This window comes from Eulemur rufifrons, chromosome 21 (genome assembly GCF_041146395.1).
Source record: "Eulemur rufifrons isolate Redbay chromosome 21, OSU_ERuf_1, whole genome shotgun sequence".
Lineage (NCBI taxonomy): Eukaryota > Metazoa > Chordata > Mammalia > Primates > Lemuridae > Eulemur > Eulemur rufifrons.
In genome coordinates this window covers 24706890-24775420 of record NC_091003.1, presented here as the reverse complement: position 1 = coordinate 24775420, position 68531 = coordinate 24706890, and the positions used below count along the sequence as shown (strand labels likewise).

The 68531-nt window shown below is 55.3% G+C and overlaps 4 protein-coding genes across 8 annotated transcripts in view; 1 reads left to right on the top strand and 3 right to left on the bottom strand.

The window, feature by feature from the left end:
* SLC2A11 (solute carrier family 2 member 11) overlaps nucleotides 1-8046 on the bottom strand; it is a 22491-nt gene extending 14445 nt beyond the window's left edge. Inside the window, exons 1-3 of one of the 2 annotated variants that reach the window (XM_069496711.1) lie at nucleotides 7933-8046; nucleotides 4876-4974; nucleotides 77-237 (exon numbers count right to left, since the gene is read on the bottom strand). In XM_069496711.1, coding sequence (XP_069352812.1) covers nucleotides 77-237; nucleotides 4876-4974; nucleotides 7933-7953 — 281 coding nt within the window. In that variant the 5' untranslated portion in view covers nucleotides 7954-8046. Of the gene's footprint in view, nucleotides 1-76; nucleotides 238-4875; nucleotides 4975-6784; nucleotides 7083-7932 lie in introns of those variants that run through there. The other variant, XM_069496710.1, reaches the window with a different exon arrangement.
* An 11868-nt stretch (nucleotides 8047-19914) lies between these two features.
* Nucleotides 19915-22325, top strand: DERL3 (derlin 3). 2 transcript variants are annotated; one of them, XM_069497200.1, is made up of 7 exons: nucleotides 19915-20007; nucleotides 20135-20197; nucleotides 20269-20342; nucleotides 20472-20565; nucleotides 21029-21224; nucleotides 21726-21816; nucleotides 21922-22325. In XM_069497200.1, the coding sequence occupies exons 1-7, from the start codon at nucleotides 19915-19917 to the stop codon at nucleotides 22013-22015; spliced, it is 705 nt and encodes a 234-aa protein (XP_069353301.1). In that variant the 3' UTR covers nucleotides 22016-22325. The 2 variants fall into 2 exon arrangements, with proteins under 2 accessions (XP_069353301.1, XP_069353300.1); XM_069497199.1 differs by having other exon boundaries at nucleotides 20132-20197.
* Nucleotides 22326-24300: 1975 nt separating this feature from the next.
* On the bottom strand, nucleotides 24301-61738 carry SMARCB1 (SWI/SNF related BAF chromatin remodeling complex subunit B1). Of its 2 annotated transcripts, none has more exons than XM_069497597.1 (9): nucleotides 60511-61738; nucleotides 56721-56859; nucleotides 54898-55027; nucleotides 51176-51313; nucleotides 48830-48957; nucleotides 38890-39056; nucleotides 31626-31816; nucleotides 24920-25051; nucleotides 24301-24512 (listed from the first exon to the last, which is right to left on the bottom strand). In XM_069497597.1, the coding sequence occupies exons 1-9, from the start codon at nucleotides 60601-60603 to the stop codon at nucleotides 24473-24475; spliced, it is 1158 nt and encodes a 385-aa protein (XP_069353698.1). In that variant the 5' UTR covers nucleotides 60604-61738; the 3' UTR covers nucleotides 24301-24472. The 2 variants fall into 2 exon arrangements, with proteins under 2 accessions (XP_069353698.1, XP_069353699.1); XM_069497598.1 differs by having other exon boundaries at nucleotides 56748-56859.
* Nucleotides 61739-62583: 845 nt separating this feature from the next.
* Nucleotides 62584-68531, bottom strand: part of MMP11 (matrix metallopeptidase 11) — a 10459-nt gene continuing 4511 nt past the window's right edge. Inside the window, exons 1-8 of one of the 2 annotated variants that reach the window (XM_069496689.1) lie at nucleotides 68234-68531; nucleotides 67330-67559; nucleotides 66266-66409; nucleotides 66054-66187; nucleotides 65665-65906; nucleotides 65364-65580; nucleotides 64296-64553; nucleotides 62636-63506 (exon numbers count right to left, since the gene is read on the bottom strand). The exon at nucleotides 68234-68531 is cut by the window's right edge and continues 735 nt beyond it. In XM_069496689.1, the coding sequence (XP_069352790.1) occupies nucleotides 63373-63506; nucleotides 64296-64553; nucleotides 65364-65580; nucleotides 65665-65906; nucleotides 66054-66187; nucleotides 66266-66409; nucleotides 67330-67559; nucleotides 68234-68362 (1488 nt within the window). In that variant the 5' untranslated portion in view covers nucleotides 68363-68531 and the 3' untranslated portion in view covers nucleotides 62636-63372. Of the gene's footprint in view, nucleotides 63507-64295; nucleotides 64554-65363; nucleotides 65581-65664; nucleotides 65907-66053; nucleotides 66188-66265; nucleotides 66410-67329; nucleotides 67560-68233 lie in introns of both variants that reach the window. The other variant, XM_069496690.1, reaches the window with a different exon arrangement.

The following is a 68531-nucleotide window of genomic DNA, read 5'->3' as shown; positions in this document are numbered from 1 at the left end:
TTCCCCCACGTTCCTCAGCCTGCAGCCTGGGCTGCCCTCCATTAAGGGCATTCAGGGGTACACAGGATGCACTTACCTTCCCAATGTGATGGCCAAAGGTCCTGCAAGCAAAGCTCCAAAGAGGCCCCCCAAGGGGTAGAGAGCCACGATGAGGGACCACACAAGCAGAACCTGGTGGTCGGGCAGCGGCCTGCCAGTACGTGCCCGCCATGTCTCGTTGGTGAATTCCTGAATGTGCTGTGGACAGAGATGCCAGTCAGCCTCCTGGGGATGGGGCAGGGGGTGCGAGACAAGACAGGCCTTCTCCCCACAGGGCTCCAGGCCTCTGCAGAGCAGGCACCAGGAACAGGCACCATGTTTCCTGAGCTCAATTTAATCTAATTCTGACACTGCCCACCTGGAGTTGGCATCAAATGCCACAAGTCAAAGGGCTCAGTCCTGCAAGACTGAGTACCCACAAGCCCCCGCTTCAGATGCCAATTCCAAGTCCGGGCCTCCTGTAGTTCCAACTACCAGCCATAACTTGGGGGTTGCTACGACCCTCTCCTTGAGTTCAATAATTTGCTAGAATGGCTCATGGAATTCAGGAAGGCATTTTACTTACATGTTCTAGTTTATTATGAAGGACACAACTCAGAACAGCCAGATGGGAGAAATGCAAAGGGTAAGGTCTTGGTGGGCGCTGGCGCTCAGAGCTTCCACGCCCTCTCCAGGAGCACCACCCTCCCGGGAGCACTACCTTCCCAGAGCCTCCGTGTGTTCACAAACCCAGAAGCTCATCAGATCGAGCTATTTAAGAGTTATTATACAGCTTCGGCCATCGTCCCCTTCCCAGAGGTCAGCAGGTGGGGTCAAAGGTTCTGACCCTCTAATCATTTGGTCCTTCTGGTGACCAGCTCCACCCTAAAGTTATCTAGTGGCCCACCCTAGGTACCTCATTAGCATAAACTCAGGTCTGACCAAAAGGGGCCCATTATGAATAACAAGAGATGCTCCATCAGGAAATTCCAAGGGCTTTAGGAGCTCTGTGCCTTAGCGCAGAGGTCTGACACATTTTTTATTATACCGCACTCTCAGAATCTGTCACCCCTTCCTACCCTGCTTTTGCCCCAGGAAGCCACCTCTACAGCCCACACCAGGGGGCTCCCTGGCTGACCGGCTTCCTGCTGGACCCGACCAAGGGTGAAGACCAGCAGGACATCAGAGGAGAGGGAGGGCGGAGTGTTTGCTCCCCACTTCCTCCCTGTGAGGGCCCCTCAGGCTGGCTGCGACCCTCCTCTCCAGGACACCTGTGTCACATGGTTCTTTCCTTCCACTTGCCCCTTTGGGGTAGTGAAACCACCCTTTATAAAATTAATGAAAGGCCACAAAGTGGGAACTGTGGTAGGGGCCTGAACTCTGCAAAGGTACAGGCATAGTTAAAAATATATATAACCAGCCACTGTCCCCTGGCTTGCTTTCCTATCATTGCGACTCAGGAGTCACACAGCTGATGGTCATCAAGATTCTTAACTTTCTTAATTATTCCCGTGGATACTATCACCCTTGTGAAACCTAACACTACCTTCTGAGATCCCTTCCAGGCCCTGCACTTCAGTGGACTGCCTGACCCACCTAGCGCAGTGGCCCCTACCAGGGAACGGACCAGGCACAAGAAGACATTTCTACAGCTCTACGGCTCTGCCTTGAACCCAGCCAATCGGTGGACCCACTGCCGAACCCTTTGCCTGCCAAACTGTCTTTAAAAACCCTTTATCGCAGCCTGAGCAAGAGCGAGACCCCATCTCTACTAAAAATAGAAAGAAATTATATGGACAGCTAAAATATATATATAGAAAAAATTAGCCGGGCATGGTGGTGCATGCCTGTAGTCCCAGCTACTCGGGAGGCTGAAACAGGAGGATCGCTTGAGCTCAGGAGTTTGAGGTTGCTGTGAGCTAGGCTGACGCCACGGCACTCACTATAGCCTGGGCAACAGAGTGAGACTCTGTCTCAAAAAAAAAAAAAAGAAAAAAAAACCCTTTATCCCAAATTCTCAGAAAGACAGATGTGAGAACTTCCTCCCATTTCCTCGCATGGGGCCCGCAGTATTAACTCTTTCTCTGCCATGACCCTGCTGTCTCAGCGTACTGGCTTCCTCCTGAGCAGAGGCCTCTGAAGCCGGTGGGGCTGTCACAGCAGGGCTGCTGCAGAATCTGCATTCCTGCACTGTCCCTTGCTGGCGTGCTCTCTGCGCCCCACTGAATCCTCCGTGAATTGCCCTTTGTGGTACCTAAACCTACTGGACTTAACTGGAGTGTGCCAGTGTTTCCTTGAGACCCCGACTGTGACAAGCCCCCAAAGGGCTCTGTTAGATACACATCACTTTTCTCATTGATAATACTTGGAATCCGGCCCCGAGAAGTGAAAGGACTTGCCCACAGCCTCAGCCACAGGTCAGGGCTCGCACCCAGCTAGTCCAGACTCCCGAGACCCCTACACCAAAAGGTACAACCTCAGGTGACTGAACATCAGCCACATGGTTAGCAAAGCCTGTGCCTGGGGAAGACCTGGACACCCTTCTCTTGGTTACAGATGAAATGTCAGTCGTAGGCCTCCCGACAGAACGTGGGTTCAGGTGTTGGGTCGGCTCTCCCCGCCCCAGCCAGCTCAGAGTAACGGCTGTCAGCCTGGGCTCTGCCAGCTGCCTCTGCGGGCAGGAACTGTCCAGGAGAGCTGGGACCAGGGCCAGCCTCCTCTGACTTTGGCTGGAGCCCCTCAAGAGTGACCATCGTGGGGTATGGGAGCTCACTCCTGTAATCCCAGAGACTCAGGAGGCTGAGACAGGAGGATCTCTTGAGCCCCAGAGGCTGCAGTGAGCTGATTGCACCAGCCTGGGCAACAGAGCAATACTCTTGTCTCAAAAAAAGAGAATGACCATTGAGACCATTGATAAAATAAAGATTCTCTCCTTGACCAAACTCTACTCATTCTGTATCTGATCCCCCTTTAAATCTTTTTTTTAATTAATTTTTTTTTATAGAGACAGTGTCTTATTATGTTACCCCAGCGGGTTTCAAACTCCTGGCCTCAAGCAATCCTCCCGCCTCAGCGGCCCCCAGCGTCACTGGCATAACAGGTGAGAGCCACCAGGCCTCCTCCTCCACCATCCCCCATGACATTGGGTCACCCGGCCTGCCTTCAGCAAGAGTCCTGTGAGGACAGTTTAGCCAGAGTCTCCCCAACCCTGATGTTTCTTCTTAGTGATTTTCCTTCCACTGACCCCACCCTGCTCGGTGGCTACAAATGCCCACTTGTCCATGATGTACTCGAGTTGAGTTCAATCTCTCCCCCCCATTGCAGGACCCCTTGGCCGTGGTCCTGCATCTATTGCCACGGTCTCCTTTGAATAAAGTCTTCCTTACTGTGCTTTGACAAGTGTCATTGAATAATTTTTTTAACAGTTAGAAGAACATTTTTAAACACCATTCAGTGAGATAGGGGGAGCCTCTGGGCCCCGGAGAGTCTCCTTGGCGGGCTTGGTGACAGCCCACAGGAGGGAGAGCCTGAGAGTGCCCTGCACGGACAGAACGCTCTCTGGTCTGTATCTGCGCTGAAGGAGGTGCTCAAATGCCTGAGGAACGAATAAATAAACAAACCAACGCGGCCAGGTCAGCGCTCCCTCTGTAAACTCTCTCATTTCATCCTTTCTTTAAGGGACACTGGGCTGTTTCTGCCCAGAATATGCCCCATCTCCGGCTGACACACATTCCTTTGGGGGGAGTTCTCTCCCATTGTCAGCTGTAGCCCCTTGTGCCCCTCTAAAGGTGATCACCTGACCCAGGCCTGGCCAATCTGAGTACTGTGCCCTCCCGACCACATGACTCGTCTAGGAGTGGGCATGTGATCCAAACCAGCCAATCAGACTCTTCCCAGAACTTTCTGATAAAACTAACTGGGAAGGCTTTTGGTTGGGGAGGAGTTCCCAGCTGGCAAGAAGCTGCTCTTTGCCCTCTGGGTATGAGAACAAGGCCAGGCAGGGGCAGGGGAGCCACAGTTCTGTCCCAGAGACTGCTCCCTGCGCCTCTCCCCCACTCTGTGTAAAGCCCATCACGTCACTCCCAGCTTCACGACCAGACGCTGAGAGCAAACGGGCAGGAGAGATGAAATGGGCACAAACAGCCAACACGCAACCTGAGTGAGAACAGGCTGCGCCCAGAGCTGGGGAGGGAGGAAGGCTTCAGGAAGGAGGTGGTATCTGGGGTGGGCTTCTGCACGTGCCGCGGAATGGAAGGAGGCTTCGAGGACAGGCTGTGTCATGGACATTTGGGGAACTACATTTAACTTGCTTCGGTATCAGGTTGGGGGGAGGTGGGAGACAGGGGTGAGGTTCTGATTCCAGGAGACCTTGAACTTCAGGTGATTGAGCCTGTCCTTATTCCTGTAGGCACTGGGGAGCCACAGTATGTTTCTGGGCAAGGGAGTGGCTTGACGAACTTGAAGGAATTAGGAATGGGAGTGGCTGAAGGCAGGGAGGCCAGTGAGGAGGCTGGACCAGAGCTGGGCTGTGGCAGAGACCTGGGAGAAGTGGATGGATTCTAGGGGTAGTCAGGAAGGACTTGGTGCTGAGAGGGGAGGAATACAGTCAAGGCCGACCCCTCATCGCTAGGAGGAAGGCGAAGTCATCTGCTGAGATTAGGGACTCAGGAAGACACGCAGGTTTGGGGGAGGATGCAGAGCTCAGTTTGAACCTGTGGGAGCCTGTGGGACGGCCCAGTGGAGAGGAACTCATGGGAGAGAGCGCCACCAAGTGGATGGAAGCTCCCACAGCAAGCAGCTGTCAGCCTCTACCCCGCACCCACTCAGACAGTAACAGAGGGCATGGAGGGTACATACCAAGGTAGGGGCATTGATGATCGAGAGGTTGTAGCCAAACTGAAAAGTCCCTCCAATGCCAGCTGCACAGATGGTCAAGAGCAGGACCCTGCCCTGAACCTGAGGAGAGAGAAGAGGACACAGTGACCAATTACAACCTCCTTGGGCCACACCTGCCCAGCACAGCTTTGCAATTTATTTGAACCAGGCTGTGATAGCCTCACTTTGCAGAGGAGGAAACTGAGGCACAGAGGGGAGTTACCTGGGTCACATGGCTGGCAGGCAGCAGAGGAACCCAAGTCTTCTGCTTGAGTCCAGGCCCCCACTCCACCCTCACCCCACCTAGCCCTCACCAGCAGTTTCCTGAGACGGGGAGCAGTTCCGTAATGAGGCTAAGAGAAGAAGCCACGTGGACCTACAGGTGCAGGGACTTGGGGGCACAGAGAGCAGCAGAGAGGCGGTGTAGGTGGTGGAGGTGCCTGGTCCCAGCTCTGCCCCACTCTCTTGTCTTCTCTAAGTCACCTCCTCACCTGGCCCTGGAGATAATGATGCCTGCCGCCAGGCTGGGCATATGGGAGCCACACACACTTGGTACCATAAAGGACAGTTTTTCATCCTAATGCAACACCCTTAGAGTGGAGGGAGAATTCCTCAAGGCACCCAGCCGTGAGGGCTCGGTATCCTGAGGCCTCATCCATTTAGTTGGTGTTATTTTAGGGATTCCCAAAATTATAATTTTCCTTTTATGATTTTTAATTACAAAATGACATTTTTTGAAAATTCAATAGATATCACAAGTTCTCCACTACCCCAAAGGCACAACAATGAAGTGCTTCCCTCAGATAGTCTCCTACACATTCACAAAGTAGTTGACTTTACAAAAATCAAATCATTGATCTTGTCCCCAAAAATCATACTGGCAAATTGTCCTGCAGATTTAAAGTACTGCAAGTCAGATTTGTTGTTATTTTTGAGCACTTAAATACAAGCTTCATGAGAGAAGGACGTTTGGCTAAAAGTTTCCTGAGGAATTTCCAGAACCTGTGGACTGTTTATTCACCCATCAGTCAGTGTCTGTCCCGGCCAGGAGGTGTGCTGGGGGCAGGTACAGCTGGGGAGGAGACAGCTGTGCATTCACCATTGGGTGAGACACTGTGCTTGGGGGTGGGGGAGCAGAGGAAGTGGCTCTGGAGAGCAGGGTCCTGCTGACAACCTTGCCACAGGCCTCAAGACATGGCAGCGACAGGGGCCCTGGCTGCCCATAGTTCCTATAGGGCCTGTCACTTTCTCCTAAGCTGGAAATCATAGGAGGAAACTGGGCGAGAACCCCAGAGTCTGGTCCCACTGGGGCCAATTGCAGCTCCAAGGGGGCTGCATGAGAATAGCCCCCCTAAAACAGCAGACCTGAAGGAAGCAGTGAGACACAGTGCTTGATGACAACTGAGCCCGTGTGGCAGGGGATGCTGGCAGGTCTCCAAGGCCATAGGAAATTGTTTGATTCCAGAGCATGGAGATTGCCTAGTACCGTGTCTGGCCATGGCAAGCACCAAACATTAGCTATGATGGCGATTATTGATGCAGTTAGCAAGTATCTACTGCCTCCCCACTATGGTCAATAACCCCACTGTTCTAGGTCCTGAGGATACAGCAGTGAACAAAAGACAAAATCTGTGACCTCACGGAGATTTCCTTCCAGTGGGGGAAGATAAGCAAAATACAGAGTATGTCAGCTGGTGCTCCAGAGACTTAAAGCAGGGACGGGGGACAGGTAGTGTCTGAACAGGGTGATGCTATCTTAAGTAGGGTGGTGGGGCAGGGCGCCAGGTCACAGCCCAGAGGGAGCACGGAGGAGCAGAGAGGCGAGGGTGGGAAACAGTCACAGGAGGGGGCGGGCGAGCAGGACTGCAGCGCTTGAGCGAGCATGTCTGACCGCAGAACGCCAGGACGACGCAGGCATCTCTGGGCGATGCGAGGCTGGGATGTCCGGGTGAGCGCGGCCCCTGCCGGTCTGGGTCCAGCCCCCGCACGCAAGAGCACGGCACTTCGTCCGTCTGACGCTTCTCTTAAGGCTCCCGGGCGGCTGCGCCTGGCAGTTCACAAGGGTCTGTGACCCTCATCTGACACCCCCGGCCAGGTACGGCTTCGGAACGCAGACCTTTCCGACCGCGGGAGGGCATCGAGCATTCGGAGGAAGAGGAGCCTGCGAGGTGCGTCTCTCGCACCGAAACCGCGACGGCCAGCGGCGCGCGGCCAACGACCGGCGGGGCGCATGCGCACGGAGAGAAGGGCGGGGCGAAGAGTCCGAGGGGGCTACGAGTAGCCGGCGCATGCACAGCGAGCGCTTGACGCGCCCAGCTCTGTCGACGCAGGAGCAGGCACGCAAGCGCAGTGCTGTTGAGGGAGGTCTGACTACCAGGGCACGCTCCGCGCTTACCCGCGGCCAGGGCGAGCCGACCCGACTCAAGCGCAGGCGCAGTGGCGCTCAGAGCCGCTAGACTGCCGGTGGAGGGCGCCTGAGGTGCATGCGCAGGCCCACAGGTTGTTAAGGGGGCGGGCCGCCGCTACGAGGGGTTCACTTGGGTCGGAGGCCGTCAGGGCGGCTCCTCCTCATCCTGCATCGCGCCCTTGCCGCAGCTCTGAGTCTGAAAAGCCGCTCACTGCCTACTCAGCCGGGGCTCATCTCTGCAGACCAGGAGGGAGCTCCGGTCCAAGGTCATCACGGCCAAGCCCCTGCATTCCAGGTCCCAGCCGGCAACGCTGTTCGCCGTGCTCCCGGGTCTTCCTGCCTCTCTGTCGCCTCTGGACCCAATCTCTGCGGATCTCCGTCTGGCTCGCTGCCGGACCTCCGCCCGTGCCTCCCCCTCTGCCCGGCCTCCTTTTCCTCCACCTGGAGCCCCTACCCCGGGCGCTCTCGGAGGGCTGAGCCCGGGATTCTGCACAGACAACACCCCCCCGCCAGCCACACCCCGCTAACACCACCCCCACCCCCACCCCGCCACACACACTCCTCGGATCAGGCGTCACCATCCTTCCCCCAGAGGAGGGGCAGAATTAGGAGGGACCCAAAGGCCGACCCACCAGTCTCTGGAGCGCTCTCATCTGTCCGTCCGGGCAGAGCGAGTGCCTTGGCCGAATGCAGAGAGGGGAACCGGTCTCGGGTTGCCGCCCCAGGATTCCTCGCGGGAGAGGCCGGTCCCGCCTGTGGTCTGGGCGCGCTGGGAGGTGAGGAACCATAGTTCACTGGACCGGATTTACCTTTTATTCCTCAGGGCTTCTTGGACCCTGCCTGGAATCCAGGAGTTGGACAAAGGTCAACTGAAACCAGACTTGCCAAAGATGCTATTTGTGGTCACAGAAACATAGAGCTGGAAGTGACCTTAGGAAGTCATCTGAGCAAAAACTGTGACGCCAGAATAGGTACTGCGGTGTCTCTGTTGCTCATGCTTGGTTTTTGTTTGACTTTTGCTGCTCTGAACTTTAATTTCTAAAACACCGTGCATTTCAAGGAGTAGCACAACGAATAATACATTAGCAGTTACCACCAGTGGGTATTTTATTGCATGCTTTTCCGGCATCTGTTAATATGATGGTATCGGGTGTTCTCCTTTAATCTGTTAGTGAGATGAATTACATCAATAGACTTTGGAATCTTAAACCATCCTTGAATTCTTGGGGTAAACACAACTTTGTCATAGTATTGTTATTGTTGCTATTAATACATGTTGGTTTCAACTGCTAATATTTCATTTAGATTTTTTTTTTTCCAAAACACCCATTGCTTTTTCCCTCTTAAAAAACCCAGTGGAAAATGATATCTACTAAATAGTGGCTAGGATAACTGATGATGGGGAAGAATGAAAGTGGATCTATATCTCACCCCATACACAAAAATCATTCCAGGTGCACACAAACCTAATGCAAAAAGCTAACTTTAAACATTCTAGGCCGGGCGCGGTGGCTCACGCCTGTAATCCTAGCACTCTGGGAGGCCGAGGTGGGCGGATCGTTTGAGCTCAGGAGTTCGAGACCAGCCTGAGCAAGAGCGAGACCCCACCTCTACTAAAAATAGAAAGAAATTATATGGACAGCTAAAAATATATATAGAAAAAAAAAATTAGCCGGGCATGGTGGCGCATGCCTGTAGTCCCAGCTACTCGGGAGGCTGAGACAGGAGGATCGCTTGAGCTCAGGAGTTTGAGGTTGCTGTGAGCTAGGCTGATGCCACGGCACTCACTCTAGCCTGGGCAACAGAGTGAGACTCTGTCTCAAAAAAAAAAAAAAAAACATTCTAGAATGAAATATAGAATACTTTTAAAACCTCAAGATAAATAAAAGTAAACCGTACAGATTTCTTCTGAGGATTTAACCTCAGTAAAATTAAAAATATGTGTCAAAAAACACTGTATAAAAGTCAAACCTAAAGTTACAGAGTAGGAGAAGGTATCTAAAAGCATATGACCAACAAGTATTAGTGTTCAGAATATGTGAAGAATTCCCAGGTACAGTAAGGAAAAGAAAATGGACAAAGGTTATGAGCAGGGAATTCACAGATGAGGAAAATGAAGTGGCCAAAAAAGCTAATGAAAAGATGCTCACCTGCATTTGCAATCAAGAAATATGAATTAGGCCAGGTGTGGTGGCTCACGCCTGTAATCCTAACACTCTGGGAGGCCGAGGCAGGTGGATCATTTGAGTTCAGGAGTTCGAGACCAGCCTGAGCAAGAGCGAGACCCCATCTCTACTAAAAAAAAAAATAAGAAAGAAATTAGCTGGACAACTAAAAAATACATATATGTAAAATTAGCCTGGCATGGTGGCACATGCCTGTAGTCCCAGCTACCAGGGAGGCTGAGAAAGGAGGATTGCTTGAGCCCAGGAGTTTGCAGTTGCTGTGAGCTAGGCTGACGCCACGGCACTCTAGCCTGAGCAACAGAGCGAGACTCTGTCTCAAAAAAAAAAAAAAAAAAGAAATACGAATTAAATCCACAGTAGCATATTGGTTCATACTCAACGGACTAACAGTTTAATTCTGGCAATGCCAAGTATTGGTGAAGGTCCGTTGGAACACTTATATTCTGTTGATTAAAATGTAAATTGGTGCGATGACTCCGGAGAACAATTTGGGCATATGTGGTAAACTGGAGTTGCACATACCTCTCCAGCCAGCAATCCCAGCAGTTCCATCCCTGGGCTTGCCTTGGAAAAACTCTTAATCCCATGCTCAAGAAATTCCGTTCACAAATGGCAGCAGTGTTTGTAACATGGGAAAACTGGAAACAACCCAAATGTCAAACATCAAGAAAATGGAGAAATAAATTGTGGAATATGATAGAATACTAGAATATCACTCATCACTGAAAAGCAGTGGGTCAGAGGAATGGTATCAACCTGGGTGGATCACAATGCTGTGTGAACAAAGTTGCAGAAAGATGCATTACCCTGTAATGCCTTTGTGTTAAGTTTGGAAATATACAAAACCACACCTAACGTGTATACTTATACACACATATACAGTGAAAGCTTGAGAGTGAGCATGCAGGTAAGTCCCAAGTTCAAAACTGGGTTTAACATTAAGTCCAGGACCCTGCAAGATGTGACCTTTACCCAGCTACTGTTGTGATATCTGGTCACCTGTTGGTTCTCCCTGAAATGCCTTTTAGATGCCCTAAACCCACCCACCCCCACCCCTGGAGTGAGGGCCCTCAGTGTGTGGGTTCCCCAGCCAGTAATTATTACCCTTTGGCCAGGAAATTTGAGGTTTCTCCTCAGCAAACATTGACTAGGAGTTTAACCTTGAGCATGTGAAAGTCATAGCTGTATTTGTGGCAGCTCCGTGCTCACACCTGCCGTGTGCAGTGCCAGGTGCTGATTTCTGATCCTCTTAGCAACCCACACGTGGTGGCTTCAGCCCCTTTTACAGAGGGAGTCCCTGAGCCTCCGCAAGGTCAAGCGCGTGCCCACACCAATCTAAAATACAACCTGGCTGCAAGCGGGGCTGGTCTTCCTCGGATTACCAAGTCCGGCCTGACTGGCCCTCGGACTAGGGGCCCCCAGACCGCACTGGGCCGACGCGGGGCGGGCGATGGGGAAAGAGCATCCCCTAGTCTGTTTCCGAGGTGAGGTGGGGAGCTGCCCACAGCCACCAGTTGTTCACGCTCCTTCCTACACGCTTGGGCCTCTTTCTCTGCAGATGGAGAAACTGAGGCAGACAGCGGGCAGGGATAGTCAGCCCCTGACACACAGCATGAAACACGGAGGAGGGCAGCTCAAACTAAAAAGAATCACTCCAGCGAAGCCAGCTGGTGACATTGACTCCCACCCCGGAGCCCACCAGCTCTTCTGCTCCTACCCCCGCAGAAGCGGCCGGGCCACCGTGCCGGCCCCTGGCCGTTACTCTGACCTGGGGAGCCGGGGTTGGGAACCGGGGCGTCCCCGGCCCTCGGGGAATGAATGGGGTCAGCCCGCCCCCGTTAGGCCCCGCCCCCTCCGGCCTCTGGGGATGTCCCCGACGCCGGCGAGACCGGCTCCGGCCGCGAGAGGGCGACAGAGCCCGGGCTCTGAGGAGCCGGGGGCCGCCAGCTGCTGAGGGCTCGGCGGGGCGGGCAGAACAAAGGCGCCCCGCGCCCGGGTGCCGCCGGGTGGGGTGGCGCTTCTGGGGGAAGCCGCCCCGCTCCTGCCTCGCCCTCCCTGTCGCTCGGCCCCTGGGCGCGCGAGTCCCGGGGCGATTTCACCTCCTGTCTTCACACCCGGCTCGGCCCTAGTGGCCCCAACCGAAAAGCCAGGCGTCCGGCCCCACCTGCCGCTGTCCGCCCGAGCGCCTCCCCCTGCTCCCCGCGGGGCGGGACAGGCGCCCGGCACCTGGAGGGGGGGCTCAGGCTAGACCCCAGGACCCCTGGCCTCCCCCAGGGCGCAGCCCGGCAGCAGGAGCCTTCGCGGCGGACTGGGGGCTTCATCCCCAGCGGGCTGGGCGGCTCTCCACCAGCCTGCAGGCCTCTCTGAGCGTCGGTTTCCTCCTCTTGTCAGTGGGGCTGGTCGCTGGTGTGGAGGAAGCGCTGCAAAGCCGGCAGCCTGCGCTCCAGGTGGTTCCGGGGCACTCAGGCGCCTCTTAGCCTTTCCTAGTCCCCTACGTGGGCTGGCGTCTCTGTCTCTGCTCCACACCGGGGGCCTCCCGACGGTGTCGCAGGGCAGACACAGGTCAGGGGCCTGCTAACCTTGGGTGCCAGGTTGCCAGGCTGGGCAGTGCTGGAACACAGACCCGCTGCGGCCACACCAGTGTGGCTCCCGCACTTCTAACAGGCACTTCCTCTTTCCAGGCCCCAGTTTGCTGTCCTGTAAAATGGGGACAGCCAAACAGCTGACAGCCCCGCTCCGGCAAGGTACTGAGCCCTGGGCCCCATGATGCCTGTTGACCCTCCCTGGACTGATCACCCTGAAGGCAGACACGGGCCCTCTCTCGATCGCCACCCTTGTCCCAGACAGACCGTAACCTTGGGTGGGTGAACGTGGGGGGCTGCAGCCTGGTTGGGCCATCGCAGCCGAGGTGGGGGACGGCATGGAGCAAGGCCCTGGGGCAGCTCCTGCAAACTCTGCCCCAGATCCTGCTGGGCCCTCCTCCTCCAGCCTGGCGTTCACCCAGGTTCTGGGTCTCATTTCCAACTTAATGGTTCCAAAAAAAGAAAGAAGCGGAAGAAAAACCAACCCCAACCCTACAACCAGCTGAGGCGGCCCCTCCTGACCACACTTTGATATTTGAGGACCGAACAGTGGGGCTGATTGCAGATGAGAGATTTGAAGCCATCTTAATTAGAAGGAAGGAATGTCCGTGTGGTCGGCTGTTCTAAAAATACAGCTGTGCCCACATCTGGAGGGAAGGGGGGGTCTGGGGGTGGGGATGGCGGTTAGGCCAGAGTCAGAAGCACTGATGCCTGTGGGCCTTGCGGGGGCTGCCCCCTCTCGGCAGGGCCCCACGGAAGGTGGGGGGGACACCAAAGCAGCCAGTCCCGTGTGGGCCACCTGCCGCAGGTTCGGGATGTGCAAGCAGCAGAACTTGTGTCCCTTCCTGGGTCCGCCCCCAGCACTTCACACAAGCTCTCCCCACACCTCAGCCTCAGTTTCCTCCACTGTGCAGAGAGCACACGCAGGGCACGCTGGGTCTTTGACCAACAGCCCCCACCTGACCTGGGCAGGGGCCGCCGTTTAGCCACAGGCTTCTGACCAAGGAGCAAATTTTTCTGTATTTTCTGATTTAGGGTGCTGTTTGTCAGCTTTTATAAACTTGTCCTTTGTTTTGTTTGCCTTCCAATCCTAAATAAATATTCACTTTGGGACCTAATCTTGCATTTATAATTTTGCATTCATTTTCTTAAAGAGGGCCCCCCACCCCGTCTCTTGGGGGGAGGCGAAGGACATTGGAGGGCTGGGAGGAGGTCTGCAGGAAAGTGTGGGGGCAGGGACTCTAGTGGCATCACTGTGGGAGGATGGGGACACTGTTAGCCTCCCGTCCCCGCGGCTGGGCCACCACCTGGCATGGGAAGCGCTGGCCCCTACTATTGTGAGTAGGGCCTGGCTGCTTGGCGGGGGCATCAGTGGGCACAAACCAGGTGGGAGGTGGGGTGAACCCCAAGCCTTTCTGAGCCTCTCCTTCCGCTTGCCCAGGCTCTGAGTCATTGGACCTGAGCAAGGGCTCCCAGAATGGTGGCCCCTGCCCCTCCAGTTCCTGCCAGGCCACAAGCCAGCACTGCGTGGTGCTCTGGGGTTGGGCAGCACAGTGCCACCACAGGCTCCACATACACACAGCCCGGGGCCATGTGACCAGACCCCCAGCTGTGTGGACCCCAGGTGGGCAAACAGGCAACACAGACTCACAATGGGCCTCCAAGTCTTGCCTTTTTTTTTTAAAGATTTGTTTTTGTTTTTTAGAGATTAGGAGGGGGGTCTTGCTATGTTGCCCAGGCTGGTCTTGAACTTCTGGGGTCAAGAGATCCTTCCACCTCACCCTCTTGAATAGCTGGGATGACAGGTGTGCACCACCGAGACTGGCTTGTCTGAAATCTTTCCGCTGCGTGTCAAGGTTCTGTCTCCGTGAAGTCGTCCCCGGCCCAGCTGTTTGGCTGACTCTGCCAAGCGGATAATCTGCTTCTCCCCAATCACCGCCCACAGCGCTGAGCCCGAAAATAGCGGAGGCAGGGGAGGGGGAAGGCCCCTGCCAGACGCGCTGGGGCTCCGGAGCTCTGGGCAGTCTGGGCTGGAGGTGGCTTTGACATTCCTGCAGTGGCCACAGCAGGAGGTGGGAATTACCGGCAACTGCTGAGGGCCACGACAGCCAGGGCACAGGCTTGGGTGGGGCCTGTAGCTGGGGACTAGCAGGGACCATGTCATGCAGCCGTGGAGAGTCAGGGACAGTGAAAGGAAACCGAGGCCCCAAGAGCAGGGAAGCAGCCGGGGCGCAGAGTCTCAGTAGGAGACCTTCCCCGGGAGCCCAGACGTCACAAAGAGGTTTCACCTCCAAACAGAGGCTGGAGAAGGGCCCGAGGCTGCACAGCACTAGCTGGTTGGTGATGCCCCTCCCGCCCCTGTGCCCCAGCGGTGGGGTCAGGGTAGCTTGCCTCCTCCCTGTGAGTCCCTTATCACTCCCATGGTGGCAAAGCCAGGACTGGCACCCTGCTGTTTTGCTCCTCTTTAGCTGTGTGTCCTCAGGCAGATTACTTAACCTCTCTGAGCCTGTTTCCTCCTCTGTAATAGTGACCTGCTTCATCAGGTGGTGGTGAGGCTTCAACAAGTTTAGTAAAGCCCATGTGTGGCGTCTGGCTAGGGACCACTGGGTAGCTGTCATCTCCCCCCTTCACAATATCCCTGCCTCCCTCATAAGTAGCACGTGGGTCTATTCCCACCTCCCCAGCTTTGCTCGAGCCGTTGTCCATGCCTAGCTTGCCCCTCCTCTGTCTGCTCCACCACTGTCCCCATCAGGGTCCCGCCAGCCCAGTGGCCCCCACGGACCACTCACCGCTCAGTCCCTGCCTGCTTGGTGTGGGACTCAGTGTCTCCTGACAGGCAGAGGCCAGAGGTGGCCACAGCAGCCCCCTCCGCCTCATTGCAGGCCTCTGTGGATGTTCCTGACCATGGACACAGGAGAGCTCGGGCCAGAGGAGACAGTGGGGACAGGCCTGGCAGACAGGACATGCAGAACCCGTCCCTGGTGCATTCTCGCTCACAGGCCTTCACTCACTCACGGCAGAGATGGCCCTGGAGGGGGAGGCCAGCCGTGCCTGTGACAGGAAGGGGCTCCCACCCAGAAACCTCCAACCCCACCCAGCGCAGAGCAGGGTACAACCTTTGAGCTGAAGGAGACTCTACAGATGGACTCCTCCAAGCCACCCATTTCACAGACAGGGACAGGGACACTGGGAACCAGACAGGCAGAGAGTGGCCAGGTCCCACTGCCAGCCCCGGAGTCCAGGTCTCTGTCTTCACAGGGCTCCAGGTTCACCATGCCCCTGCCTGTGCCCCAGGGCTATGGCAGACACCAGGCCCCTCTGTCGTGACAGGGCTGAGGAGGGGAAGGAGCTGGGAGGACGGGGCTGGGGTGGCCCGGAGAGCTTCCTGAAGGTGGTTGTGTCCCCACAGCACCCCAAACTTGCCTGCCCAACCTAACAGGTGCCCTTTCCCCAAATTGGGCCTTCATCCATGTCTCTGCCCAGGGGAGGGCTCAGGGCCTTTGCACATGCTCTTGCCCTGCCCTGGCCTGGCTAGTGCGGCTCTTCCTCAGCCCCCCCTGCCTCCTCCCTCCCCGTCTCACCCAGAGACCAGCTCATTCCTGGAAAGTCCAGATTCTGCTACCAGGTCCAGAGGGTCAGGCCCAGCTCACTCCCTCTCTGGCCGAGTTCTCACGCGGCCCACCTGGGCAGTTGTTATTCTTGCACCCTGGCCACGAGCAGCTGCTGCCTGTGGCTTCCGGATTCAGTGCTAAAAATACCCCATGGCCCAGACAGGAAGGGCCAAGGGGGACACAGCTGCTCCTGGGCGGAGCTGGCCGGGGTTTCAGCGGAGGCTTACTCACCACGGCTGGGGGGCCACGTGCTGGAAGGGGGCAGGCCCTGTGCGCACAGCCCCTGGCAAGGGGCGCTATGTGTCATCAAGCGGAAGACGCAGATGCTCCACCACATACACAAACATTCGCCTCGTTTCTCATGTTCTGCTGTGTCACCACAGGCATGGGCTGACTTAGGAATAAAATATATTAAAAAATTAAGTGCTCAGGGACTTCACAGAAGATAAGTGAGCTCTGGTCTCTTCAAAGGTGATCAGGGAGGGCTTCCTGGAGTAGGACACTTCCACCTGCCCTTCCTCTCTTCTTTAACAGCACGTCTAGGCTGGTAGGGAAGAAAATGAATGAATGAATGAATGAATGGATGGTCCAGAGAGCTAGGGCAGTTCCAGAGGAGAGAAACTGAGGCTGAACAAGAGGCGGTGGTGGTGGGGAGGCGTATTGGAGAGGAGGGAAAGGACTGGGGTGTTCCGTGGGGGCACCAAGTGCGACATGGGGTGGGGGGAGCAGAGACGACCCTAGGTGTCTGGACTGTTACCAGGGTCTGATGAGGGTCCCTCCTAGTGTGTGAGGTGGGCCCAGTGGCAGATTTGTCCCCTAGGCATCCGCATCCGGCCCTGCCTGTGTCTCTCGGTCCCTGGAACCTGGGATGCCCAGGGCTTCTCTCCATAAAGAACTCTCGGGAGGGGCCTGAGGACTCGGGAGAAGTGGACTTGGTGTCTCCAGAGTGGCCTGTTCTCGGCCTCAGATTGGACAGGAAAGGCCAGGACTGGTGACAGAGGCCTGCCCCAGGGACGCTCTGCCTCCCTCTGTGCCTCAGTTTCCCCATCCGAGCATACCCCAGGGGCCCTGAGGAGGGAGTGTCTGCAGTGGAACCCAGCTTCTGCTCCCTGGATGTCCTACGGGGCACCCTCTGGGCCTCTGCTGGCCTCCCCGCCGGCCCTGGGCTCCGGGCCTCCCAGGAATGTGCTTCTCGGCCCCCAAGCCGGGCGCCTGCCTTATCGGCCCCCAATCGAAGGGGAGACAGACGCCCCTGCCGACAATGACAGCCCCTCCCGTTAGCCCCGGCCTGACCCTGAGTGGAGGGCCGCCAGCGCTTGCTAAGCGCCTGGAGGAGGAACACCCCCCCTTCCCCACGCTGACATGAAACCCGACCTCCCTCCTGGCTCCTTCGTGCCTGGCGGGCGCCCGCCCTGGCGTCAGAGGCCCGGGATCCCCGCCCTGCTGCACACGGCTGCTGCCAGGGTGGGCTCTGCCCTGCATGGCCGGCCTCCAACATGACCCTGGCCTGCTTCACTGGAAAACCAAGGCTGGCCAAGGAGGCCCCCTCAGCCTGCCCCCAACTCCCGACCTCTCAGCACCTTGGTCCAACCCTGCTGTGTAGGCCAGACCTTCTCCTCATCCTCAACCAAATGCACAGCCCTCCATGCTCCCACTCGCCCCTCCCCCACACGCGGGGCTCCTGGACCCACTGTCATCAGGCACTGGTCCTGCCCCTCTCCCCAGGGGACCCCTCTCAGTGCCCTGTGGGACCTTGTGCTCTTGGGATCCAGCCAGTTCTCCCTCTTGGCCAGTTGCAGTCTCCTTGAGGGACCTCAGGGCCCTGTCCAGAGCGCCCCTGTCTTCCACACTGCGTCCAAGGCTGAGCTTCGCGTGCTAGTAAAGGCGCATGCGTCCGAGTGCCTCTCCCTCCTGCCCGCACCAGGACCTTGGCATGACTGCCACCCGGTGCCTTCTGAGGCCACGTCTCCCTGGGCTGCTCGCTGCCTTGCTCCGGGAGCCCTTCCCCGGCTCAGCTCCTGGGCCCACCCCGCTCAGCCTCCCTCGGCCTCCCCAGCTGGGTTTGCCCTCTGGCACTCCTGAAGGTCGGCTGCCAGGCCCAGCGTCTCCTCTCCATGTAGCCTTGCCCCTTGCGCATCTCACGCAGGCCCGAGGCTAAAAGTGACTGGCACCCACATTTGGACTGCCTGCCCTGACCTCTACCCCAATACCACACGCAGATTTTTCCAAGTGATGTCACACAGATGCTCCAACTCAGTGAGGCCAGAACTGGACTCTCCAGCCCACCTGCCTTCTCTCTACAATTCTGCATCTCAGCCAAGACCACCAGCATCCACCCACTCTGCAGCTCAGGCCTTGAACTTACCCTTGACTCCTCTCTCACAACCTGGTCCCATCTGTGGGCAAACCCACAGCACACCACTCCTTGTCCTCCAGGTTCCAACCTGCCCAAGTCACCACTGTCCCTTGCAGTCTCCCCTGGCTCACTGATTTCTCTGCCAGCCTACTGCACTCACAGCAAACACAGAGATCTCTTACAAAAGTGCTCTTAAACGTACACACAATATACGATTTGCCTTAACCATTATTAAGCATACAGTTCAGTGCTATTAAATACATTCACATTCTGGTGAAGCCATCCCCTCCGCCCACCTCCAGAACTTTTTCATTTTCCCAAACTGAAACTCTGTCCCCATTAAACAATAACTCCCCATTCCCATCTTGTGTAAGTGGAATCGCACAGAATGCATCTTTTTGTGTCTGGCTTATTTCACTTAGCTTAATGTCTTCAGAGTTCATCCATGTTGTAGCATATATCAGAATTTTATTCCTTCAGGACTGAATAATATTCCACCGATGTGTAAACACCACATTTTGTTTATCATTCATCTGTCCATGGACACTTGAGTTGCTTCCACCCTTTGGCTATTGTGAATAATGCTGCCAGGAACACGGGTGTACAAGTATCTCTTCAAGTCCTTGCTTTGGATTCTTTTGGATATATACCCAGACGTGGCATTGCTGGATCACATGATAATTCTGTTTTTAATTTTTTGAGTAATGGTGATACTGTTTTCCACAGCAGCTGCCAACTGTATATTCCCACCTGCAATGCACAAGGCTTCCAATTTCTCCACATCCTTGCTAGCACTTGCAATTTTCTGTTTTCGTGTTTAGTTTTGTTTTTTATAGTAAGCATCCTAATGGACACAGGGATCTTTCCAAAGTGATAATCAAACGTCACCTCCTCACAGAGGCTTCCCAGATCACCCCATCCGGCACTGCAGCCCCCCACTCCTCACTCTGCTGTTCTGTCAGTGCGCGGCCCTGTCCGCGCTAGCTCACGGTACCATTCGTTCACTGTCTCCCCGGCTGGGCCGGAAGGCACAGCATCTTTTGCTGGCTGCCCTATCCCCAGAATCTAGAACAGCAACGGGCACATAGTAGGTGCCCATTAAACGGATGAATGAATGAACGAATGGAGTTTCTCTCCTCCACCAAAATACTGAGGCCCCCTCCAGCCTGTCCACTCGCTGAGTCCGCCTCAGCGCTGTCGTGTCTCCCCCAGGGCTGCCAGCCCCCGCCCGGCCCCCCGTCCTGCGGGGCCCGGGAAGACCCCCGACAGGAGCCGCACATTTGGGGGGTTTGGACACGCTCCCGAACGCCTCCGTTGCTGCGGGCTGAGGGGCCCTTCCTCGGGTCCGCGGAGGGGAGAAGGTCGTGCCCCCGTCGCCAGCGAGCGGGAAGAGGATCAGCACCACCCGACGCCCCCAGACTCTCAGCCCCGCCCCGCCCCGCCCACACCCCTGCGGCCCCGCCCCCTCGCGGACTCGCGGGTCTGGCTTCGGTCTTTTCCGCACAGGCGTCGTACTCTGAGCCCCGCCCCCGCGGTGCCGTGGGTCCTCGCTATTGGTCTTCCCCTAGAATGCCGCGAAGCCTCCAGGTCCTCATTGGCCATACTTTCTCCCGCGCCGCCACCGCAGCCACAACAACCGCCACGAGCTCAACCGTGAAGCCTGCTCATTGGCCACCAGTCTCGACACGCCCATGCTCTCTTCCCGCCCCCAAGTTCCTCCTTCCTCCTTCCATTGGCTACTGAGCCCAGGGCCCCTCCCGCTAGCCTGGAGCGCGCTGAGCCTCGGACGCGGATTGGCCAAGGGTGGGAGGGAGGCGGGGCAGAGAGGCGGGTTAAAAGGCGCTCTGCCTGTCCGGCCACGCGTGCCTGAGCAGGTGCAATGGCGTGGCGAGGGTTTGCTGCAGAGTTTCTGCAGGTGCCGGCGGTGACACGGACCTACACCGCTGCCTGTGTCCTCACCACCGCCGCCGTGGTGAGCTGCCGGGCGGGCGGGGCGTCGCCATGACTGCAGCCCGAGGCAGGGGCGAGGGAGCAGGGTCGCCATGGCTACAGCCCGGGTCCCTGCGGCAGCCCCTGACGCGCCTCTGGTTCCACAGCAGCTGGAGCTCCTCAGTCCCTTCCAGCTCTACTTCAACCCGCACCTCGTGTTCCGGAAGTTCCAGGTGAGGCCACCCCGCCCTTTGCACCTGCTGGCCAGGTCGCAGGTCCCGCGCCTGACCATCCGCCCCCGCAGGTCTGGAGGCTCGTCACCAACTTCCTCTTCTTCGGGCCCCTGGGATTCAGCTTCTTCTTCAACATGCTCTTCGTGTATCCTGCGCCGCGCAGACCCGGGCTGGGGATGGGTGGGGGGCAGGGCAGGCCCGCCAGGTGGGGAGCGGCTGGGAGCGGGGAAACTGAGGCAGTGCCCAGGTGGCGTTTCCTATACCAACGCTGCAGGTTCCACTACTGCCGTATGCTGGAGGAGGGCTCCTTCCGCGGCCGCACAGCAGACTTCGTCTTCATGTTTCTCTTCGGAGGCGTCCTTATGACCGTATCCTTCCCACGGGCTCTGGTACCTTGGGCCACAGCGCCCTGGGGCCCGGCCTGCGGCTGCACGAGTGCCCAGGCCAGAGAGAGACAGAGTCGTTCACTCCACCTTAGGGTGTACTGATCCATCATGTGCTCACCTCTGTACAGGTGCCAGGGCTGTATGCACAGTACAACAGGTGATGCACTGGACAGCCAGGTGGGGGGCCTCCCAGTAGCCAGGAGAAAGGGGTGGGCCAGGCAGTGGGTGGGGCCTGCGATGAGGTGGTAGGTGTGCAGGGAACATCTCATGGGACCTGACCGCCAGGAGTGTGGCCTTTATTGGAAGGGCTCACTTGACGGGGGAATGGCAGGCACATAGGTGCAATTTGGAAGGAAAGCAATGGAACGATTCCAGGGGCTTAGGGAGGCAGAGGGGCCCTGGGCAGGGGCTGAGGCCTGCACCAGGACACCTTGACTCTGCCCAGCTGCTGGGACTCCTGGGCAGCCTGTTCTTCCTGGGCCAGGCCCTCACGGCCATGCTGGTGTATGTGTGGAGCCGCCGCAGCCCTCTGGTGAGGGTCAACTTCTTCGGCCTCCTCACCTTCCAGGCGCCGTTCCTGCCCTGGGCGCTCATGGGCTTCTCGCTGCTGCTGGGCAACTCGATCCTCGTGGACCTGCTGGGTGAGCCTGCCTGTCCACCCAGCCCGCCCCAGGCTGGCTGCTCCCCGCAGGACATGCTGCCCAGGGCCCCGCTCCCACCTGTGGGGGACCTCTCCTCTGCCTCCCCACCGCCACCCCTGCCCCGCCAGCTCCTGTTCTTACAGCCCCTCACACACGCCAGCCCACGTGATTTGCATCTTCAGGGCTGACCTGCTGGTGTGCGCGTGGGCCCTGACGGGTGGTTCAGGGTTCGTGCTCCATGGTTCCCGCTTCTCCAGTGTTCTCAGGCCTTCCCTTTCCCATGTCCTGCCCACTTTCAGCCTGTCCTTCGGGGACCAACCCTGGCCCCACCCTAGGCTGGCAGCCTGTGCAGGACTTTGGGGCCCTCATGCTCTGGGGCCTGAGGTTACTCTCAGCCTGGTGGGGCCACTGGGCTGTGGATAGAGGCCTGGAGCACATGCTGGTGGCCTGGGCCACTGGGCTGTGGAGGGTGGCCTCTGGCAGTCCGTGGCTCCCTCACAGGGATTGCCGTGGGCCACATCTACTACTTCTTGGAGGATGTCTTCCCCAAGCAGCCCGGAGGCAAGAGGCTGCTGCTGACCCCGGGCTTCCTGTGAGTGCTGGAGATGACAACCCTCCCTGCCCTGCCCTCCCTCAGATGGCCCCACCCCAGGGGGACCTGTGCTGGCCCCAGCTCAGCCTGGGCCCCTCCCCACAGGAAGCTGCTACTGGATGGCCCTGAGGAGGACCCCGATTACCTGCCCCTTCCTGAGGAGCAGCCAGGACCCCATCAGCCACCGCCACAGCAGTGACCCCACCCAGGGCCAGCCCGAGAGGCTTCTGGCGGGCCTGCACCCTCCCCAACCCCTGCTTGCAGCAAACCACCTCCGTCCTAGAGGCTGGGTCCACACAAGGGCCCACCGGAATAAACAGCATGACCTGCAGCCTTTTGGCCCGAGGCACTGGCTCCCCTTGCCAAGGCTGGCCACACCTCCCAGGCCCCTCACACCTGCCCTGGGCCCTGCCCAGCCTGTCCTCTCAGCCCCATCGTAGGTGATAGAATCGGGGCCCATCCAGGGCAAAGAACCTGCCCACGTTGCCCAGCAGAGCTCTGAGCTCACAGATGAGACTCAGGGTTCTCATCCCAGCCCTGCCAGTGCCTTGATGGAGCCTCGGGCAAGTCCTAACCACCCTGGGCCTCTGCTCCCTGATGGTCAGGGGGGCGCTGGCCGGTGCCTGGGGCCAGGACTGGGCTCTCCTAGCCTGTGCTGAGCCTGGAAAACGGTGCCCCTGCCCGTGGTACCTTTGGTCTGATGCGGACCCAGCCTCTCCTGTCCCTCTTCAGCAACCTTCGCAGGTGCACCTTTGCCTCGTTTTCCATCAGGTGACACCAAGGCCCCCTGGGGTCAGGTGTAGAGAAGGGCTGGGATTGGGTCTTCTGCCCTTCCTATGACTCCAGAGTCCTGCGACTGGGTGAGGCAGAGACTTCTGGGAAGCCCTGTCCCTGCCCCTTTTAGCTGAGGACCTGTGTGAGCCTTACGTGACCCCGCAGCCCACTTCTTTCTCCTGTAACGTGGGCATCAGATGGCCTGGCAGCTCTCCTGTTGCTCTAGGCCTGTCGGTCCAGGTGCTGAGCTTCGCAGGGCTCCTGCAGCCACCAGCTGTTGTTTTCATGGAAACAGAAACGGTCCGTCGAGTCTGCCCTCAATCGTGTAGTGAAACCTGGCTCTGCAGCCTGGAGGGCCCTTCCCCAGGCCCCTCCCGGGCAGGTGGGCCTGCCTGCCCAGCGGGGTGGGCACAGGGCTGCCTGCTGCCCCATGGACTGAGTGAACACCTCAGCAATGAAGCCCATTCATTTCCAAGCCCCGCTGGGCCTGGAATCTTCCTCTTTGTTCAGGGCCTTCCAGAAGATCCAGCTGTCCCCTTGCTGTGGGGCTCTGGTGAGTTCCACTCTTTGACGGAGAACAGAGGACCTGAATACAAATGTCTCAAGCGGTAGGACATTTTCGTAGGAGCCCCCAGCCCTTGCAGGCCCATCGCACCCATACCCCAGCAACTGAGAATCCCAATACCTGCGCAGAGCTCTGCCCCTGCCCACACGGGGCTCCGTTTGGGAGCCAGGTCCTAGGGGCCCCTGCCACACTCCCAGGGGGCAGAGAAGCCACTGAGGCGGCAGCAGCCCTGTGCCGGGGCTCTGGGCCATTATCTTGAGGAAGCCTGGAGCTGTGTGCCCACTCTGCGGCCCTCCTGGATCCTATGTCCATTCTTCAGTGTGGGACACTTCCACGTTACAGATGAGGACACAGAGGGCACACGAGCTCCCGGGGGGTAGAGCTGAGATGAGAGATGCCAAGGGCTGTGCCTCCTCCCTACACACCAGTCAACTCCAAGAGCCAGCACCAGGCTCGGTGTGTCATTCCCACGTTCCTCATAGCCGGCCTGGCAGGCAGGAGCTGGCCCAGGCCACAGTGCCACTGTGCCAGCTTGGGGGAGGTGGGCACTGCTGGAGCTGGGATAGACGCCCTCCCGCACCAGGCTGGCAGTGGCCTGGCAGTGCCCACAGGACCAGGCCCTCTGTGAGGGATCCCAGAGCAGCAAGGCCCAACGGGCAGCAGCCCGACCATCTGGACGCGGCAGAGCCCACGGCTCCTTCCCGAGGCCGGGCACAGGGAGCAGGGGCGGGCTGTTGCTGAAAGGCAGGCGGCCCAGCCCGGAGCCTCCCGGCCACTCCTTTCGGTTCTCGCACTTGGAGGGCCCCGGGAAATGCAAGGACTGGGCTCTGACTCAGGCCTTGCGGCGAGCTGTGCTGAGAGTGGAACCCTGTTAACCCCCACCTGGGGACCCAAGGCAGAGAAGGGCAAGAGGCCTGGCGTGTCGGCCCTGGCCACGCACCACCCCCTGCCAAGCCCAGCCAGGCCCCGCTCCTGGCTCTCCTGTAATTTTAATGCTACCACTTTGAAGAAATTGAACATGACCTATAGCCTTTTATTTAAAAAGTGTTGCTAGCCCTGCCTGGGGCTCCTATACAAAAACAAAACACAACCCAAAATGAGGCTTACTCCTGACCCCAGAGACTGGGGGAGGGTGCTGGGGGCGGGGGGGAACAGGACTGGGGCTCAGCAAATGGAATGTGTGCTGGGGAGGGTGACCTGGAAGCCCCCGCATCCTCAGGATGGTGCCGGACTGTCCCCGTGCCTCTCTCCTTGCCAGAAGATGAAGGGTGGCTCCGATCTGAGCTGCTCCGTGGGAGCTGGGCGCCGATGGGCTGGTTACCAGGCCGGAGCAGTGTTGGCGAGACGCCGCATACGCCTGGGGGAGGAGAGGGCGGTGAGCGGGGCCAGCTCCCAGCCTGGGGCTACCCTCCCTGGGGCCCTCTAGGGCAGCCAGGTATAGGAGCAGGGGCAGAGGCAGGATGCAGGCCACCGGCAGGTCGGACCCCAGCCTTCCCTCGGCCTTGCCTGTGTGCTGCCCAGGCCCTGCCCACCTCTCCAGGGGCCTGAAACCTGGTCCAGGCTGTGGTCAGACCGGACCTGAGGACCTGCTTTTGTTCCCTGCAGGGAACCCACCCCAGGGGGGCCCATCTCCCAGGAACTTGCCTCTGCAACACAGGTCCCCTCCCAGAGACCACAGGTCACTAGGGAAAGGCGACGGCCCTGCCCCTGCCCGGGAAGAGGGGTGTCTGTGGGCAGAGCCAGCGGCACAGGGACAGAGGGTACCTTGTGTTCCTGTCCTGGTCACGGATCTTCTTCTCCATCTCCGCGTCTGTGAGGGTCTCCAACAGCGGGCACCACTGGTCCGCGTCGCCCGTGTTCCGGATGGCGATCTCCACTGTGGGCAGGGGGTTCTCACTGCGAGGAGGAGCAGGGAGAGGAACGACTGTCCCAGGAAGGCAGCACAAAATCCCTGTCCCACCTGTCCCCCCGCAGATGGGATGCTGGAGCCGGGGCATACTGGGAAGGCCTAGGCCCTGGCCGGGGGACTCTGGCCCACTTCTGTGCCCCAGCTCCTCCCAGCAGCAGCCGGGGAATGCTCCTGCCACCTGAACCTCCAGGGAGCTGCCCCAGTGACCCCACGGGATCCCTTCAAAGGGACCTCTTGACAAGCCCTTTGTCTGCCCCTAGCGTCTCTCTGTCTGCGAGCCCGGGGAGGGGGCCCTTGGCTGTGGAGGTGGTTCCCCACGACAGGCCAGCACAGGCTGCTACCACTGCACCGCAGCCGGGAGGCGGAACCGTGGGGGCAGGAGGGCCGTCTGCCCCACCCAGCGTCCAGGTCAGGACCCACTGATCAGGGAGGAGAGGTGGACGGCAAACAGCAGAAGGAGCCCCCCAGGAGTCCTCAACCCACGGAGGGCACTGGGTGGCCTGCTCCTACATGTTCCACACACTGGCCCCTCGGCCCACCTCCTGGGGGCCACACAAAGCCCCAGAGAAACAGAGCAGTTGGTTGGCAGAGAGCTGGACCCAGAAGCCATATCCTGGACCACACTCTGCCCTGTGGGCCCGCAGAGACCGACTGTGCTTGTCAGGTGGACACGGCAGAGCGGGGCATCAGCATGAGCAAGGGCCGAGAAGGCACCGGGTGGGCGCAGCAGCGCCGGGGAGGGAGGAGGGTGGCTGGGCTGCCGCCTCTCTGGGCCTTGGTTTCCAGGCCTGCGCAACAGCTGTGGATGCCACCGGGCCCACGTGGCTCCTGCCTTCAGCAGCTCCCTTCACCCCGCCTCTGGGGGGCGGAGCAGCTTCGGGTGCTGACAGCACTTCCCCGCGGGGCCCCCCAAACCCCTGCCTGGCGGAAAGCCTGAGTGAGGCCCTAACCGTGACGCTCTCCTGCCCCTCCTGCTGCAGCCGCTCTGGCCTCTGCTCCAGCTGGGCGGCCTCTGCTTGTCCCCCGGGGAAGGCCCCTGCTCTGCCCCGGCAGGCATCCCCGCAAAGCACCTTAACTGTGGAGGCACCTGGCAGGTGCTGGTGGAACGGAGGAGGGCAGCTCCCCGGCCTCTGCCTTGGCTGTGACACCTCGTTTGGAACATGGGAACAGTGTCGTGCAGGGCTGTTGGAGGATTACGATTATTAAAAGAGCCAACATATGTCCATTCAGGCAGCTTCCCAGAGGCCAGGGATCCTCTCACACAGCCGCCTCCTGTGGCCTGTGCATGACTTTCAGCTACAGAGAAGCACCCACACGGGCCTGCCCGCAGGGCCCTGGCTACACACCATGACACCAGCAGGCTCACACACTGGCAGCCGCAGGGCCTTTCTGGCCGGGGAAGGTTGGGGGTTTCAGGGACCGTGAGTGCCCAGGGCCTGGCTCCGCGTGCCGGCCAAGGCTGGCACCGCAGACCAGAGCAGCCCCTGCCGCAGTGAGCTGCCCCCTTGCTGCTGCTGCTCAACCCACCAGGTCCGTGCACACGAGGCCCGGACGCCCGAGCTCGTGCTGGTGACTCAGAGGCCAGGGACTGGGCAGGGGCTGACCCCTCCTCAGCGGCTCCTGACAGCTGTTCCCGGCCAGCACCGGGTGGTTTGGCAATCCAGGAACCACCCAGCCTCAAACCCCAAACATCATGCCTCACCTCGAGGGCCCCCAGCCGCCTCCCTCGGAGGGCAGACATGAAAGGCGCCAAGCCCACGCTAAGGGAAACAAAACATGTTTTCCTCTTAATTTAAACAAGAGCTGGAGAGTGGGTCCCACAGGCCCCTTTGTTTACCTCCCCTTGACTCTGGGAAGATTCCACTCCAGTGGGTTTGTTCTAAAATAAGAACTGCTGGAGCCAACCATGTAGGAACAGGCCTGGGGCCAGCACCAGCCTGCCTCGGGTCTGGGGGACACGGACAGAAATGCTGCCCTGAGTCCCAAGAGGTGGCCGGGGCCCTGGGAGCCACCCTGCTTCCCGCTCCTCCAGGCTTCTAGGCCACCGGGGACCCCAGACATTCCAAAGTGTCCAGGTGGGGAGAAAGACAACCAGGCAGGGGAGAGCCATGTCAGGTGACAGAAGGAGCGTGACTGATGCTTGTGCGGTACCTTCAGGCTTATTTTCAGTGTGACCTCATGTGATGCAACAGGCAAGTTATTTATCCCTACTTTACAAATGACAGAACGGAGACTTTGAGGGAAAACAAGCTGCCCGTGGCCACCTGACCGGGAGGAGGAAGAGATGACAAAACATGATGTCACCCTGTTTGCAATCAACGCCTCCCAGTCTCCCAGGATCAATTTATTCTGGACAAGGGTGCCAGGGCCACTCAATTTGAAAGAGTCTTTTCACAACCCGGAGCTGGGACATGACTCTGGATTAGGCAATGGTTTCTTAGCTACGACACCGAAAACACCAGCACAAACTAAAATACAGATAAACTGGACTACATCAAAATAAAAACTTCTGTGCTTCCAAGGACACTGTCAAGAAAGTGAAAAGGCAACCCATAAAATGGGGGAAAAAATCTGCAAATTAATATATCTGATAAGGGACTTGTATCTAGAGTGTATAAACCACTCCTATGATGCAATAATTAAAAAAAAAAAACATAATCCAATTAAGAAACAGGTAAAGCACTTGAATAACTATTTCTGCAAAGAAGATACACAAATGGCCAAAACTAAAAGATGCTCAGTATTATTAGTCATTTGATGAAATCCAAATCAAACCCACCATACTTCACACCCGCCGGGACGGGTATGATCAAAGGTAACAGCAAATGCTGGCAAGGTCTAGGGGAACTGGAAACCAACTGGAATCACTGCCAGGGGGATGGTGCAGCCACTTTGAAACACAGTCTGGCAGTTATTCAAAATGCAAAACACACGTTGTCACATGACTCAGCAATTCCACTCCTAGCTACACGCCCAAGGGACTTGAAAACAGGTGTTCAGACAAAACTCTGTACACGAATGTTCTCAGCAGCATCACTCACAACAGCCGAAAAGCAGCAGCAGCCCACAAGTCAATCAACGGATGAACAGATAAATAAAATGTAGTCTATTCATAGAATGGAGTATCATTCAGCCATAAAAAGATGAAGTTCTGATACAATATGCTACGGCACGGATGACCCTTGAAACCACTATGCTACGAAGCCAGCCCTAAGAGACCGCATGCTATTAGACGGTTCCATTTCTATTAAGCACCCAGAACAAGCAAATCTACAGACAGAAAGCGGATTAGTGGTTGTCCAGGGCTGGGAGACTTGGGGGAACGGGAGGGACTGCTGAGGGGGTGGAGCTTCCTTTTGGGGTGATGAAAACTTCCTAAAATCGGTGGTAGTAACGGTTACACGACTCTGTGAATATACTAAAAACCATTGCACTGTACACTTTAAATGCGTCACCTGTATGGCATAGCAATTATATCTCTACAAAGTTGTTACAAAAACAAATAAAACCTGACATCAGGCCTGGGCTGGTGGGCAGAGCTTTAGGAGTAACCTCCGAGGCTCACACTCAACCAGTCCAAAGTGTCCCTTGCGTCCCCCAACCTAATTCCTGATGCCATGCCATCAGAGTCACACTGCTTCTCTGTCCGTCACTCAGGCCCAGCCACCAAGCACCATGACCCGTTCACTTTCAGCCTCACCCAGCACACGCAGGGCCGCTGGTGTGCACAGCCCCGGGAGCCGTGTGGAAGCCGCAGGGCCTTCCTTCTCTGTCCCCAGCCTCCTCTCTGTCCTTCCCCGCACTGCCCCCTGGCCAGCACCCTGCCCGGCCATCCTCACCCTGGGTCTCCGCCCCCGGGGCCCTTCCTCATGCCTGCGGCCTCTGGTGCTTTCTGTGGTTACGGTTTGTCAGTGGCCACCCACAGTGTCTGTCCCCGCTGCCAGACAGTCTGCTGTCTCCTCTGGTCCCCAGCCCGGGACACGGCTGGCCTGGAGGAGGTGCCAGTACCTTTGCACCTCTCCTCAGAGGCTCTGCCCAGCCTCCTCCCTCAGCCGAGCCCTGTCCCTCTGCTGTCCCGGCCCCTCTGTCCCCATTCCACTGGCTCCAGCATGTCTGTGTTGCTCTGACCCAGCCCTGTCTTGCAGGAGCCTGAGGCCCCTGACCAGTCTGTCACACGCTCTGTCCCCCTCATGCTTCCAGCCTCCCGCCCGTCCCACTGCCAAAGGGAGCGGCCAGCTCTCTGCCCGGGTCCCCCTGACTTGTGGGCGGTGTGGCCTCACTCATGCATGTCCTGTGACCAGCCATGACCCATCACCGAGCCAGGTGCCGGGCGGGGGTGGGGCGATGCCAAGACTAGCTCTTGGGAACTCAGAGTGCTTCCAACGTGGGCTGAAGGAGGCCCAGAGTTTAAAACCCGCTTTAAGTAGTCACGTGACTCGGCAGGCACAGAGCCTGTGGCTCTCTGTGGGAGGCACAGAGACCAGGCCGGGGCTCCTGGTCCAGCTCTCCATGGGCTGAGAGTCGCCCTGGCCCTGAGGACTCAGCAGCCCATCTCCCTCCCAGGCAGGGCCTGCAGCACAGGCAAGGGCTGACGGTGGCGTCTCCCTGGGGAAGAGGTAAAAGAGGCCCCTCCTCCTAAGCTCCTGTGGAGTGGGATGGCGCAGTGGGGGGAATGCGGGTCAGAGTTCGGGACACAAGTCCCAGCACCTTGCCTTGCCGCAGTTCTGTCCCCTGACAGCGAAGGTCCCCGTCCTGTCCTTGCCAGCTCTCTCCCAGTGTGGGAAGCATCCTGGCCACCCAGACCAGACAGGGCACACAGAAGAGGTCGGCCGTGAAGACACAGCAGCCCTCCCGATGCCAGGACATGCCTGCGACACCCCCCAGGTCCCCCTGCAGGCCGCCCCTCCCTCCTGGCTGGCCCTGGCTGTTGTACTGGGGATGTGAGCTCACCCTGGTCCCCAGCGGGTGGCCTAGCCTTTAATCCTAAGGATTTGAAACCTGCACACTCAGCACTAGGGACGGCGGCAGGGTGGGGGTCTGTGATGCCCCCAACCCATACAACTGGAATTCATTACGTGGTCGCTGACATCAAGGAGGCACCGCCTGTAAGTCCCCGCCTGCCACCACCAGGGGCTCCCAGGCGGCCTGCGCTGGAGCCACACCACAAACTGCAGACACTTGGAGCTCAGCAAGGAATTTAGGCTGATGGCTCAGGTCACCTGGGGGTCAGAGCAGGAGGGATGCCGCTGCCGTACTGGCAGCAGAGAGAAAGGCCAGGGGACCCTTCCAGAGGCTCTGGGGCTTCAGTTCCTGAGCCCTGACTGTGATACTGGCGGCTGCCACCAGCCTAGGTGAAGGTCAACAACCTCAGCGTCCAGGTGCCGGAGCAGCAAGTCCGCCGCCCGCACCTGCGCGTCCAGAATGAGGGCTCTGGTTCCACTGGTGTCTGGGGAAGAGGTGCTCAGCGTCAACGTCATTCCCAGCACCTGCGCAATGTCACTGTCTCCCAAGACCTGAGCCAACTCTGGGGAGCGAGGCCTCCCTAGACTGGCTTTTTGGCCTTGGCTCCACGCAAGGTGAGCGGACGCCAGGGCTGCATGGGCAGGCAACCCCCAGGAACAGCGAGGCAGCGCCAGACACCAGCTCCCCAGCAGGCCCTCGGGCCGAGGGGCTCAGCTGCTTCCCAGGCCCCGGGCCGTGCACCCTGTGGTCGTGCCCTCATTCCTTCGCTCTTGCTCAGATTTACAGGAAACCGTAGAAAGCTGTCTCTTGGGATGTCTGGGAAAACAAGCTGAGACACAAACCTACTAACGAGCTTCATTAATCGTCATGTCTTTGCGGAAAGACCATCGTATTTGTTCCATGTGGAGCATTTTAAGCTGTTGTCCCTGAGTGATGAGTGCGAATGCAGATGGTGACAGACTGCTGAGCTCAACAAACCCTGACATCCTGTTTTGATGCAGGGACACTGGCGGCACCCCCGCCCCGCACACCAGCCCTGCACAGGACGGTCAGAAACCACGGATTCCAGCCCTGCAGGACGCCGAGGCGGCCTCCCTCCCACTTAACTCTCCTACTTGCTCCTGCCCGCTGCTGGAACAGGAAGGCCGCCCCGGGCCACTCCCAGCCCCAGTGCAGAAGACACTGGACCTTCTTGGCCAGCCTGAATGCTGCAGGCAGGGATCGGGGTGACCTGTCTGTCATCCACGGCGCCCAGGCTGGGCTCCAGCCCCGCATGGTACTCGCCACACGCTCTCTGGCTGAAGGCAGAGATGCTACAGGGAGAAGGCGCTGCCGGGGACTCTCTGAGTCTCAAGAGCCGGAGAGGGTCCTTGTTTAAGACAGAATTCAAGTCCAGTGGATGAAGAACCCTGGGCAAGGGGCGGCCCTGACAGAACAGTCTGGGCCAATGTGCAGAGAGACGAGGGGCAGGACGGCTGCGTGGAGCACGAGGGGCCCAGAGGTGCGCCTGGCGGGGGCTTGGGACCCGGGGCTCCAAGGAGCTAAGGACTTCAGGCTCACACTGACTGACGAGGCTCCAGGTCTCGTGTGCAATCCTACCTGAAGGCGTAGGTCTTCTGATGCCAGCTCAGCTGTCCCCGGATGCTGTATGCGATGGTGGTGACAAACTCCCCGCCCAGCCCCAGCTCTGAGCACAGCTTCAGGGCAAACTTCTCCGGCGAGTTCTCCTTCTCCGACATGTCCCACTCAAACTGGTCCACCAGGGATATGTTCCCCACGTGGATGTTCAGCTGGGGCAGGAACCAAGGGACACGAGTTAGAGCCGCTGGGACAGCCCAGGGAGGCCTCGGAAGGTGGGGACAGCCCCCTCCGGAGCTGCCAGGCCTGGCGTGGGCCCTGCCCATGACTTACTAGCTGAGAACCCAGCCGGCCCTCGTCCCTCCCGTTCCCCATCCACACACTGGGCTGATCCCACGACCCCTGCGGTGGCCACGAGAGACGCTGGCTCAGAGCCAGCACGGTCTCCCTCTCGAGGCCGATGCGGCCCCGGGAACTCCCACACCTTCATGCCGTCCCCTTGCTCCCCACGCAGCCAGACCCCTCCTGCCACGGTCTTTACCTGACTGCGCTGGCCAGGGCTCAGCTCAAGTGGCACTTCCTCAGAGACTGTCCCCAAGCCCTGTCCTAAGCCAACGTCTGTTTCTTCACAGAGCTTGTCCCTTTTGGACATCAACTGGCCAAGTGTGTCCACAGACACCCCCCCCCACCCTGGACCAACCCGCAGGCTCGCCATGGAGGGGACAGTGAGCTGGGCCGGCTCCTCCCACGCTCCCCAGCGGGCACCCCGCTGGCCGTGACTAGCAGGCAGAGGGCTCAGGCCCTGGAGTGCAGTCAGGCGGTTTTCCCAAGGGGACACCCGGAAAACTAGCACCCAGACCCAGACAACACAGCCTGCGTCCTGGGAGCTCCCACCTACGCCCACCCCCGGGGTCACCATACTGACTTCTTGCCCCCAGATTAGCTGTGGCTGTCCTGACACTGGATGTCACCAAATCACACGGGATGGACCCTGCAGGGCCTGGCGCCGTTCCCTCCACATCGTGTCTGCCAGACTCCCGCCGCTGCGGTGCGGGGCTGGGACTGTCCCTCACTGCCGCGTGGTGCTCCTCGGGGCCAGCGGGTCACAGTGGCCCTGCCCATTCACAACTCCGTCCCTCGGTGCTTACGACAAGGACCGGGGGGCAGGCCAGCAGACGCCTGGTGAGCTGGCAACGCCTCGGAGCCCAGCCCGCCCGGGGACTTCTGCCTCCTTCAGAGCAATGAGGGACCCCCAGTCCCTGACCACGTTCATGAAGCCCTAAGCCCTGCACACCACCTTGCGCTCACTAGAAAGTTCTTCCCCTCAGCTGGGCAGGACCAGCTTCCTCTTGGCACCTGGTCTCAGTTAAGGTGTCGGCTCCCGAGACCTCCCTCCTCGCCCGCTGCTTCCTCCACGGCACTCAGGGCTGTCTGACATGGTCCCGGTCAGCTGTCCGCCTGTTTTCTCTGTCGTTCCTGACAACCAGGAACCCTCGTGTCAGGCTTCAAGGCACCCTCGCGAGGGAGGAAGCTGAGGGCAGGCAGAGCACAGGGCCGAGCCCCGTGTCCTCTCCTGTCTCCACGTGCGCCCACGCTGACGCAGGGCTGCGGATCAGAATCGAAGAACTGTCCCTTCCCAACTGGAATCAAACACGGAGCCAGCCACCTCGGCACTGGGCCCAGGAAGAACTGCAGCAGCATGGAGACGCCAAACAGGACCCCAGAGGACCACAGGCACGTGGCCCACACCTGTGAGCCATCCCTGCCCTGGGCTCACCGATGGTGGCTCCTGCCCCCTGCCATTTGGTCAGTAATGCGTTCATTTATTCCAACGTGCAGACGGCGTGCCTCGCAAGGAGAGGCACAGGGGAGATGAACATTCCAAAAGCTGCCCAAGCCTGGCATGCTGGCACCTACAGACTCAGCCACTTGGGAGGCTGAGGTGGGAGGATGGCTTAAGCCCAGGAGTTTGAGACCAGACCAGCCTAGCAACATAGCGAGACCCTTTCTCTCTCTAAAAAAAAAAAAAGTGAGCTTGCGGTGTCAGGCAGCACAGAGTGCCAGGGAGGGACCTGAGGGAGGCGCAGAAAGGCAGGGCTGGCCTCAGTAGTCAGGAGGCCAGGCCCAGGAAGGCCTTCCAGGGAAGGCGGCCTTTGGGAAGAACCGAGTGTGCCAGAGCGCTCCCTGGGGGAAAGGGTCCTGGCAGGGGACACAGCAACGCAAAGGCCTGAGGAGGTGAGGCCTGTCACCTGGGTCTGCCCAGTGAGGGGACAAGGGAAGGGTATGAAGGTGGCCAGGGGCCGGAGCAAAGGCCAGGCAGGACCTGAGGCTGTTGGAGGGGTTCGGCTTCCACAGGGCTCTGGGAAGCTTCTGGAGTGTTTTGAGCAGAAGAGAAGCACTCTGGCTCCATGCTGAACCTCTGCGGGAGGGAGCTGTCTGGTGGGTGGTGGCGTCGGGAGCGTGGTGAGGAGCGCTGGGCTCCGGGTGGACGCAGAGGCGAGGCAGGGCCAGGACACCCAGGCAGGCACACGGAAGGGGGCCAGGCTTCTGCCCGTCTTCCCAGCCTCGACTCACACCTGTCCACACCCCTGTGTGCTCCCCAGACAGGGCCCGGCCAGCACTGCTGGAACCTTGGCCCTGGTAAACGCAGCCAGGCCTGGGCTCTGGTCCCAGCATTGCCAAGAACACCTGTGAGAGGTCCCCCAACCTGAGGCTCTGCGTTCTGAGAAGACACCCTCAGGTGCCATCGCTCCAAAGATTCCTGTCTTCCCTCTGCCACGTCCCAGGATCAGGACAAAGGGCGTCCTCACAGAAACGCCCAGCTCTGCTTCTGAGCCCCAGTTACAAACGGGAACCTTGGGCAGGACCTTCAGCTCCTCACGTGCAAGATGGGACGCCGTCCCTGAGGTCAGTGCCAACAAGGACACTGCACTGATGGACACGGCACAGGCCTCCCTGGGCCAGCTGTGTCCGCCCTGTGGCACTGATCTGACCTCAGGGGGCAGGGCAGGAAACCCAACCAGGGGATGCCCTCCCACCAGCCTCCCAGCCGACACCATCCCGTGGATGGGGACTACAGATAAGTCCGAGGGTCACTGGGAAGGCCTCTGCCCCAGGAGGATTTCCAGCTGCCGGACTGCTTTCTGAATGGCTGCCCAACCGCCCCGCCAAGATAACAACAACAACAAAAACTCGTGCTCAATTCTGAGAAAAATGTCAAGGAAGCCAGCTGGTCAGACTCATGAGGACACGGCATGCGGCTGACCCCAGACATCTGAAAGCACGTGGTCGGGTGGGTTAACCCACATCCTCACCACGGTTACAGGACAAAGGTGGGCACAGAGCGGAGCCCTCACGGCTGCACTGGGGATGCCTGCCAGGCACCCGCTACCACACCCACCCACCCGCCCCGTTTCTCCCCCACGATAGCCCCTCCTTTCTCAACTGTGCCTTTTTTCTGCTAGCTGGCCATAATGAGAAACTGAGACAGGTTAAGGGAAACAAATTCATATGCTTCTCAAAATAAAGGTATTAACAAGTAGGGAGACTGAATGAGTAATCAAAAACCTCCTGACAAAGAAAAGCCCCAGACCTGACAGTTTCACTGGTGAATTCTACCAAACATTTAAATAAGACCTAACACCAATCCTTCTCAAACTCTTCCAAAAATGTGAAGAGGAAGCAACACTCATTTCCGGCCAGGCGCGGTGGCTCACGCCTGTAATCCTAGCACTCTGGGAGGCCGAGGCAGGAGGATCGCTCAAGGTCAGGAGTTCAAGACCAGCCTGAGCAAGAGCGAGACCCTGTCTCTACTAAAAATAGAAAGAAATTAGCTGAACAACTAAAAATATACAGAAAAAATTATTTTTAAAAATTAAAAAATAAAAATAAAAAATAAAACTCATTTCCCTGAAATCAAAGTCAAAGCTACTACAAGAAAGGAAAACTACAGTCTAATACTTATGAATGTTGATGCAAAAATCCTCACTAAATACTAGCAAACTGAATTCAGCAGCATATGAAAAGGATTATATATACCACGACCAAGTGGGATTTATTCCTGCAATGCAAGGATGGTTCAACATATAAAAATCCATCAATGTAATACATTTACAAAATGAAAGGGGAAAACTACGTGATCGTCTCAGTTGATACAGAAAAGCATTAGACAAAATTCAGCATCCTTTCAAGATAAAACTACTCAACAAACCAAGAACAGAAGGAAACTACCCCAACCTAATAAAAGCCATAAATGAAAAACCCACAGCTAACACCAGATTTAGTGGTGAAAGACTGAAAGCTTTTCCTCTGAGATAGGAACTAGACAAAGATGCAACACAGTATTAGAAGTTCTAGCCAGTACAATTACATAAGAAAAAGGAACAAAAGGCATCAAATTGGAAATGAAAAGGTAAAGTTATCTCTGTTTAGAGAAGATATGATCTTATTTGTTGAAATTCTTAAAAATGACACAAAAACCTGTTAGAACTAACAAGTGAATTCAGCAAAGTAGCAGGATACAAAGTCAACACACAAAAATCAGTTGCATTTCTATTAATATACTCTAACACTGAAAAGTTTGAAAAGGAAATAAAACAATTCCATTTAAAATAGCATCAAAAAGAATAAAATACATAGAAATTAACTTAACCAAGGAAAATAAAAGACTTATACAACAAAAACTACAAAACACTGCTGAAAGAAATTAAAGACACAAAATGTTCATGGATTAGAAGACAGTAATGTTAAGATATCAATACTAACAAAAGTCATCTACAGATTCAATGCAATCACTATCAAAAATCTCAATAATGCTTTTTGCAGAAAGACAAAAATCCATTCTAAAATCAATATGGAATTTCAAGGAAACCCAAATAGCCAAAACAATCTTGAAAAAAGAAAGGAACAAAGTTGAGTCTCACACTTCCTGATTTCAAAACTTACTGCAAAGCGACAGTACTCATAACAGTATGGTACCGGCATAAAGACAGACACATAAACCAGTGGAACAAATAGCCCAGAAACAAACCCTAACCCCCCTGGTCAAACGATTTTTGACAAGGGGACCAAGACCATTCTCTGGAGGAAAGGACAGTCTTTCAACAAATAGTGTTGGGAAAGCTGGACGTCCACATGCAGAAGCATGAGTGGGATACCTAACACCACATGCAAAAATTAACTCAGTGGATGAAAGACATAATGTAAGAGCTAAAACTATAAAACTCTTAGAAGAAAACACAGGAGAAAAGCTTCAGGACATTGGATTTGGCAATGGTTCTTGGATATGACACCAAAAGCATAGGCAACGAATTAAAAAATAGACAAATTGGACACCATCAAAATTAAACATTTTTGTACATCAAAGGGTATCATAAACAGAGTAAAAAGGCAACCCATGGAACAGGAGAAAACATTTGCAAATCACATGTCTGATAAGGGATCATATCCATAACAGTGTGCTGGTAAAACTCAACAACAAAACACAAAAATAAAACTGATTCAAAAACAGGCAAAGGATTTGAATAGACATTTCTCCACAGAAAATATACAAATGGCCAATAAGACAACAGGTACCTGAAAAGATCCTCAACATCACTAATTAATTAGGGAAATGCAAATCACAATCACAATGGGATACTACTTCACGCCCAATAGGATAGCTATTATCAAAAAACAGAAAATAACAAATGCAGGCGAGGATGTGGAAAAATTGGAACCCACGTGTATGGCTGATGGGAATTTAAAACGGTGCAGCTACTGAGAAAAACAGTGTGTCGGTTCTTGAAAATAGTAAAAATAGAAATACCCCATGATCCAGCAACTCTGCTTCTGGGTATATACCCATAATAATTGAAAGCAGTGAAATGCACGGATATTTGCATACTCATTTTCATAGAAGCACTATTCACAATAGCCAAAATGTGGAAGCAAACCCAAGTGTGCATTGATGGATGAACAAATAAACAAAATGTGGCTCATCCATACAATGGAATACATGCGGCCTTAAAAAGGAAGGACATTCTGACACCTGCTACAACATGGATGAGGACATTATGCTAAATGAAATAAGCCCGTCACGAAAGGACAAACGCTGCATGATTCCACTTACACGAGGTACCTAGAGTCATCAAAGTCACAGAGACAGGACACAGGTTGTTGTCAGGGGCTGGGAGAGGGGAGGATGGTGACTTAGTGTTTAGCGGGTACAGTTTCAGTTTTACATAATAATAAAATTTCAGGTGATGGGTGGGGTGACGGTTGCCTGGTAACAGGAACGCACTTAATGCCACTGAACTGTACACTTGAAAATGGTTAAAAACGTCAATTTTATGTTATGAATATTTTGCCATAATTTTTAAAACTTAAGAAAAGAGAAAGTATTTAGTTGTTTTCTACTTGGGAAAGGCTGCAGGAGATTCCCCACCTTTATTTCCTAGAATCTTTCTAAAGAGCCCGGGGAGAACCAGCGGGAGCGCTGCGGGACGAAACGGGCCAAGGCCACGTCTGGCGCACGGGGCAGGGGCTGCCCTCGGTCCCAGCAGGCATCCTCCCGAGGTTCCTCCACCCCAGATACTATTTTCAGGAACCTTTTGTAACTTGGCTCTTACTTTTATACACAAATGTGTTTCTAAAATTGAAGCCAAATGCCCAGAATCAGATCAAACAAAATCACTGACATTTTAAGATCATCACATGTGTCAGTCGCACCTACTTTTCCTCCCATCTATCTTCCTGTGTTCAAAGCTCCCTGGCCCAGGACACACAGCCCGGCGCAGAGCAGCCGGGAGCAGCGAGGGTTGTGCCGGCAGGCTCCGCAGGGGTCAGGCCTGGGCCCGAATGCCAGCTCTCCACTTCTCAGCTGGCCGATGAGGAGCAGGTGACCCCGGCCCTCCCCAGCCTACCTCTTCCTGTGTATCACGGCGGTAAAGCAGCACCTTACCAGGTAATGCACCAGCTCGGGACACGCTCAGCCCGGCCTGGCGCGGCCCACAGGCAAAGCGAGGTGCTGCCCACCTTGCCGTGGGCTTCCCCCCTCTGCCCATCCGCTGCCTTCACCTCTGGGCTCTGCTTAGTGTCCTGCAGTGCCACCACGGCACCTCCTGAGCGCCGGCCCACGCCCCTCCTGGGAGGGTGGAGGCAGAGCCAAGTACTGCCTGAAAGATGACTTTCCAGATGGCACGAAACCCAGAGACAGATTTCTGCTGGGGCTGGGGTGTACCCCCAGGGCCCCACGACTCACCCCCCCCCCACCAGGAAGGCCCAGTGCAGGGTGAGCATCCCCCACCTTGATGATGACGCGCTGGTCCGACTGGTCCTCCAGGATGCTGTCTGTGGGGTAGGACTCGATTTGCTGTCTGATGGCCGAGGCGATGGCTGGCACGAATGTCAGCGGGTTCAAATCCAGGTCGTCACAGAGGATTTCCGAAAACATCTCAGGGGTCATCAGCTTCTCTGAAATCAGGAGACAGAGGGGACCCAACAGGCTGCAAGGCCTAATGTCACTGTGATCAGGCCTGACCCGGCCTCCCCTGCCCCTTCCTCCTCTGCTAAACCTCCCTAGATGCAGGGGACGACTAGGGCCCGAAGGTGGCCCTCCCAGACACCGGGCGTGGGAGGAGGAAACACATGAAGAGTGGCCCCTGGATCCTCATCCTGAAAACACCTCCTCCTCCGTGCCCCTGGGTGGTCAAGGCCCTAAGTGCTCCCCCATTCCGGGCTCTCTGTGTGCCACTCACAGCTGGGTGGGAGAACGGATTACCCCAAGCAGTGAGGTGCCCGGGGCAGGGGAAGCAAAGGCCCTTTGGAGTTCATGTGCCATCTCCACTCTCCTCCCCTCTGTGCTGGGCTGGTGGCACCTGGGATGCCACAGAGACCAGCCCTACCCCAGAGACTCCTGCAGCAGCACCTCAACAAGGTGACAAGTGTGGAGGTCCCTACAGACCCCAGATCCTGGAAATGTAACCATACCAGGCCTGAGCTCACAGGGGACCCTCTGCGACCAGCCAGACCTCAGCAGGGTCCCACTCAGTCAAATGTTCTCTCCCTGCTCTGCACGGCTCTTGTAACCCAAACCTCACTGCCAAGACACCTCGCTGGGACAGACAAGGCAAAGCCAGGAAAGATTCCCAGAGCAGTCAGCAAGATTCCACCAGGTGAGGCCCACGGTTTCCTCCTCCCAGCACGGGGGCGCCCAGCCGCCCAGCAACAGCTCACTCAGCAAGGCAAGTGTTTTATTTTGGAGACTGCAGCAGTGCTCAGGCTAAGCACCCTGTGAGTACATTGCCTAGAGCTGCTGTCCCCAAGCCCCAGGCCACAGCACGCCAGGAACCAGGCAGCACAGCAAGAGGTAGGCATCACCGGTCCCTGGTGTCAAAAAGGTTGGGGACCACTGGCCTAGAGTACTTTTTTAATTCAACTTTTTTTCTTTTTAATTTTTTTTTTTAGTCTGTTTTTGTTTTTTGTTTTTTTTGAAAGAGTCCCACTCTGTCACCTGGGCTAGAGTGCCGTGGCGTCAGCCTAGCTCACAGCAACCTCAAACTCCTGGGCTCAAGTGATCCTCCTGCCTCAGCCGCCCGAGTAGCGGGGACTACAGGCATGTGCCACCATGCCCGGCTAATTTTTTCTACTTTTAGTAGCGATGGGTCTCGCTCTCGGCTCAAGCGATCCCTCCGCCTCGGCCTCCCAGAGCGCCAGGATTACAGGCGACAGCCACTGCGCCCGGCCTAATTCAACTTTTTCCTTTGGGATAATTGTAGATTCATGTGCAGTTGTAAGAAACAACAGAGAGATTCCAGGCACAGTGTGCCAAGTCTCCCCGAGTGGCAACACTTTACAAAACAAGATCATAATCTCACAATCAAGGTCCCAAAGTCAAGACACAGGACACGCCTGTCACCACCAGGACCCTCCGCCGCCTTTCCACGGCCACACGCACTTCCCTCCCCCTCCCATCCCTCCTCCACCCTGGCACCTGCTCACCATCTCCATGTCTGCAATCTTCTCCTTTCAGTAACGTTACGTACATGGAACCATATAGCATGTAACTGTTTGGGATCAGCTTTTTTCACTCAGCAAAAGTCTCCAGAGATTCATTCAGGTTGTTAACAAGACTTCCTTTTTATCGCCAAGTGGCATTCCATGGTGTGGAGTGGGCTGTTTCACCATTCACCCTCTGAAGGACATCCAGGCCATTTCCAGTTTCTGGCTTCTATGAATACAGCTGCTATGAACATCCGTGTGTAGGCTTTTGTGTAAACATGTCATTTCTCTGGGACAAGTGCCCAGGAGTGCAACTGGCTTGTATGGTAGCTGCATGTTCAGTTTCAAAAAGAAACTGCCACACTGTTTTCCAGGGTGGCTGAACCAGCCATGAGTGACCCGGTCCCTCCACATCCTCACTGCTTTTTACAGGTGTGGAATGACAGTGTGGCTTTAATTTGCATTTCCCTAGTAGCTAATGATGGGGAACACCTTTTCAATGTTTATCTGCCATCTGTGTGTCTTCAGTGAAATATCCCTTCATGTCTTTTGCCCACATTTTATTGGGACTGTTTGCTCTTTACTGTTGAGTTTTTAAAGTTCTTTATATAGTCTAGAGCCTAGTCTTTTACTGGATATGTGGTTTGCAAATATTTTCTCTCACTCTGCTGCTTGTCTTTTCACTGTTTTAACAGTGTCTGTTGCTGAGCAACGTTGTTAACATTGATGAAGTCCAATTTTTTAGTATTTGCTATAGTGGATTGTGCTTTTGGTGTTCAAGAACTCTTTGTCTAGCCCTAGATCCCTAAGATTTTCTCCTTTTTTCCCCAAAAGTTTTATAGTTTTTTGTTTCTTTTTTGTTGGAGACAGAGTCTTGCTGTGTCACCCAGGCTAGAGTGCAGTGGCGTCATCATACCTCACGCAACCTTGAACTCTTGGGCTCAACCAATCCTCCTGCCTCAGCCCCCTAAGTAACTGGGACTACAGGTGTATACCACTGTGCCTGGCTAATTTTTTCTATTTTTAGCAGAGATGGGGTCTCGCTCTTGCTCAGGCTGGTCTCCAACTTCCGGCCTCAAGCAATCCTCCCGCTTCAGCCTCCCAAAGTGCTAGGATTATAGGCGTGAGCCACCATGCCCACCCTATAGTTCCATGTTTTACATTTAATCTATGACACATTTTGAGTTAATTTTTAGGTCAAGGTTCATTTATTTGCCTATGGATGTCTAATTGCTCCAGCACCATTTTGTTCAGAGAGCTATCTTTCCTCCACTGACTTGAGTTTGCACCTTTGCAAAAAAAATCAGGAGGGCACGTTTGTGTGGGTCTGTTTCTGGATTTTCAGTTCTGTTCCATCAAGGTATGTGTTTGTCACTTCATAAATACCAGTCTTGATTATTGTAGCTATATAGTAAGCTTTGAGACTGGGTAGAATGCCTACTCCTACTTTATTCTTCTTTTTCAAAATTGCTTTAGCTATTTTAGTTTCTTTGCCTTTCCATACAAATTTTAGAATTATCTTGTCTATATCTACAAAAATCTTGCTGGGATTTTCATAGAAACTGCATTAAACTCGTGTATCAATTTGGGTAAAACTGGCATTATTTTGAGTCTTTAAACCAGTCTCTCCATTTATTCAGTTTGTTTGTTTGTTTTCAAAGAGACAGGTCTTGCTCTGTCATCCAAGCTGGAGTGCAATGGCGCCATCGTAGCTGACGCAGCCTTGAACTCTTGGGCTCAAGCAATCCTCCTGACTCAGCCTCCCAAGAAGCTAGGACTATAGGCACGTGCCACAACACTCAGCTAATGTTTCTTTATTTTTTGTAGAGATCGGGTCTCACTATGTCACCCAGACTGGTCTCGAACTCCTGGCCTCAAGTGTTCCTCCCATTTTGGCCTCCCACAGTGCTGGAATTGCACGTGTAAGCCACTGTGCCTGGCCTTATTTAGATCATCTTTAGTTACTTTCATCAAGTTTCGTAGGTTTTGGTATGTAAGTCCTGGACATGTTTCGTTAGGTTTATACCTAAATATTCCTTATTTATTAAGTGATTATAAATAGTATTTTTAATTTCTGTGTCTGTGTTCATTAATAGCACATAGAAATCAACTGATTTTTGCATGTTTATCTTGTATCCTGTGACCTTACTGAACTGTTATTAGTTCTAGTTTTCCGTAGAAACCTTGGGATCTGCCACACAGACAACCATGTCATTTGCAAACACGATTTTACTTTTTCTTTTCCACTCCATACGGTCTTTTATTTCTTTTTGTTGTCTTACTGCACTAGCTAGAACTTCCAACACTACGTTGAATAAGAATGCTGACAGCCGACATCCTTGCCTGTTCCCCATCTTTGGCAGAAAGCACTCAGACTTTCCCTATCACAGGGTTTTTAGCTACAGAGCTTTTTGTAGATGCTCTTTATCAAATGGAGGCTATTTCCTACTATTCCTAATTTTCTGAGAGTTTTTTATCATCAGGTTTTGAATTCTAGCAAATGCTTTTTCTGCATCAATTGATACGGTCATGTGATATTTCTTCTTAAGTCTGTTAATATGGTGAATCCCATTGATTGAGCTTCAAACACTGGACCAGCCTTGCATCCCTGTGATAAACCCCATTTGGTCCTGGTGTATAATCTGTATCATTCTTTTTATATGTTGCTGAATTCTATTTGCTAATATTCTGCTAAAGATTTTGCATCTATATTCATAAGGGATATTGGTCTGTATTTTTCTCTTTTTTTGGCACTATCTTTAGATTTGGTGTCAGGGTAATACCAGCTTTGTGAAATGGATTGGAAAGTCCTTCCTCCTCTTCTATTTTCTCAAAGAGATTGTATAGGATTGGTGTTAATTCAATCTGTAAATGTTTGGTAGAAGGCTCCAGTGAAATCACACAGGCCTAGAGATTTCTTTCTTGGGGATTTTTAAGTTACAAATTCTATTTCCTTAGTAGTTAGACGGCAATTCAAATCATCCATTTGATGCTGGGTGAACTGCCGTCATTTGTGTGTTTGGCAAGGAATTGATCCACTTCATGTAAGTTGTCAAATGTGTACATGTGCAGTTGTTTGTGCTCTTCCCTTCCCTTCGATATCTGCAGGGTCGGTAGTGATATCCCATTTTACTCTCGATAACGGTGATTTATGTTTCTCTCCTTTGTCCTTTGTCAGTCTTGCTAGAGGTTGGCAATTCTACTGATCTTTCAAAGTACTGGCTATGTCTCAATTTTCTCCACTGTATTTATTTCCAAGTTCATTGATTTCTGCTCTGCTCTTTATTATATCCTTCCTTCTCCTCGCTTTGGTCTCATTTTGGTTTTTCGGTTCTTGAGAGCTTAGATTACTGACCTGAAGCTTTCCCCGGTTTCTAATACATGCACTGGTGCCACAGGTTACCCCGCACCATGTTATCTTCACCCCACGAATGTCGATGTTGCATTTTCATTTTCATTCAGGTCCACGTACATTTTTCAATTTCCCTATAGACTTGCTCTATGAACCCCCAACTACGTAGACATGTGCTGTGTAGTTTTAAAGTACGTGAGTCCATCGCTGCTGGAGACCATACTCTGTGTGGCTTCAAGGCTGTTCAATTTGCTGAGGCTTGCTGCACGACACACGATATGGTTCATATGGTATACGTCCCATGAGCCCTGGAAAAGAATGCGCATTCGACCACGCTGCAGTTTTCTATAAATGTTAGATTCTTTGGGTTGATGATATTTTTGAGTGCTTAAGTCATCTTGCTGGTTTTCTGCCCAGTTGTTGAGAAAGGAATGTTAAAGTCTCCAATACGACTGTGCATTTGTCTGTTTCTCCTTCCACTCCATCTGCTTTGCTTCACATATTTTCCAGCCCTGTTGTGGCTGCATATGTATTTACAATGGCCATGTCTTCTTGGTGGACTGACATTTTTATCGTTATTTAACGTCCTCTGTCTCTGGTAATTCTCTTGGCTTTGAAGTCTGCTTTATTTGATACTAACATTGCCACTTCTGCTTTCCTTTGGTTAGTGTTTAGATCTTTTTCCATCTTCTTACCTCCAACCTACTTATTTCATTATATTTCAAATGACTTTCTTGTAGATAACATATAGTTCAGTCATTTAAAAAACATCCATTCTGCCAATCTCTGTCTTCTGACTGGTAAGTATTCGCATGTTAGGGCTTAAGTCTGCCATTTTATTTTTATTTTCGGTTTTTTTCTCTGTTTTCTTTTTCCTGTCTGCCTGTGGGTTACTTGAACACTTTTTAGAATTCCATTTTCATTTTCTACAGTATTTTTGAGGGTATCTCTTTGTATAGCATTTTTTGTGGTTCTCTAAGTGTTACACTATAAATACATAACTTATTAGTCTATTGGTTTATTTTACCAATTCAAGGGAAGAAACCTTACCACACTATACCTCTTTACCCTGGCCCATTGATAATATAATTATCTTAAATCTTTCCTCCACATACATTTAGAATCACATCAGATGGTGTTATCATTTGTGTTTCAACTGTCAAACATAATTTGGAAAATCAAATAGGAGAAGGAAAGCCTGTTTTATGGATCTACATTTTTGCTTATCATCTTTTCCTCCTTCCAAAGTTTCTCCTCTTACCATTTCCTTTCTTTGAGCCATTCTTTTTGGGCAGGCCTGCAGGTGACAGTTTCTCTCACCTGAGAACGCCGTGATTCCCTCTCTGTTCCTGAGGGATATTTTCACTGGGTATAGGATTCTAGGTTAGTAGTGCTTTTCTTTCAGGACTTGAAAAATACCATGCCGCTTCCTCCTGCCTCCATGGCTTCTGATGAGAAACCCACTGACATTCTGTTCATAATTACCTTTCCCCTACAGGGAAGTGGTTTTACTTCAGAACCAGCAGTTCAGAGAAGCTCCACTTCAAGTCCTTTTCAGAGAAGATAACCTCGAACTCATCACAAACTGATGCCTTCCAAGAGCCTGTCTGGGAAAATCCTGGCTACTCAGGATGGCCTGAAGACCATACAGTTCATTCACGCTTCTCAAGTAATGCTACTTCACATTTTAAAACTCCTTTGTGATAAAGCTCCTCACGTCCACCTTTAAGATTATTTGAAATTTCAAAGTAAATTAGAAATGACTAAGAACAGGAGATCAGTAGCAATGGTGGCGTGGCCTGCTAACCACGCTTAAGGATCACGGCCCTCACACGTGCTACATACCACCCAGGGCGGAGCAAGAGTCCACAGCACAGCACCATCTTGGTCCTCTACGTGTGTTTTTTTTTTTTTTTTTTTTTTTTTTTTTTTTTGTTGTTGAGACAGAGTCTCACTTTGTTGCCCAGGCTAGAGTGAGTGCCGTGGCGTCAGCTTAGCTCACAGCAACCTCAGACTCCTCGGCTTAAGCGATCCTACTGCCTCAGCCTCCCGAGTAGCTGGGACTACAGGCATGCGCCACTATGCCCGGCTAATTTTTTCTATATAGATTTTTAGTTGTCCATATAATGTCTTTCCATTTTTAGTAGAGACGGGGTCTCGCTCAGGCTGGTCTCGAACTCCTGACCTTGAGCAATCCACCCGCCTCGGCCTCCCAGAGTGCTAGGATTACAGGCGTGAGCCACCGCGCCCGGCCGGTCCTCTACGTGTTTACACTAAACTGCATGCAGTGGGGATCGCATTTTCCGTGAGGACTCCTATGAGGACCAGGCCAGCGAAGCTCCCAGTGGAGTTCATGGATGACGCTGGTCTTTGTCACATCACGGCGTGTCCTCTTCACGCGGGCCGTGGGAAAGGGTCTCTGAGATCGAAGTACCATGTGATTCTGCTTCTGCGGAGCCACAGGCTGCCGCTGATCTCGCCCACACCGAGGACCGTGGAACCAACCTCCACGCTCGCCCTGCCGGGCTCTGAAAGGCTGAGAGCCCTGCCCACCTGGCCGCGGCGTGTCCCCGCTGCGACCCGAGCAGGCAGCAGGGCGCCAGCCCTCCCCTTGCAGCGCCCAGCTCCATTTGCCCCTGTACCCGGGTTTTCCTACCCACTCCTTTTCCATCTGCGTTAGTCTTCTGTACCCGGTGTCCTCACGTAAGCCGTGTTACATCCCTTCTGGAACAGGGTGGGCTTACAAATAAATAGAACTTTCTACGTGCTGCTGAAAGAAAAGTAACAAGACAACACACGTACCGATTCCACGTGAACAACTGGCCTGGTCCTACACGAAGTGCTATGAGAAAAGCAGCAACAGAGAAGCTTCCTGACCTCAAAGGTTGAAATGGACAGGGAGAGAGGAATTAACAAGTAACCGTGATGCGAGCCAGCTAAGTAGGGCAGTCAGCAAAGATAACAGGCAGCGTGCAGCACTGGTGGTGGCCTGGTAGTGGCCTGGCATCCGTGGGCTGTCCTGTCCACGTGCTGCGGCGTCACCAGCAAACTGTATCTGCCCTGCCATCACTCAATACAATTTCCTGGATCTTCTCACCAGTGTCCTTCCCCCACCAATGTCCCCTCTCACCAGCTAACCTGGGGGCCCCGGAGGGCAGGTACCTGGCTCTCAGACCTCGTTCCCAGGACTGGGCAGAGGCCCTTGGACTCAGGCCTGGCACACCACGTGCCTGGGGATGATCAAGGGAAGAAACCTAATCCTTCCAGAAAGCTCAAGGCAACCACACATCAACAACCACTCACACTGTCCCTCAGGAAATCTCCTCTGGGAGAAAATGCTGCAAGCAAATATGCTATCAGCCACGGGCTGTCCACAGCAGGGGGAGTTTTAGCAAAGTCAGGCACCTCAACCCAACAAAAAATTCTGCACCACTTATGAAGACTAAAGAAACCATGAAGATACTTAAAAGTGAAGAAAAATAAAAGGATACTTGTACTATAATGACAACTATGTTAAAAATGTTTGCATGTGGAAATAACTAGGAGTGAAAAGGTAGAATCTGAGTATTATTAGGGTGGTGAGACTCTGGTGATTTTAAACTTTTATGCATTTAAAAATGATAAAGCACGTGTGGTGGTGAATGCCTGTAATCCCAGCTATTCAGAGGCTGAGGCAGGAGGGTCGCTTGAGGCCAGGAGTTTGAGACCAGCCTAAGCAACACAGCAAGACCCCATCTCTAAAACAAAATAAAGTTAAAATGATACTTACTGCTTTTTATCTGAATATAAATAATACGTTCTGTTTATAGCAACACAATTCACAATTGCAAAGATGTGGAAACAACTCAAGTGCCCATCAATCCACAAGTGGATTAATAAAATGTGGTATATGTGTACCATGGAGTTCTACTCAGCCACAAAAAACAATGGTGATCTAGCACCTCTTGTATTATCCTGGATAGAGCTGGAGCCCATTCTACTAAGAGAAGAATCACAAGAATGGAGAAACAAGCACCACATGTATTCACCATCAAACTGGTATTAACTGATCAACACTTATGTGCACATACAGTGGTAACATTCACCGGGTGTTGAGCAGGTGGGAGAGGGGAGAAGGGGATGGGTATATTCACACCTAATGGGTGCGGTGCGCACCGTCTTGGGAATGGACATGCTTAAAGCCCTGACTCGGGCGGGGCAAAGGCAATATATGTAACCTAAACATTTGTACCCCTGTAACATCCTGACGTAATAAAAAATAATATATTCATTATAAAAATTCTGTCATACTTAGGAAAAAATAAAAAAGAAAATAAACACAAGCATAACCCTCCCTCCCAGACAGGATAAGCACACACAACACCCTGGGCATGTACCTTCTACCCTTTCTGTCTACATTTGCACACACAGAGAGTTACACTTGGGAAGAGCCTGAAGAGACGGTGTCTGGGCCAGGACCTGCAGCGCGAGGACACCCAGAGGGAAGAGCAGTGAGGGCGGGGGCAGAGGCCAGGGAGCACGCACAGTCACAAATCAAGAACGGGTGGCGACGGGGCTGAAGCGAGGTGCGTGCGGGGCTGGGTGGCTGAAGCAGATCTGAGTGGCACTGTCGTCTTCACCCGAGCCACTTAGACTGGCATCCTGCCATGCCAGGCCCCTTGGACCACCTGACCTCACGGGGGAGGAAGGAGCTGGAAGCGCACACACCCAGCCCACGGGGAACAGCAGCAGAACCAGGACCAAACCCGGTGTCCGCACCTTCTGAAACCGCACCACGGTGCCCTGAATGTCAGGTCCAGCATCTGCCAGGCAGGCAGCTGGCCGGGGGACCGTTAGCACAGAATGCGTTAGGGGAGGGGACAGCTGGGCCCAGCAGAGACGGGACGCCTCCTACCATTCATGTTCCAGGTGAAGGCGTCCCGCAGCTTCTGCCCATCGATCTCCATGTCCAGCCGGATGGGGACCAGCACCTCAGGCTGGGACGCGTTCTCATGGATCACAGCTGGGTCGTGGTCGTCAAAGCTGAAAGTGAAAGGGCAACAACGGTCAGCCGGAGCGCCAGGGCCCAGGGATGCGAGTTTTCCCCTCCTCTCTGCACCAGGGGTCACTGCCAACCTGGCTGGCAGAAAGGCCACTTGTCAATTAACATCTGAGGCAGCACAGACCAGGCCAGCACAGCCACGGTTTAGTGGGGGCAGGAGCAGCTGTAACTCACAAGTGCCAGCCTGGCTGTGGCAAATGCTGCAAAAGGGCAGAACTGCGTGCTCCACAGACGCACGGGGAATGGACAGGAAGCTGCTGACCCGGGCAGCGCTGGAACGAGACCTAGAGATGCCGCAAAGGGAGAGTCAAGCCTGAAAGCAGGCAGGACTTTCACAGAAAGCTGTGGGAAAGCAAAAAGGCATTTCCAGAAGAGGAAACATTCCAGCAAAGGCTGAGAGGCAGGAGGAAGAGGGAACTGCCGAAGGAGTATCAACAGACCACGGAAGGCAGAGCGCAGAGTCCGGGGAGCAGTCCCAGGGGATACTGCAAAGCTGGCGGGTGTCAAAGTGCCCACAGGCCGTGGAACCTGGCGTCTGCCTTGAGGAAGCCCCAGGGGGACACTAAGCAAGGGAGCTGAGGATCTGGGGAAGACAGAGAGGGAAGAGATGGGCAGGCAGGCCGCTGAGAGGGGCCCGGGGGGCAGGGGATGCCTAGGGGTGTCTGGGAGCACGGAGATGGCTGAGGACAGCCCTCGGGGGGTGGGGAGGCAGACAACACCCAGGGAGGGAAACACAGTGGGTGCTGGGCACGGATGCCTGGGAAGCACGGACAGGAAAAGGGGCAGCAGTGGCCATCCTAAAGGGGGAAGCGACACTCAAATAGGGATGGGAGGAGGGTGGAAAGGAGGGAAGGAAAAGAGAGAGAAGGAAAGAGGGGAGGCAGGAAACAGATGGGAGGGAGGGGAGGAGGGACGAAGGAGGGAAGGAGAAAAAGAAAAAGTGGAGGAGGGAGGACGGGGTGAGCCTTGGCGATGTTGGCGAGAAGCCACCTCAGCAGAGGGACCTGCAGGGCGGGAGCCCTGGGCGGCCCAGCATGGCGACGAGGCTCACTGTGAGTGGGGCAGAGAACGGCAGCAGAGGTGGCACCAGCTCCCCTGAGTGTGACAGGGAGTCTGGAGGGTTCTGTGGGGAGGAGAGACACGATCTGCCCAGAGCGAAGAGGCCCACGCCAGCTGCGAAGCTGAGAACGCAGCGGGGAGGCCAGGCAGGCGCTGCTGCGATCACTCAGCGACGGCCGTGGGGAGCTGGCCAGGGGGGCCCAAGCAGGACGGCGCTGAGACTAGAGCTGAGTAGGTTTGAGTGAGAGAGAGGGAGCAGCTGGGAAAGCGGCCTGGGCGGGGGAGGCTGGATCACCAGGCTGAGACGGAGAAGTCCACAGGCAACGTGTAGGGTGGCCAGGGGGCCTGGGCGCAGAGGTGAACATGGGCTGGGAGCTTGAAAACAGCCCCCAAGAGACATCTACATCCTCATCCCCCAAACCTGTCACTGTCACCTCATATGGCCAAAAGAAGGGACTTTGCAGATGAGATTAAGTGAAGGACCCTGAAGATTATCTGGGTGAGCCCTAAATTACATCGCAAGTGTCATAAGAGAGAGACGGAGGAGAGATTTCACACACACAGAGGCCACGCGACCACGGAGGCAGAGACTGGGGATGCGGCCACACGCCAAGGACCACAGCAGCCACCAGAGCTGGAAGAGGAAAGGACTGATTCGCCCCAAGAGCCTCGGGATGGGGGCACAGCCCTGCCCACACCTGATGTCGGCCTGAACTGATTTTGTTCTCCCGGCCCCGGGAACTGTGAGAGGAGAAACCTGTGCCGCCCAGTTCACAGTGGTTTGTTCCCGTGGCCACAGGGAACACAGGCGGGCATGGGAACCACCAGACTGGCTGGGGCCCGCTCTGAGAGACCGAGGGCGAAGAGGGGCCCAAGGACTGTGCCCCCTGGGCCGGGGCCTGAGCGCTGGAGGAGTGAGAACACAGCGAGGTGACAGCAGGCAGTTCCAGGGAGGCTGCAGAAAGCCACAGACGACATCTGGAAGTCTGGGAAAAGGCGGTTCAAGGAGGAGGAGGCAGTGTGGCCTTCCAGGAGACACAGGTCAGAGCAGAGTGTTTTTCCGGGGAGGACGAGACTAAAATGGGCTGGAGACCCGCAGTGGACGCCGTGCAGAGGGCGAGCACAGCGATGCGGCCTCACCACAGGGGGAAGGTCCTCTTCTTGTCCCGGCCCATGCGGTTCCTGTTGATGGTCGTGGAGCAGGGCACAGCGTCCAGGTGGTGGGAGCTGTTGGGCAGGGTGGGCACCCACTGGCTGTTCCTCTTGGCCTTCTGTTCTCTGGGGAGACAGAGGAAAGGCCCCCGTCGTCAGTCTAGGAGTCCGATCCTGCCCACCAGACATCAGTTCATGCTCAGAGACGCCCCCGCTGGGCTCCGGCCACTGTGGAGTCATCTGGGCACCCCTGTGCTGCAGGGGTCCACTCCCCAGGCTCTCAATGGCACCCAGAGGCACCCAGGTGAGGACAAGGGTGCAGAGGGGATACAAGACACAACCCTGGGCACACGTGGGCTGCTCACCCACAGCCACAGCGCGCTACACTACGCACCACGCGTGACTCCCACAGAAGCACGTCCCTGATGCCGGCTGGGCACGACGGGCTTCCGGGGACAGCAGACACCAGAGTGGAGCCTTGGACACTCTGTTCAACCCTGCTGCTGAGCTGAGATTCACTGGGGTGACACCCAGAGTGATTTAAACAACCCAGGTTCCGTGAGGGCTTGCTCTTTTCTCTGAATTCCAGGTTGCTTTTACTACTAGGAAATACCAAAAGCTACTTAGGAATATTTTAAAGTGAGGCTCCAGGGCTGGGTTAGACAGATGCGGGCTCTCGGGTTCCACCGTGCTCTGCATGTTCCCATGGTCCCTGGCAGGACTGTGAGCAAGAAAGGGCAGTGCTGTGTCACTCCCCTGGGTGCCCCGAACACTCACACGATGGCTCCTGCTGTAACTGCGAGGGTGCAGAGCAAGTGATGACAAACGCTCGGCAGCGCCGTCTCAGGAGGGACCCGGGGAGCCAGCACGTGCGCCCTTCTTTCCACGAGGCAGAGGAGCGCAGGGACAGTGGCCAAACCTGCCCGGGCCCTGGGCCCTTTAACACACTGACTGCCACACACAAGAAAACCCAGAAACTTTTCCTCAGGGCCACGGTGTTTTATTAGAAAAATAGAATAAAAGCTTCAAGTGTAATTTAAAGGTGAACATAAATAGAAGAATGAAATTTATTGACTTTTACTTAATCCACATTTTGAGAATTAAACTGTTAATATTAACAAATAAGAACATCGACAAGTAAGATTTTCCATCTGCTTCACGCGGCCCCAGGGACAAAACCAGAGTGAGTTAAATACAGCTCTCGTGGCAGTTAATGTGTTAACTCTTTTCTCTTCTAAAGCAGGGGCCACCTGCAACTCTGACGCTGAGGCGGGGACCCCCTCTCAACTGTGGTGGGGCAGGAGGGGCGTGGACTGCCAGCCGGCACTAGAGGGAGTCTCCGCACTCCGGGCCCTGCTGGGACCCTCCGACTGGCCTTCACCTCGCACCAGAGGCCTGGGAAAATGGGGAACGTGGAACCAGTTTGGACAGAGACTAAGAGCTGGGACAGCAAGACTAAGGTCCCCACTATGGCCTATCTGGGCTGTGGTTCCTATTCCTGGTCACACAGACTCATTTGGTGCAAAATTTTAAGGAGGAAATTCCTGAGTCCCACCCAGATCAAGTGACTCCCCATCTCTGGGCCAGGGCCCCGGAATATGGATTCTTCGCAACCTCCGTGGACGATGCCCACGCAGCTGGGCCTGTGTTTAGAAACCACGGATCCCGAACACCTCCTCTCTTCTGACTGGTTAGGCTCCTGGACCCCGCCGCAAGTCCTGCCCTATCTCAGCAGCAATCTCTCGCTCATTTCCAAGTCCGGTAGCCACCTCAAGTGGGTGACGCAAGTGTGTCACCACGGACACAGTGAATGTGAATAACACACAGCCATACACGGAATCCGAGAATCTGAGTCACAAAATTCTACCTTCCTTCCGAGGTGCCCTGAGAGGGAACACCCAGCCTCTGCCAGAGCTACCCTGCAACAGAAGGGGAGGTGCCAGTCCCCTTGTCAGGCTGCCTGAGCAGTGTGGAGCCAGCCAATGTCACTTTGCTCACCCTCTGCCCCTCCTACCTGTGCAGACCCGGCCTCCTGGGTAATAGGATTCAATGCCCTCAGCTGGTCCTCACATGACATGACCATCAAGAAACTGTTTACTGCCCCATAAAAGGTTTCCAGCTGACGGGTGCAGACTTAAAAGCGCCATCCATGTGCACACAATTTCCTCCTGAGGCTTCCCTGGGAAGGCCTGGCCATCCCTGTGTTCTTACCACGTCCCCTGGGGGAAAGGAATCTGCAGAGCTCACGTCTCCAGCCCCAGCCGGCTGGGGACGTGCCACCTTTCTTAGGGGAGGATCGTGAGAGCAATCCAATGGCAAAGTGGAGAGAAAATCTGGAGAGAAATTAATTTCCACAACCACATCACTCTGAACAATAATCCTTTCTCCCCCTTAGTTCTCCCTGGTTTTTGTGCAGAGAAATGCAAACTTTCTTGACAGCTGAAAGCGTAAGGTAGGTAGGTACGATCCTGCATCCTGCACGTCTCCCCCACGTGAGCCCTGCCCCGGGCTGCTACACAATCCGCCTAATTGTAATACATAAGGGTTACGTCCTAGTCCCTTCCACTGGCCGCACTGTCACTCACCTGGCCCCTCCCTAAGGCTGGACACCGAGCAACTGCATGTTCTCCAGCATCACCCACAACGCTACAAGAATCTCTGTGCATACAGTGGGCACATTGATCGACTTTGTTATTTCTTTGGGACAAATTCCCAGGGACGAAATGAACAGGCCAGAGGGAAAAAAAGATGTTTGATGTCGTAACGCGTCACAAAAAGAGCGCACCCGTCTACAGAGCTGACCCAGCACGCGTGAATGTGCAGCTGTACTGCACTTCCCCAATTCTTTATTTTGCTATTTTTACTTTGAATTTTTAAAATTACCCATGAAGACACACATTCTTCCTATGTCTGCTTACTCCCTGTACTTCTGGGCGTGGCCCTTCGCTCACCTATTTATCTACTGGGGCATCAAGTGAGTCTTATAAATCTGGATACACGGACTCTACATACAACACAGTAACTTTCCAAGTACTTGCCTTTTAAATTGTTACTGTAAATGCCCTTGTAAAGGTTCTAAGGTTTTGTTTTTGTTTTTTTTTTTTTTTTGAAACAGGGTCTCTCTGTCTCTCTGTCACCAGGCTACAGTGCAGTGGCATCATCATAGCTCACAACAACCTCAAATTCCTGGGCTCAAGTGATCCTCCTGCCTCAGCCTTCTGAATAGCTGGGACTACAGCCGCGCACCACCACGTCTGGCTAATTTTTCTACGTTTTGTAGAGATGCGGGGTCTCACTCTTGCTCAGGCTGGTCTTGAACTCCTGACCTTAAGCGATTCTCCCGCCCTGGCCTCCCAGAGTGCTAAGATTATAGCCGTGAGCCACCACACCCGGCCAGTTCTAAATTTTTACACACTCAAATCTATTGTTTGTTTCTTTTGTGAGTTTATCTGAGCCACTAATTTTTCTGACAAATTAGTCCTACTCTCAAAGCATTCTTAACCACTCCCCAGAATCCAGAACTTGGCTTATGTTTCTTGGGAATGCCAATGACACAAAATAAACTTAGACACCCAGCTTAGAAAATTTGTAAGCACAGTGGGTCAAGAGTTAAGAAGTATTTCAGTTCAACTTTACCCCAAGCAGCTCCTGAGTATGAGAGAAGTCCTCCTGGGTGTCCCAGGAGCATGTCCTGGCCAGGAACAAGTTACCTGAGGTAGGTGGGGGGCTCCGTGCTGATGGACACAGCCTTGTACTTCTCATCATTGCCGTCTAGAATCTCCTCCACCTCTGAGGCTTTTAGCAGAGTCACACTGGTGGCTAGAGTCGTGTATCCATGATCTGTAAGCAGAGACACCACTGGGTCACTTACTGGCAGTGGTAGCACAAAGCAGCCAGCCAAGTGGGTGCAGCACATCAAGGTCCTCGCATGCGGGAGGTAGGAAAGCAAGGTGTCTACTCACTACTGCCAAATGCTGGCCTCTTCCAAAAGGGCACTCTGGACCGCGTGCTTTATTTAGAAGCCCGACTGAGGAAAGCCTCCAGTGGGCTGATTTGGACTCATCTGCCCCAGAAGCCCTGGCTCGGGGGCAGAGGAAGTGCTCAGGGCAGCAGCGACAGCACAGCACAGCCAACACGGACTCTCAGCTCCAGAACATATTCTCTTGGTCCTCACTCGGGGCAAAGGCAGGCTCCAGAGTAACACCCCAATGGGAAGAGGTCTGACACCACAGCAATCCATGACACGATGCAAGGTGGGGAGATGGAATGGAAGATGAAGAATACTTTTCTTTTAAAACAAGAGCCCAGAGAGGTGGAAATAGCTGCTTCACACCAAACATGAATTGCCGTCCCCGAGCCAGTCCAGATGTGCTCCCTGGAGAGCAGGACAGATTCTAGGCAACTTGACCCCTAGCTCTTCCAGGGAACCTCAGTCAAGAGCTGCTACCTCTCTTGGGGCTCAGCCTGGCTTCTCCTGGAGAACTCAGTCGCTTATGGGGACGGTACCTCCAAAGCACAACGCGCAAGAGTCACCAAGACTTCACCAGGGACTTGCGGGGGCAAAGCGAAGCTGGGGACTCACTGCATTAGGGACTGGTGCTCCACTGGCAGGGGGGAACAAAAAGGAAATTATTTTAAGCAAGTGAGTGGAAACGTTATAGCAGCAGATAAAAAAGCAGCTCTGGCTCCTGCATTAAAAGAACCACTACTTTCCCGCAGTGGACAAAACCACATCGGCACCTACAGACACAACCGAACAGGACAGACTGCGAAGCACCACACACGCATGCCAAGCACTCACGCACACGCACGCACACACGCGCACGCACACACGCGCACACCCGGGCCCAGGGCAGCTCTCTACAAGGCGCCATTGCCAAGTGGGAAGTAGTTTCAGCACCTGCCAAAGGGCATGCTGTGTCCGTAGCCAAATGTCCCCTTGGGAGTGTCTCCCGACGGAGCCCCAGAGTGTCTATGGAGCATCCTTTTGCCCTGCACAGAGCTGCACGGCCCAGCAGGCTAGTTTCTAGTGTCAGGCGGCTCGCCCAGCAAGCCCCAGGCACACCACAGGCACGACGAGCAGGGACATGCACACGCGCTCTAGCACACTGGCGGCCAGGGTGGAGTGCTATGGGATGGATGTGCTCTGGAAAGCAAGCGGTGAAAGCCCCAGAGGGGAGTGGGAGCTGGGGCCACCACCCGCCACTCAGGCTGCATGGAGGATGAGTATGGCGCACGCCCACGGCAGACGGCAGAGCATCGCAGCATTCCTAAAACGTTTTGAGACCAACATGTCTTCACCGCACCTGCTCCTATCCTGGTCCCGCTGGAAATACCTGCCTGGGGAACACCACCGGCTCCCTGGAGCCACTTTCCTGCCTGCTGTGCACCCAAGCCAGCCCCGCCCCTGGAACGCTCCCTGCCTGCCCAAGGCCAAGGCTGCAGTGAAGACACTCTGGAGTGAAAACGTTTTATCTTCATGACATAAGCGAGTGGTTTTGAAACAGGTTTACAAACCCTCGTGAAGACGCACCCTTAGTGTTAGGTTTTGTTTTTTTACCATGTGACGATGCAACTATTTTCTTCCTCTCTTCCACAGTGGCTAGTCGCCTCCAGAGTGAGGGATATCTCTTGTACAGAGAACCTCGGAACATACGGAGGTAGTTTCCCACCTATGAGTAAAGCAAGAAGGCTCATTATAAGGGTCACGGGAGATGCGGAAGGAGAGGGTCCTGGCCCAGAGGCTCCGCGGGATCAAGTGGCCTCGAGGTGGCCCCAAGGCGCCCGGCTTTCAGCAGCAATAAAACGCATTCTGCTGATATCCAGGGTTCAGCAGCAGTGCACATCTGGCCTGCATGTGTGCATCCGGACGACAGGACCGAGTTCTGAAAGGCATGGCCACATGCCGGAGAGGGAGGCCCCAGAGCTTAGCAAGAAGCTCTCGGTTATTTTGATTTTGGACTAATGATCTCTGGCACTTTCCAGAAATGGAAGGCCTCCTTGACCTTCTTTTATCTTAAGAACAAGACTTTGATATTTTTATGATGTAATAAACACCAAAAAGGTCTTTTAATTTTAGACAGACGCAAGAAAATTTCCCGCATGGCGTGTGTTGCTTTGTTTAGTAACAAAACTCAAACCAGGGATACCAAAGGAATTTTCCAAAGGGTTTAAAAAGCACTTATTGGAAATCACCGGACTGCTACATAAATCATTGCTGCCCCAAACATTAGTTTCAGTTTGCTTGTATCAAACAACGAAAGTATGGCTTTCTGACGGAAAAGAAATCCAGTCCTAAAGTTTTTTATAAAGACACCTCCTTGTCTTGTTGACTTTTTAAAAATAATCACTTGCGAGTCACACGCAGGGGGCGGCCAAAACGTAAGATGCCAGGTGCTGGCTCCAACGATGACCTAGAATCGCTTCCCTTTTTCTGGGTCTCTACTCATCTGTCAAATGCTCAGCAACTCTGAACTTCGTCCTACAAAGGACTACTTCTATTATTTTTCCCATTTTACCTACCAAGCATAGTATATTTATTAAATAAAAATGCTTCTCCATTTTCCATTAATGAAAGACTTATGTAATCAACAACTAGAGCTGCTGAAAACACGAGAGAAAAGTACCCACTGCAAGACATTCACGTTCCACACAGAGAGCACAGACCCCTCAGCGTTATTTGGTTTGTGTGTCATTACCATCCAAGGGTCACTCTGTCACCCAGGCTGGAGTGCAGTGGTGTGATCATAGCTCACTGCAGCCTTGAACTCCTGAGCTCAAGTGATCCTCCTGCCTTGGCCTCCTGAGTAGCTGGGACTACAGGTGTGCACCACCATTCTTGACTAATTTTTTTTTTTTTTTTTTTTGGTAGAGAAGGGGGTCTCACTGTGTTGCCCAGGCTGGTCTTGAATTCCTGGCCTTAAGTGATCCTCCCAGTGCTGGGATTACCGGCATGAGCCACCATTAAGTGTTTGAAAAGAAATGACAATACTGCCCCCATGAATACCTTGCAGGCCCTTCAGAACTTAGGAGACTGGGCTTGCGTTCTTGGCTTTTCCCTGAACAGGCCTTTGCCCTCTCTGGACCTAGGTTTCCTGAATATAAAATGAAGATGCTGGACTTGGCAATTTGTTAGGTTTCTCTTAGCTCTGCGACTCTGGCTTGTGGAATAAAGCCACCTGCATATGGCAGGAGAACAGCGACAAACACACTCATAGCAACTGCAAATGCCCTGCAAGGCAGTTCTATAGATGTTTCACGGAGGCGCTGGGTGTGCTGCTCCCACCGCCCACCTCTCTGAATGCAGTACCCGTTTCCACCGGGAAGGGGGCTCGGGGCATCCATCTAGTAGTGTCACAGGAGCTACTAGATATCAACAGATGGTTGTCTGATCTTGAACCCTTCCCTAAACTCCAAAGGTCTGATGATTGTTAAGCCAGGCCCAAGAAAGCAAAGTGCCTCTCTGTGTCTCACAACTATTACTCTCGCTCAACAGGGAGGGCCAGGAGTGGAGGGGCTGAAAGAGAAGACTATAGTTAGCTTCCTAGAATCTAAAATGTGTTTTGGGGAAGATCTTAGAGACCGACCATTTAGTCCAAGCATCTTGTTATACGCACGAGAAAAGTGATTTGGGGGTGGAACCAGGCCTCCTGAGGTTCTTCCCACCTGGCCACGTGTTGCTTCTCAATTTGCTCCACCTAATGAACGCTTTCTTTTCAAAAGTACCACCCACTCAGAATCAAGGCCAAACTGATTACTTTTCCACCCATTAGATCAGGTAAAGTTTTCTTTAAACCACCTGCCCAGCATTACATACTCAACTGCCTTTTGCATCCTGCACTTAAGTAGGTGCCTACCAGACGATGGAGACCGTTCTGAGCCGTGGCAGATGGACAGGCACTGGCTCCATTTCCCCAGCACATCCATGATCATGTGAACATGAATTTATTGCATCCTGCCCTTTTTGCTTTATAAAAATTGGTGGATACGTAGCCAGGAGTGGTGGCTCACACCTGTAATCCCAGCACTTTGGGAGGCTGGGGGGTCGGGGGTTGGTATTAGGCCAGGAGTTCAAGACTAGCCTGGGCAACAAAGCAAGACCCCCATTTCTAAAAAAAAAAAAAAAAAAAAAAAAAAATTGGTGGAAAATGTGATGCAAACACTAAAGTTCTGATGCTACTGACACATCAGTTTCATAAGTTGACACAACTAACACAAGACAGGAATCACAGGGGGCCCTGAAAGCCTCAGTGTGACCATCAGGAAGCTTTATTCATTCACACTATGCTCAATTGTGAAGAAAACCCCCAAGAGTTTAAAAAACATGAAATGTTGGCGTATAACACTAAAAACTGCTACAAGGAGAGGCAACTCTTGGCATTTTGTAACAGCTTAAGCTGTCTGGGATTGGTACTTAACTTACCTCCTCATGACTCTATTGCTTCATGTTTGCACATCTGAATTGTATATCCACAATTTTTTTAAAAAGGAATATACACTAGCTGAGGACCCTTTAGACCAAAAGCGGCTAGTTTGAGACAATTTGCAAAAAGTTAATATACTTAAAACAAACATCCATTGAAGCGCCAGTTAGGGTTTTCCTACAGTCAGTGTCCAGCTGATTCAACAAAGTGCTGCCACTCTAATCAAGGATTAAAGATCCTTAGGATCTTTCGCCTGTAACAATTCAGAATCAGTTTGCAGATATCAAAAGCGTCAATTGCTTCTGAACTGCTGAAAGATCTAGCTCAGGCACTGGGGGCCTTAACCACACAAAAGCAAGCATCCCTCTCCAAATCTGTTTCTTCACTGGTAAACAAAGGTCAAAACACCTCCACTGCCACCCTCAGAGGCAGCAAATACAATGGGGGTGATTCCTCATTAAGCCCGGGTTTCCAACCTCCGATTTCAGAACCCCACAAGCAGCACTGGGGGGAGGGGTGCACGTGAGATTTGCAACATCTCAAAAGAGTCAAGGGCTCTAGTGCGGCCCCCGAGAGCCGCAAGGGCTACCCGAACATCCCGTCTCTGCGTCCGGCTGGAGCAGTACCAACTCTGCGCGGAACCAGCGGCCTCCCGCGGTGCCCCAAGCCCTGGCAGCAGGGTGCACCCAGACCGGCGAACAGGGCGAGGAAACCCGGATTACCGGGGGGGGGGGGGGGGGGGGGGCCGCAGGGCCGCCCCGGCCACGCCCCCATACGTCCCAGCCCCGCGCACGCGCCCGCCGCCGCGATGAATGGAGACGCGCGCTCCCGGCGCGCAGACCCGCCCCGGGGCTCCCGCGGGGCCGGGCCCAGGGAGGGTGAGGGCGTGCCGCGGGCTACCTCGGAGCCGATCATGTAGAACTCGCCGTCGTCCTCCAGCTGGAACTTGACGGGCTTCTGCCCGAAGGTCTTGCTCAGCGCCATCATCATCATTACGGCGGTGGAGGCGGGTAGCCCGAGCCGGGCCGCGAGGGACTGGGAGGGCTAGGGCGGGGCCGGGGCGCGCCGGGCCGAGGGGAACCGAAGCCTGCAGGCGAAGCGTTGGTCGGGCCGGGCCGCGACTCGCGTCTCTGCCAGGATCTTCAGCCGCCGCCGCAGACGACCAGGCCGCCCTCAGTGCGCAGGCGCAGGCGTTGACGGCGACGCGCGCGCCGCCGCCCAAACAAAAGCCCGAGCGCGTCCCCGCGGACCCCTTAAAGGAGCCACGTCCAGTTTCCCTTCCTGCCAGGCTACCTCCGAAGTCGTGGTACAGAGGAAAGCTTTCTCACGGACAAAAATAGCCACTGAGGCCCTGACTCTTTAAGTGGCTTTCCCAGTCTTACAGCCAGAACTGGAACTCAGCCCAGGGAAGAAGAAACGAAGTGTGGCCTGAAGACCAGGACAGAGCCACATCTGGAAGCCTGAACTGTCTGGGCAAGCCTTGTGACCCAGACTAGCGCCTCAGTTTCCCCTCCCCGAAATCGCAGTCAGCTGAGAAGATAAGAGGCCTCCTAGGAACAGATATCTCAGTTCCAGGCCTACAGCTCTTCCTGCAGCAGTGGGGATGGGCAGAATGACAACACTGGGTGGGTGGGGACCGGCGGTATTCGGAGGCCCAGGTGTATCTGGTGTGGCTAGTGCATCAGATGAGTGTTGGAGGGGAGGGCCACCTTCTCCATTCCCTCCTTAACTCTGCGCTCTGCGCCTACAATAAGCACAGCCCAGCCCTGTGGCTCTGCCCCTTGGCAGTTACAGCCAGGAGTGGGGCCACCACTACAGAAAGCATCAAAGCAATCCAGGCATCCGGTTGAACAATGCAGTGAGTCAAAGGCGGCCCACTACTGACAGTTCCACATGGTTCAATCTGATGGAATTGCCGCTGTCATAGTTGCTATGAAGACATGTGGGGCTGGGCAGGGCAAGGAGAGCTAGGAAGGGCCATGGTAACCATGAGTTTTGTTCTGTGTTCCCACAGCAGTGGCAAACCAAAGTACAGTTGTCCCTTGGTGTCATGGGGGATTGGTTCCAGGACTCCTGTGTATGCCAAAAATCCACAAGTGCTCCAGTCCCTGATATAAAATGGTGTAATATTTGCATATAACCTACACATATTCTCCTGTATACTTTAAATCATCTCTGGATTCCTTATAATACCTAATACAGTATAAATACTATGTAAATAGTTAAACTGTATTGAGGAATAAAAAGAAAAAAGTCTGTGTATGTTCAGTACAGACACAACCATCCTTTTTTTTCTTTTGTAAGACAGAGTCTCACTCTGTTGCCCAGGCTAGAGTGCCATGGCGTCAGCCTAGCTCACAGCAACCTCAAACTCCTGGGCTCAAGTGATCCTTCTGCCTCAGACTCCCAAGAAGCTGGGACTACAGGCATGCACCACCGTGCCTGGCTAATTTTTTTCTATGTATTTTTAGTTGTCCAGATAATTTCTTTCTATTTTTAGTAGAGATGGGGGGGGGTCTCACTCTTGCTCAGGCTGGTCTCGAACTCCTGACCTCAAGCGATCCTCCCACCTCGGCCTCCTAGAGTGCAAGGATTACAAGCGTGAGCCACCGTGCCTGGCCATTTTTTTTTCTCAAATATTTTCTACAGTTGGATGAATCCATGGACATGGAACCCACAGATATGGAGGGCTGACGGTACTTTACGATGGGGCTGGGGTGTGACATGATCAGATAAAGTGACCACCACTCAGCGATGACCTGAGGGAAGCAGGGAGCCAGTTAAGAAGCCACTGCAGGTGTCCATGAGTTGTGATGGGGGGATGCAGCAGGAGGAGCCCCAAGCATTGTGCCCAGCCCCTAGGGGACTGAGGTGGGTTGGGGACTTTGACCCTGGCTCCCAGGGTAGGGCTGGACCCAAGCCTGGCCTCCCCATCCCGGCTGCGCAGTCACAAAGAGAGACCAGGCGGGCAGGTAGAAAACAACTGTGTTTAATGACCGTCCTCAGTAAAAAAAAAAAAAAAAAAAAAAAGCTTCGTACACACTGTGCACACATTTACATGGCTTTGGAAGATAGCAGTGCCGGGATGAGGTCTTCAGGAGGGTCTGGCCTGGGACAGGACTGAGGTATGTTGGGGCCTCCAGAGCCTGGGGTCTCCTGCAAGAAGCGCCCCCCTACCCACGCCCCAGCTGGCTGTGGACCTTTTGGCTTGCAACCTGCAGAACAGAGCTCCAGCATCACCAGCTGGAAGACAGCCAGATGTAAGCACCTACCCAGAGCTGACTTCTCAGGAGAGGGCCCTGCCCCATGGCCTAGTTGCTCAGCCAGGGCTGAAGGCCTTGGTGGCCTGGCTCCGCTGCTCCAGCGCCAGCTCCTGGCAGGAACCTCACAGCAGGGATTGAGTGAGGACACTCCAGTTCCCTCAGCCCTGCCAAGGTCCTACCCTGAGAGGCAGGGACGGAGACAGAAAGCAGCCAGGTTTGACCGGGACCTGCACAGGTGGGGTGGCGCCGGTCCCAGGCCGCCCTCATTCTTAAGTAAAACCAAAGCCTCCCTGCCCAGTCCGAGACAGTTGCTGGCAGGTGACCACGACCCGCATGGCCCTCCCTGCAGTTGTCATGGTGATTGCACCCCACCCCACCCCCCTGAGGAGACATGGGCTTGGTCCCATGCCTGGTCCCCCAACCACAAAGATGGCTGTGGGTCTCTAGCCTGATATCCGTGGCCTGGCAGGGGCCGAGGGTGAGGACACCCAAGCCGTGGTCAGAGGAAAGTGTTGGCAGCCTCGGCACAGCCAAAGAAGTCGGGGCCCACGCGGCGGGGGAAGCCTTCCAGAGCCTTCACCTTCACAGGGTCAAACTTCCAGTAGAGGCGGCCGCGCAGGAAGTAGGCGTAGCCTGAGAGAGAAAGTCAGGCCTGAGTGAGTGGACACTAGGCCCGGGGACAAGCGCGGGGAGGGCCGGGGGGGCAGGCTTTGGCTACTGCTGAGTTCCTCCCAGGATCCGAGGTTGGCTTTCCAGAACGCCCTTCTGCCTGCCCCAGAGTCTGGTCCCACCTCACAGCTTCCTGAAACTTTAGTGGCCCAAGTCCTACCTCTCAAGGAAGCAAGTCCCACTGCCCTCACCGCCCTCCGTGTCATTGTCTCCTGCACCCACCAACCAGACTACAGATGGGTTTCCTGGAGTCCTAGAGCCTGAGGCCACCCCAGGCCAGCTCTCGCAGCAGGTCTCAATGTAGGGGAGAAAGAGCACTGGACTGCGAGTCCTGACCTGGCTCTAGTCCTTTGCAATTGTGGGAGGCCAGGGTGAGAGTCCTGGCTCTGCCACTGTCCACCTGGGTGGCCCCGGTTAGAGGCCTCATTGCCTGAGCCTCTGTTTGCTCCTCTGGAAACTGGGTTCACAACAGGTCAGACGGCTGTTCTGAGACTTATGAGCTTAGAGAGCCGTGCCTGGGGCATTGCCAGCCCTCGGTGAACAGCGGTTTTTATTTTCCTGGCTGTGCCCAAGGGACGGGGGCAAGACTCCGCACTTCTCTGGCCCTCAGCCTCTTCATCTGCAACACAAGTTACAGTGCTGCCTGGCCACCAGGAGGAGGACAGATGGTGCTGGACAAAGGCCCAGCCACCACTGGGCAGGAGATGCGGCTGCTGCACCCACCTCCTGCCAACTGCCCCACCCTCAACGCACCGTCAGCATCCTGGAAGGCAGCGTCAATCTCAGAGGGCACCCCTCGCCAGTCGGTGGCCCGGCGGGGCACGGGACTGTCCACACGCCGGCTGCTGGGATGGAAACGCCAGTAGTCTCCGCCTCGGAAGAAGTAGATCTTGTTCTTCTCGGGACCCCAGACCAAGGCAGCATGAATCGGGGATCCCACCAGACCCAGCTCGGAGAGGGGTGCGGGGCCCAGGACTGGCTTCTCACCGTCGTACACCCAGTACTGAGCGCCTGCCAAGAGGGGAGGCTGCAAGGAGCTGCCAAGCCACCACTGCCACGCCCAGCACCATGAACCTGCTTGGCCACCACCACGGACTCTCCCAGCCTCAGTTGACTTGTCCATAAAACATGGGGGCCAATAGTGCCTGCTCAGCACCTGACGTGCCCAGAGGGAATCGGGAGCCCGCTGGGATGAGCCGGGGTCAAGGCTCTGTAAAGTAGCACTGGGTGGGGCTACTGTAGGCAGTGGAGGGCTGCCGGGCTCCGGCCCCTTGCCCTGGCATTTGGCTGTCTGTGACAAATGCCCGATGACCACTCCCTGGGCCCCGCTTCCCCAAACCCACGTGCAGGTTTCCACACGGCACCTTTGCTTCTGAAGGCTCTGGCACCTGGAAGGCTCCAGGTCTCATCTCTGCCAGCTGAAGGTTGAAATCACAGCTCCAGGGTCTCAGACCTGGATCAAATCCCTGCTCTGCCTTTTCCAAGCTGCAGCCTCAGTGAGTCACTTCGCTGCCTCTGAGCCCCAGAGGCCTCATGAATAGCACCCTGCCCCATGGGGTGGCTTTGAGGGCTGGATGTGGCAGCGCACGGCCCGGATGTGCAGTACCGTCTGTGCCACCCCCATCTCCAGAGCTGCCTTCTCTGGAGCCTCCCAACTGTGCTCGAGGACTGAGCCATGCTCTCCCTTGGCCCCTAGCCTTTGGGGTACCCTCTCCCTGCCCACTTCATCCCTGGGGATCCATCTGTCTATCCCTACCCTTGGCATGACATTCCTGGCTCCAGGAAGGAAGTTCCTTGAGCAGACGGTCCACCTCCACTCACCTTGGAAGAACCAAATGTGGCCCTGGGCATCCTCGAAGGCCGCGTCCACAGGGCTGGGCAGTCCCCGCCAGTGGCGAGAGGCCAGTGCCGGGTAGCCAGGCTGCAGCCGGCCCCCGCGCAGCCGCCACACGAAGCCCGCCTTGAAAAAGAAGAGCTCGCCCCGGATGGTGGAGACTGCATCGAAGGAGGCCTCGCAGGCGTCCGGTGGGACTTCCGGCTTGGGGGGAGAGGGGCCTGTGCTGAGGGCGCACGCTGCAGCCACAGGGCCCCGCCTCCAACTTCCCGCCCTCCCGAGCCTCACCTCCAGCGGTGCAATCTCGTTAGTGTCTATCCCAGCCCCGGGACCTGGCGCCGGGGCCCTGGAGGTGGGGGCAGGCCGGGGCTGGCCATATAGGTGTTGGATGCCCCTGCGGTCGTCTGGGCTGAGGCTCAGTGGGTAGCGGAAGGTATAGAACGGGGACATCAGGGCCTTGGCTGCTGTCGTGTGCTGCAGCCCCAGCACATGGCCAAACTCATGGGCTGCCACCTGCAACAGGTCTGTGCCTGGAGAAGGGAGGTGGGTTAGCAAGCCCTGGACCTCCTGCCACAAGATACCCATGCTCCAGACCCCAGCTCAGGGACCTTGGCAAGTACTCATTCTCTATGACCTTCACTTGCCCCACCTGGAAAATGGGTACCCAGCCCATATACCCTGGTTGTCCCCAACAGTCCAGGTCTCGTCATAGTCGAAGTGGACGTCCCCTTCTCGGTGGGTCTTGGGGAAGAAGGCGTGGGCCAGGATGCCCCCAGGCCCGTCAAATGGCAGGTTGTCCCCATGCCAGTACCTGTGGGCAGGTGGGGACAGAGTCAGTGACAGCTGGCAGGCAGGGCTGTTCCCTGAGGGATCCCAGGCCGCCGATCACCTGGTGAAGTCGATCATGATGTCGGCTCGGCCCTCGTGCACCTCAGTGAAGGTGAGTGGTGTCACCTCGCTCCATACCTGCAGGGCCTCTGCCACTGTCTGCCGCACCTGCTCCCGCACCAGCTGCCACGGGAACCGGAGGATCCTGCGGGGAGGTGCAGGGGCCTGGGCCTCAGGGCAGGCACAGCCCCTGATGGCTGAGGGGTCAGAAGTTGCCCCTAGGTGCTTGGTGGGTATGTGTACACTTGGGACGCGGCCAGGTGCGCTGTGGGCCTTGGGTGCAGCACACCAGTCCCCCTGGCCATGTAGACACGTCTTTGGGTGGGTTTGCGTGTACTTAGGCATGTGCAGATGTCTGCATTCGGTGGAAAGAACACAGGGCCAGGAGTCCCAGGACCCACGTTCTAGACCTGACAGTGCCACTCACTATGGGGAGACCTCGGCCCCTTGAGCTCCCTCTTGGATCCAAGATCCCCACCCAGGACATCCCCGAGGACTCTGCACTCTCAGCTCTAACGCCATGTGACACCAGACCGTTCTTCCCTCACGGGCTGAGTGGCCGCCTGCAGGACGTGGAGCCTCAGCCTCCGTGGCACCTGCGCTGGGCCTGCCTCCGCCGTCACGCAGTGAGGACCCAGCTCCTGCCTGCCCTGCGCCCCGCCGTCTCCACCGGCACCGAGGCCAACAGTGACGCGGCTGACATGGCCTTCCCCGAGAGAACGGGGCTGTGTCTGCCTCCTTCACCATGGAGTCCCGGGCCTGGCCCTTATAGGTCCCCAGTAAAGGCTGCCTGGGTGACTGAACGCCTGTCCCCAAGCGTGTGCTGAGACTCCTCGGGCGATGAAGAGGCACTTCCCCCTGCTGAGGGAGGGTATCCGTGTGTGTGAGGGGTGTTTGTTCGCATGCGTGTCCTTGGAAGGCAGGGAGTCAGTGGGCACATGGGTCCGTTAGCCACACAGATCTGGCCCTGGTGTGTGTCTCAGGAAGCAGCTGTGAGGGTGGCAGACTCACACATGGGGACACACAGAGCCCTTGAGTCCTGCTCGCGCAGCCCCCAGCCCCTACCTGTAGGTGAGGTCTGTCTTCTCCCAGCGCCCGCCCGACAGCACGAACCGCTTCTGCCGATTGCGGGCACTCAGCCCGTCGGGTGGGTCAGGCACGCCGCAGCGGGGGGGCCTGGGGCCGCTGGCAGGCCGGGGGGCCTCCTGGGTGGCAGGGGCAGGCACCAGGCTACTGGGCAGAGGTGCATGCCAAGGCTGCGGCCCCCTCGTCACAGGGTGGTGGCCGTGCGCATCCTGGGCAGGAGAGAGAACGCGAGGGCCTGGTCAGGCCTCGGGCCCTCGTGGCCTGTGGTTAGAGGTGGCCCGTCAGCACACCATGCACAGCCCCGGCCCACCGTGTGGCTGGACAAACAGGGAGGAAAGGGCGCCAGCAGACAGCAGGGCCCTTGGCACTGGGCTGACTCTGAGGGCCCAGGGGAGCAGAAGGAACTTGCCTGGTATTTCCTCGAGAGTGTTTTGGGGTTCACTCCTGGGGGTGTATGGAGAATATAGTCAGGGCCTTGTAGCACGACACCTCACTCCAACGCACTGGGCTGCCTCCCGCCCCGCCCCAGAGGGTCCTGGACTGCCTGTCACCTGCTCACCTACTCCCGCTACTCAGGCCAGCGAGGTCTGGGTGGGGGTGCACTGGCTACGAGCCCCTGACTGTATCCTCCACACAGCCCCAGGAACGGACCCCAAAACGCTCTCAAGGAAACACCAGGCAAGTTCCTCCTGTTCCCCCCACCCCACCCCACCTTCCGCACACTCGTTTCCACCTCCCTTTCTTCACTCAGGCACACCTGAGTCACCCCGCTCTGCCTCCCCGGTCACGTGAGCGGCTCTGCCATCTCCCCTGCCCAGGATGTCCTCCTCCTCCCCCAGCGTAGAGGGGCTGCAGCCCTGTAGCGTGGCCTTGGTCTGCTCACCTGGCCAGTGGGGATGGCGGTAGCTCCCCAGCGTGTCCACCTGAGGACTAGACAAGCGATGCATGTGGAGCACTTAGCACAGCCCTGGCACCGGGCAAGGGCACCTGGTAACCGAGGCCTGACTTCCATCACAGGTGGTTTTGCTCACACCTCGCCAGGGCCGGTGCACGGCGGGAGCTAGATCTATGATCCGCCCGCCATGCGGGGAGGGCGGGGGCAGCCAGTCACCAGGCACCCAGGCCCACCTGCGGAAGCCCCAGGAGCACAGATGGCAATTCTGACCTAAGCCACACCCCCT

What these genes read in the sequence shown, in the direction of transcription:
- DERL3 (XM_069497199.1), top strand. Translation starts at nt 19,915, where the DNA reads ATGGCGTGGCGAGGGTTTGCTGCAGAGTTTCTGCAGGTGCCGGCGGTG. An exon ending in TCGTGTTCCGGAAGTTCCAG is followed by an intron (nt 20,198 to 20,268) that starts GTGAGGCCACCC and finishes CCGCCCCCGCAG; the next exon opens with GTCTGGAGGCTCGTCACCAA. An exon ending in TCGGAGGCGTCCTTATGACC is followed by an intron (nt 20,566 to 21,028) that starts GTATCCTTCCCA and finishes GACTCTGCCCAG; the next exon opens with CTGCTGGGACTCCTGGGCAG.
- SMARCB1 (XM_069497597.1), bottom strand. Translation starts at nt 60,603, where the DNA reads ATGATGATGATGGCGCTGAGCAAGACCTTCGGGCAGAAGCCCGTCAAG. An exon ending in GAGCCCCCCACCTACCTCAG is followed by an intron (nt 51,314 to 54,897) that starts GTAACTTGTTCC and finishes CTGTCTCCCCAG; the next exon opens with AGAACAGAAGGCCAAGAGGA. An exon ending in AAGAGGACCTTCCCCCTGTG is followed by an intron (nt 48,958 to 51,175) that starts GTGAGGCCGCAT and finishes TTTCACTTTCAG; the next exon opens with CTTTGACGACCACGACCCAG.